Consider the following 72,089-nt stretch of genomic DNA (forward strand, 5'->3'; position numbering starts at 1 on the left):
TCTCAGCTGAGACTTCTGGTGCTGTGATGGTTCAGTGTCCCTTCCTGTAGTGTGAATTTCTGGACCAAGAGGTGGTGATGGTGTTCTTACGTATGGTGTTTATAGTGTTGCTGAGCCCCTGGCTTCAAAAGTTCATGACTGAAATGAACTTCACAGAAACACGCGACAGTGCTGGGCAAGCCCTTGTGTAAAGAGTTGTATATAACCATGTGCTTCAGTGCTGTGGCTCAGAAAGGGCCCTCTTTGTTCTATACCATAATCTTTCTATAATTATGTGATCTGAGACCGAGAAAGAAATTGTAGACTGTGCTTTATGCAAAAATATTCCAGTCGTGCCTTGCCTTGAGCACTTGTCCTGATGGTAAGCGTGTACTCCTGATATGTGAAATCAGCTTAAACATCATGAGGTTTGAAGAAACATTTTTTTCCATTTTTCCCTTCTGTCTTATCAGCCTCAAGAGTGCTTTCAGTTCATGTTCTCGAGCTGTTCTGCACAGCCGTGGCTCTAGCCTCTGGGGCTAGCAGCACACTTAAAATAAATAAATGGAGATGCAGTTCTTATATAAACAACTCATCTCCTGTAGCTGAGGCTGTAAGGAAAGCATCAAGGCCTATAACGCTCAGCAAAGGTAGAAATGTTTGCAGCACTGCCTGGATATAGACCCTGCTTTGTTAGTGGAGCCCTGGGCCCAGCCAGGCACTTGGGACCCATCGTGTGCAACGTGTGGGACCGTCATTTGCCAGCAGAGGTTTAACTTCATGTTTAGAAACAAGTGATGTGGGTGAGCATGACAGCACCAGGATGGGTTCCTTCAACAGCATGGTAAATCATGGGAAACCTGGAACTGTCCTCCAAAGAAATACAATTGTGGTTGGTCTTTGCAACCCTGGTGCTGTATACCCAGTAGTTTTCTTGTCCTTGGCAAGGGGCAGATTGAAAATGAGTCCAGTGTTACTCACGTCACCTAATTGAGGTATGTAGCTCAGACACGGTGTTGGGTTACTTGACCAAGCAGTGCAGGAGGGAGAGGAGCTCTTGAAATTTCTCCATGCCCAAGTCAAGCCTTTTCTAAATTGCTTTCTCAGTTGCCTTTGTAGAAGCTCAGAGGATGAGTGGTTGGACATGGGACAGCATTAGTGTTGCCACTGATGCCAGCCCTAGATATCAGAGAGCCTGGTTCATAACGAGAGGGAATTAAATTGAAGGATAAGTGTAGGTGAAGGAGCAGTTCCTCAGTTGGTAGGGCCAGCTGCCCGCTCAGATCTATGGCTCTCAAGTCTTGTAATTAATTTGAAACTAGGTCTGCTTTTCCCAGTGACCCCTTGGCCTCCTCAGCATGTCCGGCTGGACTGGTGGTTGACTTGGCCGAAGAGAAAGGAGATGGAAGCTCCAGACTTAGCCATGTGCTCACACAAAGATGGATAACCAGGAATGGATGATCATCTGCTGCAGTTACCATTCAGGACTATGGTTCCCCAAAAACACTGTCTGCACTGCTTGATGGTCCATACAGAGCGATTTCCATAGGCTCTGTAATGATGGAACCTGCGTGGGGGAAGAAGGAGTAACAGTATCTGGGTGACTCCTCAAAATGTTTCTAAAATATCTTCATTGTGTTAAACAGCTAGACATGCTCTCCCACTGCTAATTTCCATGCAAGTAATTGCTCTGATTGACCCTGGCTCATTCAGTTGCTGCAGACTGGGGAGCGTGATCGCAGGCGGGGTGGGGACTGGGTCTATTGGGTCTGCGCTACCCAACAGCTTGACAACACTGGTGGGTGGGTTCGGGTGGTGGTGTAAATTGGTGTTTCTCCAGCCTTTTGAACTTGTGATTTCCTTTTGGCTCTTCTGTCTTCAGGCAAATCGATGAACGACAGCAGCTCAATTACGAAATGTGCTGTAATTTCTGACTGCAGGTTTCTTCTTTCATTCCCCTAATCCAGTAATTACAGATGTTTCTCTCTCCTTTACCTTGAAAGAGCACAGTTGCCACTGCTAGCACCATTTCTCTAATACTCCAATGATCTGTGACTTTCTTTATGCCCCTTTTGTAACCCTCAGTTTGAGAAGTATAAATAATTAAAGTTATTCCTCGCTGCTTTTTGTACCACCGCTTGGCACAGAACTGCTAGTTTTTTGTGCCTGTGGTGACAAATGGCTCTTTAAATGCAAAAGACCTTGTTTTGATTTGGAGGATGTGACTGGTTTCGATGGAGAGACTCTGAACTTAACACCAGTGCACCAAGGCAGAATCTGGGTCTCTGGTATATCCAGGCCAAATATTATGGTCAAGGAAGTTGTTTCCATTTTCTCCCTTCTGAAAATTCGCTCAAGTTTTGTATTAATATTTTGGTGGCAATAGTATCTATCCATGCAGTCACAGACTCCCTATTTTTGTGGATGCACGGGACTTAACATGAAACAAACACACAGTCCTGGTTTTGTTAAAAACAAGACCAGTTTTCTTTTAGTGATTTTTTTTATGTTTCCGATTCAGTGTGAGTGCCACAGGAGAAACCGTGATGCACACTTCTCAGTTCAGGAGCTCTTATAGTCTAAGCAAAATCAATGGTGTGCAGTGGTCAGCATAGGAACTCACAGTTCCTCAACCCCATTGTTGATGGAGCTTCTGAGCATATTATTTGGAGTTGTGCCAAGGGCGGTTTAGATTGGATATTGGGAAAATATTCTCCATGGAAAGGGTTGTCAGGCATTGGAACGGGCTGCCCAGGGCAGTGGTGGAGTCACCATCCCTGGAGGGGTTTAAAAGGCATTTAGACGGGGTTCTTAGGGACATGGTTTAGTGCTAGAGTTAGGTTATGGTTGGACTAAATGATCCTAAGGGTTTCTTCCAACCAAAATGATTCTATGATTCAATGCTGGTGTTCTAGGAGCATATTTTTTTTTGCCTGAATTTATCACCATATACTCTATATGGTGGAGGCACCTGTTTTTTGGTTTTTTTTTTAAATGGTTCACAGTTTTGAACAATTAAAGTCACATTTGCATAATTCCTTTTTTCTTCTATCCCTTTTCTCTTCTCCTCATCCCACTGAAACAGCAATTCTTGCTATTATTTTTGACAAAAGGAGAGCCTGCAACAAAGGAACGGGGAGAAATGAGGTAGCACCATGGGGCTAAATATCCTGATCAAAACCACTTCTGTCATTTGGATATCAATTTTTACAACTAATTTGGCACAGCATCACTAGTAGTGAGCTGCCTGCAAAGACAAAAGATGATTTGGGAGTGAGGATTAAGTCTGCAGGCTTCTGTAGGTTAAACCCCAAGCAGCAGGGTGCATTGCTGTCTGTCTGTCTGATCTCATCTTTCTTTTCACTTCACCCTTTTGAGGCTTGCAGGACCAATGCGTTGCAGCAATGGGTTTATTGCCTTGTTGATTTGAAACCCATGAATGTGTCCGATGAGATGTGTGTAATTTATTGGCATAAACATTAGATCTTGAATAACCTGGAGTTTCTGAATCACCAGCTGAAAACTATTGTTACAGAGCACATAATCACTTGGAAGTGCCTCTGTCTTTTTTTTTTGCGTTAAATTCAGTTACATAAATAGCATTTTTATAGCACGTAGGCCAAAAACGTACCAAGATGTTCTGTATTTCTGTTTTGTTTTACCTTAGGGAGGCTTGGTCAGCAGTGACGCTCACAGTTGATGTGAACATTGGGCACTGTCTGTGAACTTTCCTTGTAACGCTTCTGCAAGAGGCTTCCATCAACTGAACAGCTTCAAATGCACAGGCTGCTTTTGGCACTGTGACAGTTTTAACTGGAAATACAGCTTCATTGTGGCAATGTTTGGTTTTCCTTCACTGGGAGGCTGGAAGGGCTTTGCTAGCTTCTTGTTAAATATGATTCTGGCAACTACAGAAGGAGTGAAGAGCCCAGATTGTTCCCAGAACTAGGACAGAGGATTTCTTGGCCCTTTGCTGCTGCTGCCTGTCTTCAGGGGAGTACATTTCTAATCTCTCCTCTGCTATTTTGCATATGTGATAACTGGGCTCCAGCCCAAAAGGAGGATCAGGCTCATTATAGTTTTAAACAGCCTAAAAAGCGTTATTAAATCATCTTACCCCTCCAAGGCTCCTTAACTTCCTTCTTTAATGAACAGCAAAATGGCATTGCCTTTTGCATAGAACTTTGATGTTCTGGGCATTATCTTAGGTTCACACCTTGGCTTAGGTGTTTCCTCCTAAGTGCGGAGCAGGGCTTCAAGGTGGGTCTGTAATACCACTTTTCCTAGGTGTCCACACAAATAAGGCGCCTGTCTATGGATATGATCCATGGTATGCCAGCTAGGCATGAGGGGCTGATGCTCTCTGTATGAGATCAGGAAATAAAGGTCAATCATTATCAATGCCTTAGTTCATATTTCTGAGAAGTGAGGGAGGCAGGAATTGTTCCTCTGGGTAAGTGTAGTGCAATTATCTGAACAGGTGACCCAGCACAGTGCTCAGGGGTTTGGTTGTAGACAGATGGATTCAGCAACTTGCCCAGACCGCTAAAACAGATTCTTGGTGCAATTTTCTTGGCAGTAGCAAAGGAGGTGCATCTTTCTAAAACAGGGATGTGACAAAGATGTCTTCTGATCTTTGGAAACTGGGAACTGATTTTCTCTTCTCATCTCTCTGCGCGGGACAGTACATTCCCAGGCAGAGAGGTGAGGCTGTGAATTTCTTCCTCATATAGTGTTTCAGAATAAGCACTGGGACACTATTTTCAACTTGTGGTCCACAAGCCTCCATACAAGGGAGAAGTTGGGTAGAAAACTTCTACAACGGCCACACAAAAAGTAACTGAGGAGAAAGAAGTTTGTGCCTACACGCTACGGCAGCTTGAATAAGAGAGATTGTTGTAAGAAATGCGCATCCGATGGCAATTTTTAGGAGCCTTCATATCAAGGAGATTGAAAGACACTTTCCTAATATTGCAAACCTCTGGATTGTGGTAGTGTTTGAAATTCTGCTAATAGTCTTCTTTTTTTAGCCATACAGTAATTGCAGCTCTCAATGGGAACGCTACTCAGGAATAATGATCCTATCAAGACAAGGGAATATAGATTGTAGTAAAGGTTATGATGGTTTTTCTGAGAGGCTTAACATTGATCCTTTTAGCTATCTGATTTTCCAAGAGGAAAACAATAAACCAACCAAACAAAACCAACACACTTTGAGTTAAGCAGGCGATTCAATGTGAAAATTCTTGTGGTTACTTTTAGAAGATGGAACTTGAAGTGAATTTGTTAAACTGTTGTTTTTTTTTCTCTCTCTTTTTTCTTTCTTTCTTTTTTTTTTTTTTTTTTTAATGAATGCTTTCAAAAAGAAGTGGATTTTTCTTTCCCACACATTTTAAATGCTCTTCTCAGTTCTTTTTTTTTTCCTCTAATGCAAGTCAAAATTGCTAAAGAATTCAAAAGTAAAAACCTGTTATGTTGAAAAGGCCATGCTGTGAAATGTATCATAAACATCACGTTAGAGCAGTGTCTGCTAATTAGGGGAGAGAGCTCCTGGGAAACAGCAAACCTATAACAGAGCTGAGCCCCCTTTGATCCTCTGAGATTGCAAAAACGTTGCGTTGCCCGCCTAAACTTGTCTGCAGCTTGTTACACATTTTATCCATCTGCTGCAAGACCAAAAATAAGCGATTTATAACTCCCTTGAACTCCAGTTGTTCAGTACATCACTGGCTGTGGAGTCTTAAGTACGTGAGATAACAGGAGGAAAAGCCAAAAAACGGCTACACAGAGTCAGGCACCCTGGAAACTGTGTTGCCAAAATTGTAGGGATTGTGTAGGCTCTGGATTAAAAGATGTTCAGGTGCATTGCAGGTGTTAATAAAACAGTTTAGATTTTTTGGGTGAAAGATACTCCAGTGTCTATCCATTGTCTATAAACTGAAATCAAACCGTTTGTTGGGGTTGTCCAGCTTTAATGCAGCCAAATTTCCAAGTTTTGGGTAGAATTGTGGATGTGTATGTATGTGTGATGTTTCCCTCCAACCTACTTCTAGCAAGATGATGGGGGCAACTACTTGTTATATGAAAGATGCATGTTCAAGTCATATCTGCATCTTCACATGACTGAGTGACCATATCCAAGCCCTGCAGGTGACTGTAGATGACTGCTTTAATTCCATGACTAAAGTAAAATCTCACTTTGAACAAGTCCCTCTGTCTTTCTAGCTGTGATACCAACCTCCCTAACACGGAGTCTCTGATGCAGGACCACGGTGTTTGCCTGAGCCGTGGTGCGATCAGCTGCAGCATCCAGGAGAAGTGGGATGGCTCTGTTGGACCAATTGAGTGTTAGCTCTGAAATCTAATAAGAAGAGGAGCTAATTATTCCCTGTGCAAATATCACAAGTCTGTGTTCTGTTGATTTTTAGAACAGATCAGTGCTTCATTTTAGCACCCATATGTTTTATCTGCCTTGGTTAGCGGTCACTCCTGGATGCCTACATCCCTCCAGGGGCTGCTGCTGTTATGTATCCTGCTGCTGAGATGAAGGCAGAGAGTTATCAAGTTCTCCTTTCATCAGAAATCAGAGATTCATCTGCTGTTGCCTGTAAATAAATGACAGGTTAAAATTGTATCCAGTACTTACCCACCCGAATTTATGTCCTTTCATACCTGGGACAATCTCACTGTTGCAAGTACCTTCTCCTCCTAGTGACTTCCCTGTCACTGGGACTTACCAGCAGCAAATGTGCATTATGCTGAATAATTGTTTGGAGTGTGTAATCACTTTAGGTCAATGAGAAAATCAGGTGCACAAAGCAGAGAGGCTTCACGCAAGGGCAGGCTTGGAAAGATGAGAGTCCACGAAGGGAACAGCTCACCCAGAAGGTTACACCATGATGTTGTCTGTTCTTTGCCAAAGATTTAATGTGTGGCAGGGAGCGTTACCTGGGTCCCAGCCAGAGGCCAGTGGTTGACAGGAGGCCACTGGAACAGTGTGTGTCCCGAGCCCAGAGAGTTCCTAACAGCCATCAGCTTTTAAAATGGCTTTAGTAACCTACATTCATGTACTGCCCTTGTTAGGACTGTAATTCTGAGTACACACTGGAGCTGATAATAAATTTGTTGGAAGTGTCTGCAGTGTGAGTCGATATCACTGAACAAAATTATTCAGCACAGGTGTTTCAAAAGGTAAAGACCTCTTTTAAGTCACTGATTTCATCTGTAGAAAAGCTGCCCAGCAAGTGAGGTGGGATCTCCTTAGTCCATGCTCCATTTAAAAAGCCAAACCACTGGGATTCCCACTATGTGCCTCTGGAGACCATTGCACAAGGTAATACACATTGCTTGCTGAGCTTATTTTTTTTGCTGCTTATATGGTATTTACCCTTTTATAGTCTGATTACTCCTAGACCTCTAAATTCAGCAAGACACTGATATTAATTTTTGAAACTTCTTTTTCCTTGTTTTCAGTTATCTTTTAGCCTAAAATCTGCAAATATTTCACTCTTTATTCCTAAGCCCATCATCCTATTTGTAGGTTTCTTCTTCTCAGAGTTCCTAAAAGAATGTATCTTGTGATAATGTGGGAAGAAATATATTGGGCAAAAAGGCAGCTTAACTTTCTGCAAGTTATGTTCTTATTTAGGGTTTTGATGAGTTTTGAGAAAACATATCATATTGACATTATACCCATGTTTTGTTAACTTGCTTCTGTTTCCAGTAATTTCATTCCTATAATATTCCACCTCCTATGTTTTGTTTTGTTTTGTTTTTTTCTCATTTCTGTGAAGGGCAAAACAACTCTGGGTTGTGTTACTCTGTGGGCAGAGAGGACTTCTTGAAAGTCTTTCTGGAGCAAAGCATTTGACATAGTTATCTGTCATGGGTTGGTTCTGCATGATTTAGACCTGTTAATCAATCAAAATATAATTCTCCCCAAATTCTCCACCCTTCCATTTTCTCATCTGGACATGCTAATGCTAAGGACGTGGTGCAAGTCAAGGCCAGGGGATTATTTGAGATTTTTGACTGCAGGTTGTTTTGTACTTTTTTACCAGGTCTGTTGACAGCTGTAACCAGAATGTGTGCGCTTCAGAAAAGGTACTTCTGTTCCAATGTTCTATGTTTTTATTTTTATATAAGTTTTAGCAACTGAATGAAAGCTTTCCAGATCTCTGCAGGAATATGTGTAATTTGTCCATCATTTCTGGATTTCTAGGGGTATTCTCAATGGGTAAATGTGCGTTTTCTGTTTCTCCTCTCAATTCTAGACATTTATGTAGATAGTGTGTCGACAGGTGTTGATGGACAAGCAATTTAAAGTAATCTCTTATGGTACTTATTCTGTAGCTCCCTGAATTGTAAGTGACATGCTGGCAAAGCTGAACAACTGATCACCAGATACTGGCATAGTGTTAAACATGGCTTCTGAGGCTGCTCAGAATTTCCTTCAGCCACTGTCTTCTTGGATGTCTCAAATATATGAAGCTCTCCAACAAGCAGGAGACTCTATATCTGCTTCACTGTTGAATTTGAGTGGAGTGGGTCGTAAATCAGAAGAAGAGAGGAACCGGGACTTGGAGAATAATGGAGGAGTTTATGAGGGTTATGCTGAGGAATCAGATGATGAACGACACCTGGACCTCTGGGATGAGGAATACTTATATCCTAGAGAAGATGGTCACGTTGGGGATCTGGATCTTGCTTCACAAGACCTCTCTCATGGCTCTGACATGGGTGCACAGATGCAAAAACGGGTTAAAAATACCAGCAGCTTACCAGAGCAGTGTGTTGGAAGCACCATGTCTTTGACAGCCAATGGATCCTACTGGACAAATGAAGATCTCCAGCCCCTTGATCAGCTTCCTCCCATCGCTGAGGAAGAAGGTGAGCCCTCTGTGAGGATAGAAGGTCACGAGCACAACCTCGACTTGAGTGGCTCCTTAAAACATCATAATGGCAAGGCAAGTTTTGCAGGTAAGCAGCAAGCACACACCCTGACAGTATTATCCAGACCTTTATTTTCTGTATTGATTTGATTTAGGTGCTAATCTGCTCATTGTGTTCTGTGTTATCTTTGTTTCCCACAGCTAAAACAAAACTCCCCAGATCCCAAAGAAAATCTAACCTTTCCTTTTCTGTTTCCAATTCATCTCTTGTTCATGAGACTAATTTCATTGAAATAAGTGGAAATCTCCAGGGTGAAATACTGTGTATTAGAAGACAATTGGGCCCTGTTGCTGTAGCAAGGAGTATTTTGCTCCCCCCATGTTTTGTTTCTGATAGCAGGACCCTTCAAAGGGAGTGTTTAGCCTTAAGCCTTTGCTTTGAGAACCATCTGCCTTTGCGTCATTGCTATTAAAGATATATATAATCTCAAACCTTGTTTCTTTGTGCCAGGAATCTCAAGATGTTACTGTGCCATGTGCTGTGAAATGCTGTACTAAAAAGCCAGCCATATCTCATGATTTTATGGATGAAAGTCTCCCAAATCGCTTTCCTCCCTTCCCACCCACCTCCACAGCTTTCCAAATAAGACTGAAGAGGACAGCAGGCAGGAGAGTATGGGAAGGAGAACTGAATTTGATATTTTCAGTTTTAAATAGACTTAGCTATGACTTCTGATCATTAAGTGACATGAACAGCTTTTCAGGGCGTACTGTTCAGGACTGAATTTCAGCCGTGTGACTTGTACTCACTGAATATTACCGTAAATGTGGCTGGAAGTTACCTGGGTCACAGAGAACTGATGGAGACTTATGTCCCAACCAGAAGCAGGAGGGCTGCAGTCCTGCTGACACCATCCTTGGGTCTTGCTGGGTTAAAGCTGCTCTTTACGAACATCCTAGGAAGCGGGTTAAGGGGAGAAGGAGGGGAGGAGCGGGTCTACAATATGGAGCTGATAAAGTTGAGGCTCACTGAAGGTCTTCAAAATTTGGCTTCAAATATCTAAATTCCTTTTTTTTTTTTTAAACAGGCAGTAGATGCTCTTGAAAATGTTTGTTTTATAATGACCAAGAGCTTTTCACCACTCTTGGCTTCTAAGGAAATCTTACATATTTAGCCTTTTCTATGCAGACTGAGGAAGATCAGCCTGTTTGTTTTCGTATTTAATAGGAATATCAGACTGAAAGGGTATAAACCTTGACGGTGTTCTTTAGTGAATGTTAAAATTAGCTCTCTTCTTTATTACTATTCCTCACACTGTTACAGCCAGGGAGTAAATAATTAAAAAGAGCTTTTGGTCTAGCTGTTCTGTCTCCAAAACCAGGACTGCTTGTTTCATATTCCAAATGAATGATTGCCAGTTCTCAGGTTAAGCACCCCAGAGCTGTATCTCTTGAAGCCCAACCTCTAACCTGTACAGATCCTCTAACTTCTGGTACCCCTATACATTGCCCGTGCGATATCTTGCCCACAGGGTTTGTTTGTAGGCACCAAGTCAATGCTGTCGGGTTGGATTTACTATGTGTGTGTGGATCAAGTGTCCATCATGTGCACAGACACCACAGAGCGGGGTATGTAGTGTCCTTCCGGGGGCCATGGATCCTGCTGGACAAATACTATCCAGGACACAACCTTGTCTCCTGCAGAGCATGTGTCCCCAAGAGGGGCTGTTAGAGTGATTCATGGCAAATCCTGCGGCTCCTTGGAGTAGACTGGGGAGCAGCCACATACCAAATGCATTATTCTGGTTGTGGCCTCCAGATTTTTGTCCTGTCTCTGGGACAGGAGAAAAGGTGGCAAGCTCTCAGGGAAATGGGGGCCAAAACCAGGCTGCTCTCAGTGTCAGAGAAGTTTCTCACCTGAAGTCTTATCTGCAGGGACAACTGAGAAAGAGGGTCTTCAGGAGCATGTGATGGACCAGATGAACTTTACTGGTGAGAGATACGTAGCGTGACAGACAGATGCCAGAGTAGCTCATCACCACAGCTAAAGGGCAGGGTCACTCTGAACCTCTCTCCCAGCTGCGAGCAGGTACTGATCAAGTTGCTGTTGGAGTCTCTCTTAGTATTTACTGTCTTTCCTTCTCAGTAAACTGTCTGGAGCCGTTGTGGACTGGAAGGCTGGCCTTGAAGTGCTCCCCAGCACCTGCCTTGATGCTGCCTAGAGCTCACTTACTTCCACATGAAGCACTTCAGGGGGCATTGCATGGCTTTTTACACTAGAGGGAATGTCACTGCAAATGCTCTCAAATAGTCTTCCATCTTTTTTATCTCTGCAATGCACTGCACAAAGGACCATCCAGTGGTCTCGAGACTTTACAGTCATGAAGTTGGCTGTTTGAGGGTTGGAGGGCTGGGAGGTGATGCCCTTTTTCTCAGAACTATCTAGGTCGTATAATAGGAGAGAAAGTGCTGAACTGTGATTTGAAAATGTCTTCCACAAGATCTTTGATGTGGAAGAACATGTTTTGCTCTTCTGAGTGACCCTTCACTTCCAAAACACACACATGCTCTTTGTATTTCGTTTTTCAACTCTTTATTTCCTTTTTCCTTTAGATTCATTCTCTATCATCAAGAGTATGAACTATTCTGAAGGTAACCGAGACAAGCAGAGAGGCTGTAATACCCTGGCAACTTAAAATTTCAGTCATGGATTAAAATGATCAAGAAAAGATGTTTGAGGTATCCTTGTTTCTGTTAGCTTTGTTATCTAACCCTAAGAGACGATGTAAGTGAGCATATGGACTTGCTGACATTCAGCAAAGGCATCCAGTAGCATCAATATTAGCTTTGAAAATTTTTCCTTCCATTTGGTTTTTTTTTTTTTTTCACAATTTCTGCAAAATACCGGTTTCCTGTTTATCCTTATATTCTTTTCAGAACATTGCATCTTGACTTTATTTCACTTAGTGTACCATATTTCTCTCCACAATAGAATATTTTAAAGCTAAATTGGCACAAAACAGTAGCAAAGCTGAATGCTTTTTGTTGCCATGGAAATATTTCTGGGCACTTACTAAAGACCTGGTTGCCAATAGTAATGTAACAGAGAAAATAGATATGCTTCATTTAGCAGCCACTGGTGATTAAAGAGCCACAGAAACCTGTTACAAGGTCATTCCAATATATAGTTGATTGAGTTTAGGGGGAAAATAAACCCACCAATCACGTATGAGAATAATTTTGTTTTAAAAAAGATGCAAAATAAAATCCAATAGATGTTCATCTCTCTTAAGCCTGCAGCATGCTTCTGAGATAAGTAACATTGCAGTTGAAAACTATCATTACCCCTTCTCCTTTTTATCAAATATGTTTTTGATCAAATTTTTGCCTCCTAGGAAATGTTTCCTAACTCCCAGAGTAGTTTTTCTGAGGCCCCAAAGCGGTACACACATTATTGAAAACCATTTTTAGGTTTAGGAATCTAATAAAGTGTTTGAGCAATGAAAATCTTGGGTTCTTAAGTAAAACATCCGTTAGGCACCGTGAGGCATGCTAATCAGCAGGGTGCAGGTTTGGCTGCTGCCGAGACCTGGTCTGTGCTTAAATGATGCTGGAATGTGGTGCCAAGTTTTCAAACAAATTCAGGGAAAAGTTTTTCACTTTGGATGCTTTTTATCTGCAGATTAAAAATAAGGAGGTAGTGCAGCAGAGAATATTGCAGTGCCAGGTGTTTGGTTTAAAAGGTTAGTGATGGGAAGGAAGATTCTTCCATATGTGCAGATCTCTGCAACCATTTGCCAGTCATGTAGAATCACAGAATGGTTTGAGTTGGAAGGGACCTTCAAAGCTCAGCCAGTGCCACCCCTGCCATGAGCAGGGACATCTTCACCAGCTCAGGTTGCTCAGAGCCCCGTCCAGCCTGGCCTGGGATGTCTCCAGGGATGGTTCATCCACCACCTCTCTGGCCAACCTGGGCCAGGCTCTCACCACCCTCAGTGTAAAAATTTCTTCCTCATGTTTAGTCTGAATCTCCCCTCCATCAGTTTAAAACTATCACCCCTCGTACTATTGTAACAGGCCCTGCTAAAAAGTCTTTGTAGTAAGTTTCGCAAATACAGGTGAACTTGCTCTTGGAGCTTCCTCGAGACCCTCCTTCAATATCCAACCGCAGTATTTCTGGTAGAGAAACTGTCTCCCATCACAGAACATGGAGTGATCAGCCTCCTGAAGATGCTGCTACTCAGCTGACTGGGGGTGGCTGCCGAATCCATCATTGTACATTTGGCTTAAGAATTGAAAAAAAAGCGGTGGAGCAATAAGACTTCTAAAAGCAGTACACTTGAAACAGAGGGCCAGTCCGTCTGCTTTCCAACCTGAATCTACAGAGAAAAAAAAAGTAATAAAGAAAAAGATGAAGAGCGGCAATAATTGTTTCGTGAGTTGCTTTAGCCCACTTCTTCCTCAGGGCCCCTGTCCTTTGCAAACAAAAAGTCCAAGTGGCCGTTAAGCTAACAGTTTTGGAAGATACTGCTCTGAAAAGGCATGGGGACAGACACAGCAGCAGAGCCGAGACTTCCAAATTGGAGCTGAACTATTTTTGCACAGCGAGTTCTGTGACTGAAGAGTCTCCTGAGCTGTCTGACGCTTTGTTCGTAACACTAGTGTGATATATAGGTGAGCACTACACTTAAACTGCGTGAAGTCCTTGGAGATTTTCTTCCCATTAATTAGACCATCTCTATGCCAGCTAAAGATTGCATTTCAGTTGCACTAAAATATTTTTTTTGACCTTGGCATGCTAAGAAGTTTGGCATTCTAATAGGAATCTTGTCTACATGGCTGGATAGTTATCTTCCATACATGTGTAAGGGGAGGCATGCCTCTGAATCTCTGGGGGTTTTAAAAACTAGAAAGGACTATTGCATTTACTTACCTTGGCCTCCAGCTTAACAGGGGTCATTGATTTTTGCCAGTAATTGCTGTAGTAGAGGAAATTATTCTTTCTGCTCTATATGAGCAGTCCTGACCTCAGTAAATGACCTTTCATACAGCCAGGAATTCCTGGGCAAGAAGTGAGTTTTCATTAAGTCCTATACACCTGTGTAGCAAAATATACCCCTAACAAAAAGATGCTGCTTGTGCGATAAATACAGCTTCTCCTTGAACCTGAGACTAAAATAGATAGATGGCCAGTTTCCATGTAAAGATCCTAAGTGTCCATGAATTTTATCACCTGTCTGGCTATGGAGCCAGCCAGTGCTCTAGCCAGAATGTAGCCCTATAAAAAAATCAGTGCCTGTACTCAAAGTAGGATGTTTAAAGAGGCTACACTGAATCAATAGCACCACTAGGACTGAGTGATGGAAAGCAAAGACAGCCAGTAGACAAAAGCACTTCATAGCTAATACTCTTGGCTGCTTGAGTGGGAGAAAGCACTAACGTGACTGGGGATGTGCATCTGGTCCCTGAAGGATGCAGTACCAGTACACAGCTTTCTGAAATGAAGTGAATGCTTTCTCTCTGGGAAATTCAGAACCACTCAGAAAGTGTTTGTGCACAGACTTTTGTCCTTGTAAAGGTGGTGCCATGTTCCTTTTTATATTTAAAGTACTCCTTTGCAGTTCTGTCCTTCCAAAGTTTCAAATTATAAGGGATCTTTGTCAATGATGCCAAAAGTAAGTAGTGATGAGAGTATGCAGTAGCCCTGAAAGGAGCGTGGCTTGCAGTCTGTCAGCTTTACAGCTGGGGGAGTGAAGCCAAAGAGTGGTTCAAAACACAAGTTTTCGAAGGTGTTACCATTGTGGGCTCTGACTTAGGCCTGTCAACATTGCTGTTTGTCCTCCTTTCGTGATTTTAGACACATTATCTTTTGTAAGCCCACAGTGAATCATTGGTCTGGGTTTTCAACAAGTTCCTTGTCTGGTGGCCAGAGCTTCCTTGTGCCTGGCTCCCTAGGCAATGTGATGAAGGATGCTTGTTCAGGAGCACTTGTCACCTGCTCTGGCCATCTAGAAGGTTGCATAAGCTTTATGGAGAAGGATGCATTTGAGAGGAAAAAATGGATTTTGCCATTCAGTGCAGTTACAGAACAAATTGTGTGTGAGTGTGTCTGTTTGTGCATGTATTTTCTGATCCACTTTTGCTAAGTAGCATCCTCTTCCCACTCCCCATATGGTAGTTGTGACTCTATCTTCCTCTGGGAAGGTTGTTTAGGACTCAAGAGGCTTCATTTACCAATAAACAGCATCTTGGCAGCATCTGGGAAGTGCTGCCTCTCTCCTAGAAACCCTGCCTTCTCACCTCCCATCTCCTACTACAGGCAAGGCAGGTGTGAATGATCTCATTGCGTTGTGGTGGAGGTTACCTGCAGGAATACTAGCAGCACTGTGCAGAGCTGGGACATAGTAGTTCTGCGTGCTGATTCAAACAGTAGTACTTTTTGTCCTTTTTCTTTTTTTCAGTTGTTGCTAGCTTATCCCACTTTGTAGATGGCTACTTATGAAAACCCATGATGGCAAGTAAATGCTTGAAAAAGGAGATGACTGTTAGGACTTCTGCTAGCATGGGGGGTGTTGGTCTCTTCTCCCATGTAGCAAGTGGTAGGACAAGAGGAAATGGCCTCAAGTTGCAGCACAGGAGGTTTAGATTGGATATTAGGAAAAACTTCTTTATGGAAAGGGTTGTCAGGCACTGGAACAGGCTGCCCAGCGAAGTGGTGGAGTCACCATCCCTGGAGGTGTTTAAAAGGTGTTTAGATGAGGTTCTTAGGGACATGATTTAGTGCTAGAGTTAGGTTATGGTTGGACTTGATGATCCTGAGTGTCTCTTCCAACTGAAATGATTCTATGATTTCTATGATAATCCATCCATTTCCTCCTAGCCTCTTTGCATTGCTTAACAGCAAAAAACACTGATGTAAGCTTATATGATATGGGATAGCTCGGCCAAAACGTGAGCTGGTGTTGGTCCTCACCTCTTTCCAGATAAGGGTGTGGACCTTGTGCCTGTTCAGTTTTGGCTGTTGTAATGACCTCTTGACAGCAGTGGCCTCATAGACTCCTTAAAGAGTTCCAGTAACCAAGGGACACGACTGAAATGAAAGAAAAGAGGGAGGTTACAGTCATGGAGGAAAAAATGTGCAGTTTTATGGAGAGTGAATGGCATTCTTGGGCTGTGTGGGTCTTCCAGGTAATGAGAAATGTGTGGTTGGGCTGTATCTTTGTAGATGCTGTTTGTCTGATTCTCATGCAGTTTCCTCAGATTGAGTTAGGGAGGCTTCATCAGTATCTATTTGTAGAGCAACATGAATGGCTTAGGTTGAATCTTAAACCAGTCCATAGGAAAATCTGTAGAAAGACCCTGCTAATAACCATCAAAATAGCTGATGCTCTCAAAAGTTCCCTGATATTCAGGTGAGCGCTTCCCTGTCTCAAGGGCTCAGTATCCATGTGAGATGAAGCATCCCCGGAGGGACACATTGCTCTAGGCATGGGTACCCATGCAAGCTGGGCACTTGGAGGCACGGAGGCATTTCTTCCTTCAGGCTGAGAGAGATTCAAGCCCATACGGTCTATACGTAGCAGCATAATCTGTGTGGGAGTATTTTCCAGCAAATACTGAGAGTGGTGCTGCTGAAGAGAAAGCCCTGAATTTGGATTAATGAGAGCACTGAGGTTTGCTGAAGCTCTGTGTCGCAGGGTCAGTTTTGGGGTCTAGACTTATTGCCATAAATAATGTAGCTATAAAACCATTGGGCCTGAGGGTACAGTCTTGCAGTTGTCAGTAGCTGATGTAAAACTGCAGCTGGGATATTGTCCTTCTCCGGGCACACAGCTGTGCTACTTTCCATGTCTGGCCTCATGAGCATGCTGCTCTGTGATGAACCAGACCAGCTTATTGCATCAGCTGAGAGTTACCAGCCCCTTCCCTATTACTTCTCAGTCAGGTGAGTTGGCCACACGATTCAAAAAATGAACTGAGGGAAGGGGAAGGAGGGACAGGATTGCCCCTTTTGGGTGACAGCTTTGGTCCTGAACGCATGTGAGTCTTGTTGCACCACATCCTCACCCGCTGCTGCCAAGTCTGTGATTTTCGCAGGAGTGCCATGGGAACGGTAGCGTTACAGTAGCAGTAAAGCGGGGGGGCTGTGGTGAATCAACCCTCTGGTAGCAAACAGAAAGTTTCAATTAGAAAAATCAGTGGGGAAAATAAATAACTGCCTTGTTGTAATGCAGTTGTTATCCATAGCAACCCCAAACAAATATCTTTGTGAGGGAGTTGATTTCTACCCCGTTAATCAGCAAACAAAGACTTGTGGGTGTGAAGCTAATGGTTACGGCGTTGGGTGCTACAAATGGTATGTAATTGGAATGTGTATGCTGGGTCTAGCAGGTTGTGAGTGTGGCATAGTAAAACTGTGCTTTAAAGAGGAGAAACAGTCAGTGTCCTGGGTTTCTTGGGCTTTTTCTTGGCCAGTATGATTTCTCCCAGGTGGAAGGCCATTTTCTGATTCAGGGAAACTTTCTTAGATGTAGAGTGCTTTCTCTGGTGTAGAGAGCTTACAAAGTGCTTGTGTTAGAAGGAGAATAGAGTATCCAGATCAAACATGCAAGTAAAAGAGGTGTTTGATGAGGAACCTGAAGGAATTTAAACTTTTGTGGTGTGAAAGGTACCAGGAAAAGTCACAGAATCACAGGGTTGGGGTTGGAAGGGACTTCTGGAGATCATCCAGTCCAACCCACCTGCCAAAGCAGGTTCACCAGAGCAGATTGCACAGGAATGTGTCCAGGTGGCTCTGAATGTCTCCAGAGAAGGAGACTCCACAGCCTCTCTGGGCAGCCTGTTCCAGGGCTCTGGCACCTCAAAGTAAAGAAGTTTCTCCTCATATTCAGATGGAACCTCCTTTTCAATCTGTGCCCATTGCCTCTTGTCCTGTCACTGGGCACCACTGAATGGAGTCTGGTCCATCCTCTTGACACCCACCCTGGAGATATTTATCACATTTATGAGATCCCCTCCCAGCCTTTTCTCCTCCAGGCTGAACAGCCCCAGCTCTCTCAGTCCCTCCTCATAAGAAATGTGCTCTAGGCCCCTAAAAATAATGAAAATAATGATTATAAAGTGAAAGTTTGTTGGAAGGAAAGGACAGTGTTTCCTAACTCATTGGCCATAGGGATCCAGCAGTTTAATTTCCAAGTCCATGAGCATTTGCAGTCCCATGCCCTGAGCATACACAGCCACACCTGTCCCCTGTGGTGTCCCCAGTGCAGATGCAGCATCTGCTGCTGACAGAAGGTGCTTTTCTGCCTCTGCACTTCCATGTTTTCTTCAAGCAACCCAACCTGGGCTGGCAAAGGGGTGCAGCCTGACTCATGGAAGTAACTGCATCCACACCAGGGGTTTTCCTGGCTTCGCAGTGTCTCCTACAGTGTGTAATCTCTTTTTTTTTCTTTCACTTCTCCACAAATCCTGGGCCTGTGCTAATGAAACCCTGTAGCATAAATGAAGCCTGACTCATACTTACTCCACATGTAGCACGTAAAGTAGGTGATTGGGAAAATCAGGGATGGTTGTGCATCTGCTGCTTGGCTGCCATTTCCTTTAGCTGTAGAAGAACCTTAGGCAGCAAAGTGAGTCAGTTTTAAGCTCGAGTCTCATGTGCCTATTTTTAAAACCCAAATTTGGGAATAGAAAAAAAGCAACAGGAAGAGACGGTGATCTTCATGCTGTTTTCTGTGGGCAGTTCTCTATTTCTTTGCACAGCAGTGTGCAGAATTGGAGTTTATTGCTCTGACGGCTGTATTTTTTAGCTATGGAGGTGCTTGATGGTCAGAGCCAAATAATTGCTTGTTTTTGATTACTTTCTAACTTTTTTTGGTTGCCTTTTTTTTTTTCCTTTTTGTTGGCAATGTCCCCTGGTGTGAAAGCTGCCAAGTTGTGATTCTCCCTGCCTGCCATCACATGCAGACACCCAAATGTGTTTGCCTTGGAGAGCTCCCAGTTGGTTTGGTCATGGGGTGAGGACTGATGAAGAGGCAGAGACTGACATGTTGCAAAAGGAGGATGCTGTCACTTGTCGCTCAGCAAAAAGGGATAGACCTTGTGTTACCACTGGGCACTAAATGGCTCTCTGGTTGGTACACCTACCAGAACCATGTCAGCCTGGGTGCAAGGAGAAATGTCAGATGAAGGTGGCCTTTGATTCATTAGTAAACGACCAATTGGTGTTAGTCAATGATGCACGGTCACTGTGCACAGAGTCCATGTCCATAATGCTGTGAGTGGAAACATGGGTTTACTGTATCACAGCACATTCTCTGTCAATTTTAAGTACATTTGAGGTCTAGGAGGTTGTTTTGGATTTTGTTTCTGTTTTATGAAGATAAGGGGTTTTGATGATTGGATTGTAATCTCCAAATCATTTTGAACATAATGGGGTATTCTGCCCCCTAGTCAAACCCTTAAATCAAGTAGTTGCATTGCTTTATACATTTGTTTGAACTCCCAGTTCAAACGGTTGACAACAAAAGTGAGACTATGGCTCCAGACTGAAGACACTGTAAATCAGAACTGTAGTTGCGTGGGAATTGGTAGCAGCAGCTCCACATGTGTTCCCTTTACAAAATGATCTTCCATTTTCTTTTCTGAGAAGCTTTAACACATCCATTGTTTGCAACAGGTCTTCCCAACTTCCCAGAAGAAATGCCCTTTTCTTTCTGTGTGCAGTTGTGGGGTTTGCTGAGTTAGGAGCCATTGCAGATCACAGTTTCCCTATGTCATCTGGGTCATGAAAACTTTAAGGCTTCTATAATAGCAAAGAACACAGCACAGAGTGCTCCTGGGATCCTCCAAGTATATGCATTATGCATAGATGTACTGATATTGTCTTTGGTTACATGATCAAATACATTATTTTTTGTAGTACTTCTACTTCCTTCAGGGCTTGGTGATGCTCCCATTGAAGCTTTCACTGACTTCTGTAAAGCAGAATCAAAATGTTTCAGAAGAAAGTGGATACACAAGGGCATCATTAAATGTACGGGAAAGCAGAAATTTGGCATTTGTGAACTTATCATTGTTCAGCCAAAATGACTGTTGTTTCTTGTTTATTTTATTTTTTTTTTTTAATTTTAAAATGCAGACAGCCAGTGTGCATGCAGTATACCTATATTTTGCACCTTCCTTATGTATTTTATTTGGTATTTCTTTATAAGCTTTGAGCAAATGATAAGTTATTCTTGATACTCGGTAACACTGCAGAGAATTCTTGAATTATTTCTTCCATGCATTTTAGCTTAGCATATTTGGATGCCTGTAAGCTAACTTTGTAACTGATTGGCTGTTTGAAATTTCTGAATAAATAGTGGTGGTTTGAAATACCTTGCCAGAAAAAGAGGTCGCCCTCCTTCCTCCCCCACTGTTTCCTCTGGGAAGAAAAATAAAATATAACCAAAAAATCCCACGTGCCTCCCTATGAGTGGTGGGAAGTTGATTTGTAAAACAGATGCTGCAATGAAGTCATTGAGTTGAAGTTGCTAGAAATATGTATATGCTACCCAACATCTGCAGATCTCAAGATGTATTCATTTTCTTTCCAGAATTTAGATTGTAATTATGGGTCCTTTATTTAAGTTTCCATGGTGATATAGAAATTGTTTCCCCCTTGTCCTTTCCTAATCAGGACGCTTGTATATTTGAATGGCGAACATTTTTCTCTCCCCTGGGTAAAGTTAGTTTTATTAATACAGAGATATTAAGTTGACACAGAGCTGTCTGCTGCTCAGGCAGAGATTCAGCAGCAGACATATGAAGCATTTGCTACAGATTCCCTAGTGCCACCTTTTAATTAGCCTGTATGCTTCCAAATGCTAGTAGGAAATAGCAGCCAGTGTCATAACAAGTGATGCAGTTGTGCTTTGGGGATTTGAAAAGTTGAAGTCAAAGTCAAGCGGCCAATAATAAACCAAAGAGGGCTGAACTCCTCCCCTCCATCACATCACCATCCCCTTCTGTCCTAGGAAAAGGGCTTTGATCTGGTTTGCAGGTCACCCAGGGAGTGCTGCATCCATGTGACCTTTGCAAAATTTCTTGTAATAACCAAAATTGTACACTATATTAATGTGTATTTAAGTATACAGCCTTGTGCCCACAGAACTAGGATTTTAATGTTAGACTTGTTTTAAGAAATGGTGAAAGATGGGGGTTAATTACCAAAGATTATATTTTACTTAGGATTTTGGCAAGCTCTTTGAGTGAAAAGTGGACTTATGTTTAAACTGGAATATTTTTTTTTTTTTTTATCTTAAACACCTAAAAGAAATACACATATAAACAGAACTTACTAGTATTTGCTGGGCATTTAAATTAATCTTGCAGAGATTGCGTGAGCTGCAGGTAGTGAATTGACAGCACAGTTGGCTAAGAAGGAATATTTAGTTTTATGTGTTTCGATTATTTGAACAGATCGTAGCACATTTAAGCCATAGGGCTGTTACAGCTTGAAATAACTTTTAAGTAAAAGTACTTTCAAATAAACTTATTTCTAACAGCTTATATAAAACCAATCAATTTTTATGATAGCTGGTCACTGGCCATTTACAAACTAATGTCTAAACCTATTTTCATTTTTATCAGAATAGGAACACTTAGCTTTTTCCTCCAGTTGACAGCAATTTTCTAGAACGAGCAGCAGGCTTATTGTCAAACTGTGGCACATCAGACCAGAGGGTCAAATCTCTCAGCATAGTGGCGAGGAAGGAGGCAGCTCCTGCTGGGCTGCTGGTGGGAGCAGTTTGTGTTGGTGCTACCAGCATCCCTGCTCTGTCCTCTCTGCCTGAGGGGCTGAGCATCATCCTCTGTGCAGCGGCAGCTAAATTTATGGAGCAGTGACAGCAGTTGTCATTAAGTTTATACTGCAGATTTTTAGTAGACCTAACACAGGGTGTAAAAGCAGGATCCAGTTTCCCCACTTGTAGCTGTGTGGTGTGCTTTCTTTTTTTTGTTTGATTTTTTGGTTTTTAAGGTTATTTTTCGTTATTTTAATTTAGCGCGTCCAGAGGAGACCACAAGGATGATCAGAGGGCTGGAACAGCTCTGCTGTGAGGACAGGCTGAGAGAGTTCGGTTGTTCAACCTGGAGAAGGCTCCAGGGAGACCTTATTCCAGCCTGTCAGTACTTAAAAGGGGACCTACAGGAGAGCTGGAGAGGGACTTTTTACAAGGGCATGTAGTGACAGGACAAGGGGAAATGGCTTTAAACTGAAAGAGGATAGATTTCGATTAGACATAAGGAAGAAATTCTTCACCATGAGGTGAGACACTGGAACAGGCTGCTCAGAGAAGCTTGGGATGCTTCATCCCTGAAAGTGTTCAAGGCCAGACTGGATGGGGCTCTGAGCTACCTGGTCTAGTGGAAAATGCCTCTGCCCATAGCAGGGAGGTTGGACTAGATGATTTTTAAGGTCTTTTACAACCCATCTGTGAGTCTGTGGTTGATGTGAAATTTGAGGTGGAAAAAGGTGCTTTGACCCCCAAGCAAGGCAGTGTGACTGAGAAAGCCGCCCTGCACCTGTTTGCCTGCGATGCTCGTTTATTCAGCTGCTCGGGTTTGCCATAGCAATTATCAAAGCGAGTCTTGGCAACCATATCATGTAATTCGTGCTCAGGAGCAAGCAGCAGAGTGGCCACACTCGACAGCTGGCTTGTTCACACGTGTGTACCCAGACAGGCACGTACACACTGACTGCCCATCATCCCCACCGCTCCCTTCTCCACGGGTCGAATCATCCTGCTGTTGTGCATCCTTGGTGCTGATGGCAGGGAGATCAGCAAAGTGCCCCTGCGTTTTCATCCTCACAAAGTAACACCAAGTATATATAGCATGTATTGAATCCTCCTTCCCCCATCTGGCAGATATTCACGCACTAATGAGGGTGCAGTCATCTCATATTCAAAGCATGTGTTGGTCATGGGAGGGGAAAGGCACTCACAGGGACGTGCTCAAATGCGTATCTTCACTTTTAAAGGTTAGAATTTACATTGGTCTCCTGAGTTCCTCTGCTCCTGGCAGATGGAGTCAGCAGTGCCTGTTAACCACGTGCCATACTTATGTTTTCATGGTATTACTTGAAACAGGTTACATCAGAGTTGCTTTTTCTGCACAAAATAAGTTCCGTTTCCACCTTAGCAGGAACTGAAGGGAGATGGAAGCATGATCAAGTTTTCAAGTCCTTTGCTTACTACTTTGTCTTTACACATGCTAATGGTTTGACAAATGGTTCTCTATGTGTGCTGTGTTTTATTGTGTGTTCTTCTCTGTTGAATATCTTCATTAAAAAAAAATAAATATAGGGTAACGTGCAAAGTTGAGCAAGGTCTAATACTATATAAATGTTGCTGATATAATATGATGTTCGCAGGCTTTCCAGAGGTTGAAGAAGCAGGTGATTCTCAAGTTCCTTCCCCAGTCCTCCCTAAACCCTGGGCCCCCTTTTGTTCCCCAGAAGGTCCCTCTGAGAGCTAGAAGTGTGCCATGTTATCTGGCTTCTTGGCCAAGGGCAGCAGACTGTCTAAAGCCCAAGTTGTGTTTTTCTCCCAGCGAACGGTTACAGGGAGGATGAAGAACAGACAGCATCTTCAGGCAGCAATGATGAGGTGATTAATGAGTTTGAGATCTCTGTGCTGTGCTCACAAAGTTTTCTATCAGAAGTATCTGAAAAAGCAACATCAGCAGGCATGGAGCACAGACCCAAATTCAGCCGTTTGCTCTCCAGCCATGAGGCGTACAGTGCAGAGATATCTGAATGTGAATGCAAAGGTACTGTTTGCTTGAAATAAGGTTAAAAAAGTTGGAAGCTTCAAGATCTGAGCCTCAACATGGAGAAGTTATTTTGTTGTGGAGAACATGTCCTGAATCTTGCTTTCTCTCTTACTAAACTTGGTTTCCTTACTAGTTACCTGCAGCTCATTTCTAAAATATTTATGTGGAAGAGTCTGGATCCAAGCTCTGCTGAAGTCCATGAAGATCATTCCATTAACTGTATAAGGCTTTTGAATTCTGGTTCCTAATCGACAGGGATTTTCATGGATTTTATTGCCGATTTTGCCACAGTAAGACTGCGGGCCTTTGTTCTAATTATTTTTGGTCTGTGCCACTGAAGTAATTTCTTCAGCAAGCCTTTTAGCAGGAGTTGTATGTCTCCTTTTGTAACAGCTTTGCAAACACAAGGTGAACAGTGAATCAATTATGCTGTATAGTTTGCCAGCGCATATGCCAAATGTCAGGCAATGACAGAAACTAAAAATTTATGGCACAGAAGGAAAGAATTTTATGATCTTCTGTGGACTAAGGTAATGACTCTTTTATACAAACAGATGAAATGCATTTTAAAATGTAGCTACTTAGAAAATTGGCCTGAACACATTCTAAAATCTGGAGAAGTTCATTAGAGGGAAGAGCTGTGAAAATGCCCTTTGTTTTTTTTTTTTTCCTGTAGAATGTTTTAATTCTGAAATACAATTGCTTGATTTTGATGCACCCTCTGATTAGAACGATCATTTCAAGATATGTCTCTCCATTGAACTCTTCTTCTGGCACAACATGGTGCAGAGTTGCTCTTTCTTTTCAGAGGTAATATTAATATTGTTTAAATAGCTATTCAGAAATTAGATTAAACCAGATGTTGAAGCCTACTTTCACTAAGACATTTGGTTCCCTGCCCCATTCCCCACCCAAGATTAGACCCTTTGTTAAAAACAAATGCCTATAAACTAATCCTTGGTTATGTCAGATCTCTTTCAAACCCAGAGAGGCTTCTGAGGCACATAGGGCTGCTGTTACTTGGGTGTATGGCGATAGTTACACACATCAGCAGCTCCCAATATGAGCCATTTATGTGGGAGAAAAGCTGAGTGGTTGGGCTAAATCCTAGATAACCCCACACCCTGCTACCCTCAGTTGCTGATCCGAGAAATCCGTGTGGGTCCAATTTGGCCCATAGTTGGTGCTGTGATCACAAAACACAGATTTGTGTGTGTAAAGCCATCGTTGTGCCCTGGTGGTGCATCAAACACAGTTGCAGATGCCAGATCCACTGGACCTTTCTGGGTGGGAGGAGTCAAGGATCTTTTGAAAGTCCAGGCTGAGATCATGGCACTTTCATACCTTCTTTAGACTCTGCCTGAGACTTCCTGTGTTCTCTTAACAGACCTTTTACTCATATAGCCAGTAGTTTTCTCTTTTTACAGAATCAGAAATCTATAGCAATCTGAGACATACAGCAAAGCTGGGCATCTCGGAGAGCCCTGAATAGCTTTTCTCCCACTCATCCTTGACATATGGCAAAGTCTTCTCACATCCTGTTCTTACATGAGATGTTCCTTGACCCTCTGTTTCTGTTATCGGTGTCATGGCAGTCTACACTTTGGACTCGTATAGCTGGAAGTTTTCAGTTGTTAAAAATCTTTGTAGTAACCTGAATAGAGCTTGGAAAGAGGAGTGCACACCGCAGGAAGAAGCATTGGAAGGACGCTCTGGGGAGCTGAATGGCTCGAATGAGAGCTCTGCCCACAACCTCTCTGCAAATCACCCTGTTAATAGAGAGCCTATTTTAGTTCTGGAAGCATGGAGTCTTCTCAGACTATTACCCAGCATGTGGTAAATTAAACAATTTTGGCCTGATTGCATAATGTCACTTGAAATTTAAGATCCTTTTTCTCTTTAACCCCTAAAATTTACAAGCCATTTTTGTTTAGATTTGTTGTAATTAGATAATGATTCCGCTCCTTTGGGGCTATTTGAGGAAGTTTTTTAGCACTTTTTGGTGGCTGGTCTCAAAACAACCAAGGGCAGAAGCACTGCTTGATCTCCCTGTATCTGTTTTGGGTCAGTGCGAGGGAGCCTGTGGTGCCAGGGTGCTGCAGAGTGGTTTGGAACTGGGGCTGTAGCAAGGGCCAGGCAAGAGGTTTGCTGCTGTATGAGGACAAATATGCCTCAGTTCCACTAACTCATATCTCTGCTGCTGTTACTGTCTTTCAGGAAGAGGGCTTTGAAAATCAGTCCTAGTAGCTAGGAGGATTTCAAGTCCAGAAGCACCTAGATCCATCCTGAAATCCTTTCCTCCTCTGGATCATATTTAAACAGGTTCTTAACTTTCAGCATATATGGTCTAGAAGAAGGGATCAAATTCCTTTCATTTTGGAAAATCACAAAGAAAAGACATACTTATTTCTTGTAAAAGCACAGTGATTCATTACAGTCTGTGGAGCAGGCATCACCTTGGTCAGCATGGGTAACAGGCACGCATTAAGCTCTTCATCTCAGTGTTTCTTGCTGGTCAATGAACTGTGTAGTGTTAATTTAGCAAGACCTACCAGGATTCATCTTTTAACTCTGGCAGCATGATTTAGGAACTGATAAAGCCTCTCAGGACATTTCTTTAGCACATCATAATGCTTCATAGAACTGAGAGATTGAAAAAGAAGAAATATACTGTAGGTTAACCAGGCCGTTTACCTGCCAAAGTGAGGGGGCACTGCACAGTGCACTACACTAATTTTCCAGCCTGATTTTCAGTATTGGATGTGCTGAGTTTTTCTTTTATCTTTGGAGAGATGCTTCCATATCCCAGTACCTGTTAGAGTTCTATTTGGAGGTCATACTCATCCTTTTATCTGACAAAAGTCTTGTGTTCTTCATAGCCAGTCCTCCAATCTTGAATACAGGCTTTACTGATTTGTTTCTGTTCCCCAGTATTTGCCGTATCTCCTTCTCAGCTTGTGGGTACATGTGACACAACAGGGAAAGGTTGGGGACAGGACTGAAAAAAAATAGCACCCTTTTAGTGTACAGTGCTATCTGCCCTTAATTTTAGAATTGATTGCTATTGCTCTGCAGGGACTCCTGTCTAATTAAAGTTCAGATAGTTAGATAATGCTGTCTCAACATATATCCCTGATGCTGTGCTGTTTATTCACATCAGGTATTCATAAGACAGTTGACATTTTCTTCCTTAAAGATCTCTCAGATAAATTACAGGCATTTTACTGCTCTGACCTTTTCCTTTACATGAAGAACTTCTGTTTTGACCATTTTTTTGGTGAATGTAATGTTAGAATGAATGTAATTGAAGAGGTATCGTTGTTCTAGTCTGTATATTTGGGCTATTACCTGTAATGATCCTCTAACACTGGTATTTATAAGTTATTATCTCTCACCAAACTACTTGAAATTTAAAGAAAAAGCCAGACTGTTTCACTAAATGGCTTTGGTGAATCATCTTTTCCTTTCCTTCCCCTGAATACTACATTTGCTTTCCTAACACATTCATTTTGTGCCTGAGTCTTAGAGAGATGGCTTGCTCTGTTAATATATTTCTGGAGTTCTCCTGTTATGAATAGCTTTTTATGGCTTTAATGTAGTTTTTGAAAATTCCTCTATTATTGATCTAGATATTATCCCAGCAGGAGTCAAAACCACAAGACAATTGTGTGAGGATAATTCCTTACTACAGTAGCATTTTATTCTGAAAGCCTGCTGTGTGGTGTGTGCTTTGATGGATGACCCACTGTTTAAAATGTGGATTAGACATTGGCTTGCTAATTAAATGCCTTAAGGAGTGCCTGTACCCATTCAGTCTCAGTAAATTTGTGAAATTTCTATTTTATTTCTTGCTTACATTATTATGTTTACTTCTTTCTGTTTTCTGACTTCGTAGAGAAGAGTGGGAGTAATGTCAAAAAATCAAATTGCTTTCTACCCTCATTCAAGAGTTTCAGCTCAGGTCAGAGGTCAGACAATGAGGGCTCTTGATTTCAGGACTAAGTCTGCCAGAAGGAAGGATGAGAAGTAGTGGTGGGTTTTGCATTTCAGAATGCAAAGGGAGTGAGAAGAGCACTTACCTGGAATTTGAGAGATCTGAATTTGGATCCCCCTTTCCTCCTGAAGGACCATCTCCCATGTTTCAGAAGAGAACCATAATTATGAATCTGTGAGGTGCTCTCAGACTTCTTTGTTGAAGTGTCTGTACTTGAAGCATTTTACTGGGAGGGAAAATGTGAGACTATTCATAGTTGAAGAAAGGGGATGAAGTTATTCTACTAATGTCTGAGCTGTTAAATTGAAAGAGCAGCCAAGGAGAGGGGCAAGGACTTCTGCATACCTCCAAGAAATGTTTCCTGACTATAATCCCCATTCCTCTTGTTGGTGTGTGTGTTTGTTTGTGGTTTTTTGTTTGGTTGGTTAGGGTTTTTTTTTAGTGAAGCAGGTATGAATCAGAAACAGCATATTTACTGCTAAGGCCAAATGTAGAATTTCTTCTACTGAAAAAGATCTGGGCTTTTTGTTCTAGACAGAGGAATGTGTAGAGAATCACAGAATGTCTTAAGCTGCAAGGGACCTTTAAAGATCATGTAATCCAAGCCTACTGCCATGATCAGGTTGCTCAAAGCCTCATCGAACCTGACTTTGAACACTTCCAATGATGCAGCATCCGCAACTTCTATAGGAAACCTGTTCCAGTATCTCACCACCTCATAGTAAAGAGTTTCTTCCTTATATCCAATCTGAATCTACTCTCTTTCAGTTTAAAACCATTAACCCTTGCCCTATCGCTAGAGGCCTTGGTAAAAAATCTCTCTTCATATTTCATAAGAAAGCCTCCTGTTAAGTATCGAAAAGTAGAAATAAGGTCTTCCCAACATCTTGTCTTCTACAGGCTGGACAATCCCAACTCTTTCAGCCTTTTTTCACAGATGAGTTGTTCCAGCTCTCTGACCATTTTCATGGCCCTTCTTTGGACCTGCTCTAATAGGTCTTTGTCTGTCTTGTGCTGGAGGCCCCAGAGCTGAACGCAGGACTCCAGGTGGGGTCTGACAAGAGCAGCGTAGAGGGGCAGAATCACCTCCCTTGACCTGTTGGCCACACTTCTTTTAGTGAAGCCCAGGATGTGGTTGGCTTTCTGGGCTGTAAGCACAAATTGCTGACTCCTGTGTACTTTTTAATCTACTAATACCCCAAAGTCCTTCTCTGCAGGGCTGCTCTCAAACAATTCATCCCCATGTCTGTACTGATATTGGGGTTGCCCTGGCCCAGGTGCAGGACCTCGCACTTGGCCTTGTTGAACTTCAGGAGGTTCACATTGACTCGCTTCTCAGGCCTGCCAAGGTCCTTCTGGATGGCATCCCTTTCCTCGAGTGTATCAATTGCACCACTCAGCTTGATGTCATCTGCGAACTTGCTGAGGATGCACTCAATTCCACTGTCTGTGTCATTAATAAAGATATTGAACAATACTGGTCCCAATATGGACCCCTGAGGGGCACCACTTGTTACTGATCTCCATTTGGACATTGAGCCATTGACTGCAACTCTTTCTGTGAGACCTTGCAGCCACCTCCTTATCCATTGCATAGTCCATCCATATCCATACCTCTGTAATTTAGAGACCAGGATGTTGTGTGAGGCCATGTCAAAGGCCTTACAGAAGCCAAGTTAGAGGACATCTGTTGCTCTTCCCTTATCCACCAATGCAGTCACTCCATCATAGGTAGCCACCAGAGTAGGACTTGCCCTTGGTGACGCCATATTGCCTGTGTCTAATCACCTCGCTGTCATCTGTATGCCTTGATATATCTTCCAGGAAGATCTGTTCCATGACATTACTGGGAACAGTGGTGAGGCTGAACAGTAGTTCCCAGGGTCCTCCTTTTTACACTTTTAAAGAATGGGTGTGAAGTTTCCCTTTTTCCAGTCACTGGGGTCTTTGTCTAATGGCCATGACTTTTCAAGTATGATGGAGAGTGGCTTAGCAACTACATGAGCCAGTTCTTTCAGGACCTTGGGGTACATCTCATCAGGTCCCATGGACTTACGTATATTCAGGTCCCTCAGAGGGTCTCAAACCTTATCATCTCCTACAATGGGTGTGACTTCATTCCTCCATTCTCTGCCCTGAGATTCAGGGACTTGAGAGATGTGGGACAAAAAATTGCCAGTGAAAAAGGAGGCAAAAAAGTTGTTGGGTACCTCAGCCTTCTCCATGTCATTTGTCACCAAGTTCTCTGTCTCATCAGATGAGCAATGAAAATATTGATTCATCTAAACAAAGCAAACTAATAATTTTCTATTAAACACAGTAAATACTTTTTTTAAAAATATTTGAGTTTGAAATCAGATTTCAAGAAAAAGTTTGTTCTATAATAATGGCCTTGTTGAGAACAAACCTGCAGGTTTGAGAACAAACAAGCAGGTGGCCCTGCTTGGGTAGGGGGATGTGGACAGGATGATCTGCAGAGGTCCCTTCCAATCTCAACTATTCTGAGAAGCCTTTAAAGCCCAAAGAGCTGTGTTTGCAAAGGAAGTCATTCTGTTTTCATTACCGTCACCAGCTGTCTGGAAGTGCAACTTTCTTTCACTGTAACTGCTCCTTGCTTACTTGAAGGAGATGGAGGCAGAATCTAGCTCTTTGTGTTCCTCAAGCAAGGCCTGACGTCAGATGAATTAGGAGGAGGAAGGTCCATGGTTTTCTTCTAAAAGTGCTTGCAGAACACATTCAAGGCCAAATTGTGATGTTATTTTCTTCTCTGTCTCTGCACATGTAATTATCTGTGTTGCTCCACCCAGAGAGCTCTCAGCGATGCCTTCAAGTAGAGAAATGTGCCTTAAGTTCAAAATAGAGACTTCAAGAGCGTAGAGAGGAATCTATGGTCTGAAACAGTGATGATCATTTTATTCTCATTAATTAACCTTACTTTAGGCACAGAGTGTGTAGGATCAGATGAGTTAAAACTAATAAAAGCAGGCATGAAATGAGGGAACACATATCCCCTCAGTTGCCTTTGAGACAGTTTAGCCCAAACATGGGCTTTGGAGATTCCTAGTTGGCTTGTGGGGCTGGTCATGCACACTCAAGCTCTCGGGGATGGGTGGTAGGGTTGGTGACAATCCGTTATCTCCGTGAGACTCCTTTCCTCACCAGCACCATCACTTGTCCTTTCCTCCTCCTTCTCCTGCATAGTAGGAAATCAATAATACCTGTTCATCAGGTCTAAGCTGTACTTTTCTGTACTTTGCCTGACTTGTGTTTGCATGGGAGAGGTTGTTTTGGGGCCTCAAAGCAGCACAGAGGCACTTGAATATCCCAAATGCTCCGTTGATAATTGCATTTGGTGGTTAACTTCTTCAAGTAAAGGCAAACGCTTTCTCAGTTCAGGATGGGGTGAGAAACAGCCATGTCTGCTCCATCAAATGCTGATTTATACAGGATTTGCTATTTTATAAGTTCAGTGCTGCAGTACTCAGAAGTAGAAACTATCTCTTGCATATATGGGAGATGAAGGGAAAAAAAAAAAAAAAGGAGAGAAAGGCACATTTTGGGAGGTAGAGGGGGAGCAATTTATTCTAATCCCTCTGAAATTATTTTCTTGCTGAAAATTGTTAGATCTGGATGGACTAAGCCAACTGAGTTACCAAGACAACCTATCCTGTCATGAAGATGACCATGTATCTGTTGATTCAAGAACAACAATTGATATTAGGGGTGCTGGGCAGCATAAAGGGCCTAGGATGGAGACCAGCATTGCCGATGGCGTTAGCCAGCAAGCCACAGAAGGACATTTGGAGATGGCATTTGAAGTCAATGATGCTACTGACAGCTCATCAGCTTGGAGCCCTGAGGTATGGTGAATTGTCATTTATTACACACGGTGCAAGCTTTTGAAGGATATTAAGGGCCAAAAAATTGTCAGGGGAGAAATGAAGTGAAAAATTGATTAGCATAGTGCAAGATAATGGTATTGCTGTGTGCAAGAACATACACCCCTCTCTATGTGTTTCCCCTTTATGTTGTTTTTTTACCTCTTGCTACAAACACTCATTCAGAGAAGCTCTTTTATTGCTTGATTTCCGACTGCAATCTTTGAACTGAAATTAGAGCCATTAGCTGCCTGACAGCATTTACTATCATTTTGCAGTGGCCCAGGGCTTTGTTACTGGCTGTATGTGCAGGCTGTGTGTCTAGGGATGTGGTGTGTGGTCACTGGGTCAGATCTGTGCCTCGTTTTCTGAGTAGTTTTTATGGCTTAGACAACGGGAAGCATCTGGAAAGCTGGAGGCAACTGGTGGGGGTGGCCTGTGACTTGGCCAAGTGACCATCACTCTGATCCCCGTTGATACCAGGCATCCTTCCAGGGAAGGAGAGCGCCTGGGAGCTCCTCTGCTTTCCCTTAGTTCTGTATTTTTATTTTGAAGCCTCAAGAAAAAATTTCAGATTTTTAAAGGATTGTAAGCACCTGATGACTTAGCACCCTCCTTTTCTCTTATGATCATTCTACGTGATGTGTTGATTTTCATTATTATTTTACCACAAGATTAAATTTCTGAAAAAAAGATCAGCCTGCATCAGACTTATTAAAAGAATGGCACAAAGGTCACGTCATCTGCCTGAGTTAAAGAGACTATTCTTCAGCTGTGAAATGAATACCTCCTTCACGCTCCGAGCAACAAGACTTTGAGGGAAAGGTTCCTTTCCTCAGCACACGATGCTTGCAGACAGTTAAAGAGATGGAAAGCAGCTTCTCAGTGCATATGCTCCAGCCCTGAGGAGGGTTTTGAACAGCATTTTGTTTTGCTGCACAATCAGGTCCCACAAAATACTCCACAACACATGGGCACTCTGTGTGGCAGCAGCCCTGCCCTCTCTTTGCCGTGTGCCTCTGACATGCTGTTTGTCTGCCCATGCTCATTTATCTTTTTCCACATTTGATGTACATTGCCATGGTTCACATGTGCCACAACGTCTCCAGTGTCCTCTTATATTTCTTTGGAATACATCTCTCATTTTGCTCCTAGTATCTACATTTTAAAACTGCAAAGAATGGTTATAGCATCGGGGGCAGGTATGTCCAAGTCCCAGATTACTGTAAGCAGCTTCTCATCCAAAGGTATTGTGTGGATTAATGAAAGACTTTTTATTGCAGGAACTAAATGTTCTGACATGCCAGAAATGTCCAAGCATGATTATGCTTCACTCAAAGGACCTCTTTAGAGAAAAAAATGGTAATTTTATGCCCCTGCAGTGGAACCACAAGTACCATTTCAAGCCTTGTCCATAATTAGCTGCTCTTTCAGGTTTCTCTGGCAGAAATGGACTTATTTTGCCTAGTGAAGTGGATATTGCCTGTCCTGAATGACCGGGTTAGACATACTGTATCAATCTTGGCTTGCCATCTCAACAACTGTGCTGGGAAGAAGGAAAGAAAGAAATTCAGATTAAGTATCTAAACCCCACGCTTTCCTTGGATTCCAGTTTAAGTGTCTGTATAACCAATGCATTCATAAAGGGCTCACAGCCATGGCTGAGCTCTGAAAGCCAAGGGGAAGTCCGTCAATGATTTCCATAGAAAGAAGGTTGAATGTCTGCAAGCTTTGTGTACTGAAAATCTACACAGAGCTGTGTCCTAAGTAGCACAGTGCTCTCTGAAAGGGCCAGCCCATGGGGGCTCTCAAGCTGGGTTGCCCACAGGAAAGTCACTTCCACAGTGTTTGGCACTTCTCTTTCCCTGTCTGCCTCCAGTTCTTGCAGTTTTCTCTGCAGTGGATGTAGCCACGTCTATAGTAGCACAATTTGAGATTGTCTGAAATCTCGGTCCTTTCTAGGATCTAGCTGTTCTGTCAAAAAAAAAACCCCAAACAAAACGCTGACCTTCAGTCTGCTTTACACACTGCCAGGAGATGAGATACTCAGAGCTGTTGGGGCAGAAAAGTGCCTCTTTGATCTTCATCCGGTGGGTCTGTGATGATGCACAGGAGTTTCCACTCTCCAGCTCAGGCATGGAGGTGAAAGCAAAGTTTTGCTGCAAGCACTGTTGTCTCCACACTTTAGCAACAGTTCTCCTATGTGCCTTGATTCCATCTCCACAATAGCAAATACGCAGATGGAAGTGGGGAGGGATGAACATGTGGAGGGAAACATGAATCAAGCACAACCCCATTACGTTTTCTTCTTAAATATTGTTCCATCAACCAGACAGAAATAACTTGACAGCTACACAGCAGCACTTACCATTTACATAACATCACATTCTCTCCAGGCATCCTGGCCTGCCTTGTGTTTTTGTCTTTGCAGCCTGCTGTTCCTACAGACGGGCATTTTTATGAGCAACCAAGTCATTTGGTGTGCTGTCCAAGTGGAGATTTGTCTCTCTTTGCCATTATTTCTGCAAGGCGGATGACAGCATGTCTCCCTTGCTAACGTGCACACATGGACTTTTATATTCATGTGCATGGATCCCTTAAACACCTGTGAAAATACAAAAAGCTGGAGCTTTGCATGTTGTGGCAGATGAATCTGAGCACTTGAAAAGTATATTGACAGGAAGTAGGGATAAATTTTTAGGCTTGTCCGAGGTCTTGTACGAGACATATGCTACCCTAGACACTTCTGAAAGGAATAACATCAGAAGTCCTATGGCCCATCATCTGTAATCTAAACAATAAGATTCCTGTATTGAAAAGAAGTGTTACTTGAAGTGTGAAAGAAGATAAATGTTTGAGGAGGAGGGTGACTCAGACTGCTAGTGACAGGCCTTAATTCACCTTCTGGCTATTAACTGGAAATCTTTCCTGAGTACAGTGTATACTCTTGTTTAAATACAAATCATTGATCACTATAGCAACCCTCCCTTTATCACATGAAGCACATTCTAGCTCTAAGGTAAAAAACGCTTTTGAACAGAAACGCACACGCCCACTCATCAAAAGGTAAGGTGAGCATCTATGGTTTTTCTGTTGTTTTATCAAGATGATTTTTGTTTTAAAAGTAGGTAAAAGACTGTGTATGAATTGGTCTGTGCATGTTTTGATTCTTTATTTTGAATTTTTATTCTGAGTGTATTAGTATCCAAACTGAACAGAAGGAACAGATGCTTCTCTTGGGAGATTTCAAAAAGGAATAAAGAATCAATATGTATTTTTAATCAGACTGTTTTTCTCTAGCTGTAGGAAAACCATTGAATTACAGGGTAGCATCTAGAAATGGAATTTGCGTTCTGCAAGGTATTCTGACATGGAGATTTCCCCTCACATCAAATTGAACAGAGTGTTTAATTTTAAAAAGTTTCAACAGAATGAAGGATCCAAAAATTTACCAAGTTTGACTAAATTGTTATATTTCAGTAATGTGAAAATATCCATTTTGGAAAAAATTCCAGTTTATCTTCAAACTAATAGGTTGTTTTGGATTGGTTTTCAAATGAATGAAGGCCAAAAGTTTTATAATGCCTCAAAACTGACATGACTGAGGTTTAAAAAAAATCTTTTGTTTAGTTTTCCCTTGTGTAGAATTTTGCCAAATTACCAGTCCTACAAAACACTTAAATATTGATGAAACTTTTTTTTGGGAAATGTTTCAACAAGTGCTGTTGCTTGCTATATATTACATAAAATCAAGCAGTTATCTAGCACTCGCCTTTCAAGAAACAGTGGGATCCTTATTTTGCAGAGCAAGTGCCTACACTTGCAAGCACAAGTGAGAACGTTATTTTTCTTTAAACACGGTTGGGATCACAGAGGCACTTGAACTCCATTGGAGGTTTTACTTCTTCCTTCTCTTTGCAGGAACGTGATGAAGTGAACAGTGTACCAGCTCATCATGGTGCTCACGAGCCCATCTGTAAATGTGGTGATCTAGATGTCATCTTCAACTATAAAGCCTCAAGTCAAAAGCTTGTAGTTACTATCTTGGAGGCCAGGGATATCCCAGACAAAGACCGCAGTGGTGTGAACACCTGGCAAGTGCACACAGTCCTGATGCCTAGCAAGAAACAGAGGGGTAAGACAAGTGTTCAGAGAGGGCCCATCCCCACATTCAAGGACAAAATTACCTTCAGTAAGCTGGAGCCGGAGGAGTTAAGCAGCCACGCCATTCGTTTCCGCCTCTATGCGGTGCAGAAGGTGATTGGAGAGAAGATGATGGGAGAGCAGTTGTTCTACCTGAGCAACATCAGCCAGGAAGGGGAAGCGAAGGTGACATTGGTCTTGGAGCCAAGGAGTAATTTGAGTGTAAGTTTGATGAAAGAAATACGGAGTCTGTAAAATCGTTCACTTAGTGAATGGAGACCAGCTGTACCTCATATCTTTCATTGAGGGCTGTTAGGATGGAACTGGTGGATCTGTCCTACTGTCACTTACGAGGTTATGAGTAAGGGTAAGCACAGGGCATGTCTTACCTACACAAAGCTGTGCCTTATTGACAATGGCTCAGCTAGCAAGCTTACACAAAATCGTTTAGATGTCCTACATCTACACAAGTCAACAAATGTTGTTCTATGCAGAAAAATAGCTTGCTCCCAGAACCATCAAAGCTAATTACATCTTAATTTCAACAAGGACAGTAGTTCTTCTGCGCTGTTGTGTTGGTGGACTTGTATACACTACTGCCAGTGCAAGAGCTACCTCATTTAGCACTAACTACTGTCTTGGGGATCTCTGCATTGTGCAATTTCGATGTTACCAGATATGCTTAGTTATGTTCCTTTTCATGACAGATGGAAGTGGAGAGATGGGTTGTGTCAGGAGGAACTGGCTGTGCTGCTTCATAGTCTTCCATGCACATCACAGTTGTAGCGAGCTCTGGCTATGCCAGTCAGTTCGGGTAGATGAGCTCTATCATGATTCATTGTCTACAAAAAGCTGAATGAGAGGTTGTGCACATGAAATTAGTAAAGTATCATAGTCCAGGTGAAGAAGGGATAGAGAGAGCATCATGTTAGCAAAGAAAGAAAGAAAGAAGATACACAGTACATGGCCAAAACCCCCAAACTGCAAAATGCATTCCATTCAAAGGTCATTGTCAAGATTTACTGTGCATTTGAAGTAACAGAATGTATTCTTATCTCAGAGGCTTTGATTTACGCTAGTGAGAATACATTACACAGAGTTCCTCATCTTTAAAGAGAAAGTTCAGAGAAATATTTTGGTAAAAGTGATGCTCTTATTCTTCTGGTGCCCCATTATAATTCATTCTTAGTCATTGTCATTTCTAGAGAGAGATCTTACTAAACAGATCTACAAGATATAGGTTAAGGGAGGATGGTGGTGAATGTTCTGATGAGACTTTCGGTGTTCTTTCCCCACAGAGTGCAGACTCTCAGCTTAGTCTGTCAGCAATCTCTCACAGCGACAGCGCTTCTTCAACACAGTCCCTGTCGCATGGAGGGGTGCCAGAGCTGCTTGTGGGATTGTTGTACAATGCCACTACGGGTCGGCTGTCAGTGGAGATGATCAAAGGCAGTCATTTCCGAAACCTCGCAATTAATAGGCCACCTGGTAAGTACTTTTACTGCTATTAAATAACACTATTGAGTCAAAATTTGCTTTTTATTTTCTTCCTCAAGATATTCAATTATGTCATTTCTGAGATGGGTTTCCTTGCGGACTATCTGATTGAAAATTAAAAGCATTATTTCAAACACGTGTGTTGGTAAATTTTACAGTGTAATTGGAGGCAATTGTATGAAGACACAGCTCATGGGACAGTGATACCTGAATGTCTCTTTTATTGCATATACCTTTACAACATCTGATTATGACAAAAATGCTATTATACCCAAAGCACAGAGTAATTCTCAGCAGATCCATAAAAAGAAAGAAGCGCTTTTCAAGTGATAATATGCTACCATGTGACCTACAGAGGCTCTGCCTAGTGCCATTAAGCGTTTCCCAAGGCTACATTTTGTTTAGTCCCCTTGCCGTGCTGCTGAGCACTAGGTGACCTGGTGCTTTGGGCCCTTTGGGGATCCTGCTGTTGTGAATTCTTTGCTGCCGCACAAGAAAATCTTCGGCAGAAAGAAGATTTGAAAGTTGTTCTTCTGGATTGCAACAGTTCAGTTCCCTGCATTTGATACCTAAAGGAAAAAATTGTCTTACAGTTGTCTTACAGTTGTCCTACAGTGAGTTTAGTTAGTGCTTGAGCTATAGCTAGTCCTTGAGAAGGAAAGTGAATGGATGGAGCTGATGTTCATGGTGGAGATGGGGTCATGCAGCCATAGTACCCGGTGTTCTCTGCTTTTCTGCTTGGGTGTCTCACTCAGGGTTTGATTGTCAGCGCTGTACTGATCTCATATTGTCCTTTTGCCTCCTGTCTGAAGCCAGCAGCTAATGACAATGTGAAATAACATTTGTTTGTTGGTGTGTTTGCTTTTTGTGATGAGGTTGCTGGCATGTCAGAGGTAATAACTTTTGACAGTTCCTTGCACTCGCTGGTTTTGACATAGTATCTCCACCTTGCAAAATGCTAAGATTGCTTTTGCAAGATGCTGTGCTCTTTGACCCAGAGCTGGCAAAATATTTATATAATATTTCAGTATATGGACATGAAAACTTAAGTTTCCACTAAGCTATACTTCATAATATTACAGAAATAATCTCTATCATCAGTCCCTTGAGAATTAAGGGCAAGTCTAGGCAACAGTAAAACACATGAACCCTGGTCTGTGTAGCCCTAGGTAGTCTTGCCTTACCCGTGACAAGATAGGTCTCCATGTGAGTTACTTAAAGACATGTTCTTGTTTGCATGTACATGTTTTATTAAAAGGTTTCAAGTTGGGATCTTTTAGTAATTATAAGCAAGAGTACACTAAGACAAGAGTCTCACCACATGCTCTAGCAAGCAAGCTTGCCTGTGTTTGTATATGCTGCACTGTAGATGCATCCTAAAGTTTTATTCTTAGAAATTAAAGTAGTCCAAATATAGGTCCATTTTTTTGCAGTTTTTTATGGCATGTGTTCACATATATACCTCCGTGGTATTGGAGTTTTGTCTGCTACCTGCCTGAAGATGTAGATTATGCAGCACTTCTGTTCTTAAATCAGGCCTTGCATAAAGTTGTCTTGTATCCAGCTAGGTCAGGCATCTATAATGCCCCCTCTTTTTCCATAAATGAAATGTCTTCGCTACATAGAACTCAAATAATTGCCTTCCAGCTTACTACCTGCACTACCATGAGCAAACTACTGACAGTGTTGGTATTCTTCTAACAGGTGTCTTTCTGGGTGCATGTTGTAATAGTTCTGTGTGTTGCAGTAAGCTAAGCAACCCTGTAACTCATTGTGTGTGTGTCCTGGGCCTCTAGTGGGACAGGGTTTGACAGTTTAGCTGTGTGTGCACAGGCTGGCTCTCAGCACAGAAAAGTTTACCTGCCTTGATTAGACATCCCATTCAGCTTTTTAGCTGCACGGGAGTGCAGTAGTGTGGTTGGCAGCATCTTTAAACCTGATCAACTTTTTGTGTTTGTTGATGGGATGAGAACAGCAGCAGGATATGGAAAAAGAAGATGTTCCTTGAGGGACCTTTCATTTTAACTTCTGCCTGAATTTTCCATTTCTGTATTGGTAGGGCTTCAGATGAACCTGGTTTAGTCAGTTTGATAAACTGAGCAAAGTTTTCTGTCAGCCACCCAAACTAATAGTCCTGATGTTGTTTTATAACAGTTCTTCCATGCTTGCTGTTAATGCTATCTTGAGTTATTTCTTCATGTCCTTTTCGTATCCAGATCAACTTCAGCATTGTCAGTCCTGTATTTCTCAGTGTTAGTTCATTTTTTAGGTGAAACATGGAAACCCGTAAATGATTGCAGGCAAATTCTGAACTTACCAAAATCTGCTTCTTTTATTCCACGTCACATTGTTGTGTCTGCGTTCTGCATTGTTCTGCACCTACAAAGTTCCCAGTAGTGTGGTGAGAAAAGGAAAACCCCAGTGAAGCAGAAACTGAAAGAAGTTGAAAACAAGGAAGAAACCCAGCATCTCCCTGAGATGCTGGAGTAGCATTTCACTGATAACTCCTGCAGGCACTGCAGAGGAGTGCTGTGAGGTCCAATCGTTACTGTCTGAAACATGCTGGTGGCTGAATGAGATGCTCGATAAGTCCTTCAGTAGGTGAAAACTAAAACTGCTGTGTCCCTTTCTGAGGGTGAGCAAATAGCCCTTGTGTTTTCTCAGATGCGTCCTATCTGCAGTTCTGTTGTCTGAGGCTCAGAGGGAGTGATTTATTTCTTTAAAGTATCATGGGGATTTCAGACATAATAGTGCTCCGGGACTCTTAAATGCCAAGCCTAAACTGCTTTTCAGGGCAGCTGTTTATGGTAAGAATGAGAGAAGTCAGTGTACAGAATCCATCTTCATTCCCAGCCCTGCATGCACAGAGCCTATATGGTACCCATATCCGGTCCTGTTGGAGCCCAGTGGGTTTATTCTTGTCTGCTGCTGACAGCTGCAGCTATGGGGGATGACAGCAAATTCTCCAGCTGTGCTTTTTGCCCACTTTGACCCTCTTCTCTGCCACCTGTGATCCTGCACAGGTGAGCTCAGCATCACCTGCAGCGTGCATGCTGTCTTCTTGGCATCCTTGCACAGGTGTTTCACTGTGTGCAGAAGAAACAATTGGACTGGGGCACTGGTGATTTTAGGTGTTAAAGACTGCAGAGGCTAAACCAGATGGTTTTCTGGAGAGGGAAAGGAAGATTGTGCACATCTCAGTTTTTCCTGGGCATATCATCTCCTTCACTGAAACCTTTGAACTGAGTCAGATAAATATCAAAGTCATGAGTGCTTACATGGGTAATAACTGGGTTCGAAAACAGCTGGACAACTTACAGAGACTTGAATCTTGCAAGCAATGTCTTCTCTTCAGGTCACATATGTGGGATTTAAGGATATCAAGGATAAGTGTCCAGGTATTGTTCTGGGGAATATGCTGAATTATAGGCCTGAGTTCACAATCCCTGATCACACAAATAGATCCATTATCACTCAGAGCACTTAAGAACACTCAAGAGTATGGCTGCAGCATTGGACCATAAATTATCAGTGTGTGCCAAAAAAACCTCATGCAGAAAAGCATCTGCAGTTTTGCCAGACATGGACACCCTCAGTATTTTAGTGCTAATGGCTTATGTGCTGTGCACCTCATTCTCTTTAGTTCTTGTAAAAATCATTAACCTGTGCTAGCATTTTGTAGGGGTTCCTATTTTAGTCTGTGGCATTGTGTGTTCTTAGAACAAAATCCAGTGTGTTTGTTTAAAGGATGTTTATTATTAAAAACAAAAAAGTAACAAAAGAAGCCTAAACCACTGGCAGACATGTCTTTAAAAATTTATAAGCAGTTACATTCTATGTATGGTTGTAATGCCTTGGGATTGTAGTGATGGACCGGGAATCATCAGTGCTGGTCAGTGTATAAACATGCAACAGAGAGATGGTCTCTACTCACACGATGCTCTGCTGGGTGCAGCTCTCTCCCCTCTAATCCAGCCTTCCTTCTTTCCCCTTCTGCGTTTCTTTTGGTGTTTACCTCTGTGTGTAATGCGATTTGAGATGGATGGTTGCAAAGATATTCCCTTGCCTAAGAAAAGTCTTCCAAGCTTTTCAGGAGCTGCAGAATTAATCACACATAATAATTACATCCTTACATGATCATTATTATACCAGCAGCATATTAACCCCATTAAACAAATACAATAGCATTAATTCTGGAAAAGACAGGAGGGAGAGAACAAGCTATCAGAATCCCTATTGGGAACAGGAGAAATTACTGAAGTAAAGACTTGTCGGAAAACAAACATCTACTTGAGCCACTGATAACAGCTCCAAGAAGTATAGAAGATGCTCCCATAGAAGAATTAGGATCCTTACATGGTATTTCTTGCTCTGGTATCAGAGTACTTGAAAGCCATTAGTGGCTTTTATTTTATCAACTTGTTTGTGAGGGAAAGAAAGTTATTATCCCTGTTTCATTCCTGTAGAACTAAGGCACAGGTTAATTTATTTAATTGCTCCCAGTCAGACCAGGAAGCTGAATTTAAAAAAAAATGAACTTTTAACCTGCATGTCTTGCCCTGAACAGGGAACTTGCGTAAGCTCCTAAAAGTTTGTAATTCATACTTTCATCTCAAGAGCAATAGAAGGGGGTTGTGTACCAGGGCGAGCTGGGGCAGATTTGGTCTGGAGAGCTTGGTTAACAGCAGCAGAGGTGCTGGGCAGCTACTTGCTGCCGAGTACTTGCCAGTCAGTCACAGTAAGCTTGTACAAGACCACCTCTCCTTTTGCATCTTTTTCTTGCCCATTCTTAAATATAGCTAGAGTAAACTTAGAGTAAGATGAGAAAGTTTTGTTCAGGGTAGTAAAGAGGAGACCAGCTGCAAGAGGTCCCAGAGCATGTCTCAGGAATGAGCAGCTGGGCAGTGAGGTGGAAGATGAAGTGTGGATGAACATAAGGTATTGCATGGGGATAGGGTTGGTATTCAGAGTTAATCTGGGTGGACTCAGAGCCATTTGTGAGTGAAATATTAGGCTTATAGTAAATAGCTCCAGGAAAATGTCCACTCAAGGATCAGCAGTAGTAGTGGGGAACAAAATAAACAATCAAACAAAAAATTAAATGTTAGAAGTATACAAAGGAAAAAATGAAAACTTGATATTTGACTCTAAATATACAGTCACCAGTGCAATGAATACCACATACAGTTCTAGCTCCCTCCTTTCCAATATAATATGGCAGAACTGGAAAGATGTGATGAGGAATGTTGGAGACAATCAGGGAGATGGGAACAGCTTCCAGCAAGCTGCAGCTGCATAGACTGTGCTCCTACAATGCTATAGCAAGGAGAGATGGGGAAGATTTCATGGGGGGCTGTGAAATCAGAAGTGTCGTTGAGAAAGTGAATTGGCAACAGTTATTCATTCTTTTTCCCGATACAAACCCAAAGGATTATAAAATGAAGCAAGGAGGTAGTAGGTCCTGAAGAGGAGACAGCTTTTCACTTACACTGTTGAGTTTCTCACTGCAGAACATTGTGGATGCTGAAAGTCCACTCGAGTTCGGTACAGGACAGGACAAGTTCACAAATAAAGATCCACTGAGGACCATTAAATACAAAGGCACTGCCTTTAACTGAGGAAGTTCTAGAGTCACAAGTTGCTGGAGATTAGGAGAGTATTTAGGAGAGAATCAGCACGTGGCATGTTTGCCATATTTTTATAGACTTACTAAGGCATGAGGTATTGGGTACTGTTGGGTTGATGGACTGGCTTGGTGCAGCTCTTCCCACCATGTGAGAGACCTGGGACTGATTAGGCTCAGAAAAGTGAGTCTCAGAATAATGGATTTAAGGAGTGATTGAGAGACTTCTGTGGGGGATGTTCCATGATAATGAGACGTGCAGCGATAGCATATGGTTTTTCAGTAATATTTTCAATAGTTTTATATTTCTAAAAGGCCTGTGAGAAGTATAATCCATGTTATACTTGCTGAGTATAAAAATGAAAGTATTTCTGACTCAAAGGAGTGCATTTGAAGTGGAATGTATGCTGATGCCTCTCCCATCCAGCGTGAGCAAGAAATATTTTCTTTTCCCCCTCCCAAAGCAAGCAGAAGACAAAGCCATTGCTTCAGGGTAGAACCCTCCTAATCCCAAATTTCAGTGGGAATTGAGTGTTTAGTGCACATCTGCAGTGACTCTACAAAGCAGTGTTTTCAGGAGATCTGATGGCAGGCTATATAAAGCCATGCCAGTGGGCACCACTGCTGGAGGTGAGAAAAGTCAGGCTTAAGCACCTTTACCTGTTCTGTTGCTGAGAAGCTGTGCATTCATGGTTTTTGATATGCTCTCAGTTGAAGTTCCCACCCCCTCTCTGAGGCAGCAGCAATACATAAAGCCCAATGTGTGTTGTGAGAAGTGTTGAAATGCCCTTGTTAGAGGATAATCATCTTGTGCATCTGGAGAAATGTCTGTGTTGTGCTTTAACTGTGTAAGCCCAGACTAAAGCTGCACCTCCTCAGGGCTGGAGCATGCAGGGAGATAGTAATCTGGTTCCGCAGCCCGACGCATGTCCTAGGTGAGGGCTGGCACTGTTAAATGGGGTGGATGTGCGGTGTCATGGCAGCAGAGTAGGATCACCAAGGAGTTGAGCTCGGAGTCTCTCTGAAAGCAGCCTTCATTCCAAAGAGACCAGGACATCACTTCCAGGGAGCCCTGGCTCCTCCGCCGCCCATCTCCTTGCACAAAACAAGTCATAGATGCTGGCAACTCCCTCCCCTCAGTCCAAACAGTGCTTCCAGGGAGCAGCGAGCTCCTCTCTGCCGCATTTTAAACTAAAGGTGCTGCTGGTCTGTTCTCCAATGACTCACAGGTGGTGAAGGCTGCCAGATCCCAACCTCTCCCTTGCGTGATCACTGCCAGCCACGGGAGAGGGGACCTGAGCAACAGAGACTCGGTGGAGTAGGGGAAGGAAAGTTGGCTCCTCAGCAACATAGTAGGCAGCTCTCAGCTCTTGTAGAGTGGACCACAAGCTGCCTCTGGACTAATCCAGACTTTCACCACGTGAGTTTGGAAACAAAAACTTGGGTTTAATTCCCCTCCCTGCTCTTTTCCCAATCCAGCTGCAGTGAGCCAGGCTCAGAGCATTCCTGCCCCACTTCTGGTTTGATGGGGCGGTGAAGCCAGGACTAATGAAGCAGTGGTCTTCTGGGTCTCCAGCTGACACCTTGTATTGAGCTGCGCTGTACAGAGTAGCAGAGAGTTGAGCTCTGGGGCTGCTTTGCCACTCGGTGCTGCCGTTTATTATGTCAGCCGGGAGTGTGGGCATGCCATCTGGGTGAAATTAAACTCTAGGCCCAAGGCTTTGTTTTACTGTGGGTGTTATTAGTCTGGATTGCAGCATGCTGACATGGTTATACTGCTTTTGGAAATGAGCTAGCTTGCCTGGAGCGCGGGTGGGAAAAGTCTGTACAGCACTGTGTTGTACTCGACAGTCCACAGACCCAAGGGGTCAGGAGTCTCTGATTGTTTATTTCCTTTCTAAATATAATTTCAAGCAGGGGTTTGGACACTTGTATTGCAGTGGTTTTGCTCAGGGGTCAGCTTTATTAATAATAGTGGAGCTTAGGGTTAATGAAAGCAGAATGCGTGCTATGGTCCCTGCACCAGAATTGGGAATGTATAAATTACGGTTGATTATTCCCTTGAGTTGTCATTATCAGTTATTTCCCTTAGAAGGATGATGACAGAAATAGGTCATTAGAAGAATCACAGATAAACTGATTGCCTTTGCAGATGAGCTCTCAGGAGATGTTTTATGGTTGTGGCAGTGTTGATGGAGACAGAGCAGTCTGCACAATGAGAGGTTTGACCAAACCTCTGGAGTAAAATTATGCAGTGCCAGCCCAAAATGTGTCTGGCTTCGTGCAGCATTCCTTGATTAAGTGCTTTTCACTCTGATATTAAATGCAGAGGTGTTGATATTTTATATATACGTGAACATTGTCCAATCCACTCATACCAGAGATGAAAGATGAGTTTAGAGTAAAAATGATCTGTAGCAAGAACTTCTGTTCCAAAGCCTATATGGAGAGGAGAGCCTGGTGGATATGATGCTAAAATTGATCTCAGCAAAATTAGACTTTTTGTTCCTGCTTCTTCACAGACTTTTGTGTAACTGTGGGCAATTTGCAGTCTCAGACACTCCCAAATATTAAGAGGTCTTGCCATTCTTCATATCCGTGAGATAGGTGCCTAAATAGAAGGTGAGCATTTAGGTATTTTAAAGAATGTAAGCCTTAATGTCTCTTCTCCTTTTGTGCTTGACAGAGGTGGCATGAAAGTAAATACACTGAAGAGTGTAAAGTGCTGAGATGCCGCGGTAATGAGGCTATTACTGAATCCGAGCATGTAATTAGATTGAGAATGTTTGCTGTCATAATGAATAGATGCTCTCACACACACATTCCTCAGTAAATTTTCAAGTTCATCCTTGCTGTAGTTCACTAATTTCACCATGTATCTGGAGGTAGATTTTCTTTGGGAAGGCCAACCAAAAGGGAGAGCTTTCCCATCTCAGAGGATTAGGCTGGACCACAAGGAGAACTAGGAAGTGTTTCCTGATGAGACACCTGTTATAAAAAGATGCGACAAGGAGCACAATGCAGTAAGGGCAAACCACAACCTTAAAATGTAGTTAGTGAAGCAGAATAACAGCTCAGCCTCATATGTACCAGCTCTGCAAAGCAAATTTCAGATGCTAAATATATTATCCACACCTACTCTTTTATTTCTATTCGGGCAAGCTTGATTCTTTTGGCTGGTAAAATGCACCCAGTGGAATAAATTTGAGAAGAATTTGAAGCCTGATTTAGTTGAAACCTGCACTGGTTTTGGGCCTGTGTTTACACAAGAATGAATTGGGCTCCTGGTATCAGCTCTGCTCTGAGTGTAGTCTCCTTACACCTGGAATATTGTGTCCAGTTCTGGGCCCCTCAGTTCCAGAAGAACAGGGAACTGCTGGAGAGAGTCCAGCGCAGGGCTACAAAGATGATTAAGTGAGTGGAGCATCTCCCTTATGAGGAAAGGCTGAGGGAGCTGGGGCTCTTGAGCTTGGAGAAGAGGAGACTGAGGGGTGACCTTATTAATGTTTATAAATATGTGAAGGGTGAGTGTCAGGAGGATGGAGCCATGCTCTTCTCGGTGACAACCAACGGTAGGACAAGGGGTAATGGGTTTGAACTGGAACACAAGAGGTTCCACTTAAATGTGAGAAGAAACTTCTTCTCAGTGAGGGTGGCAGAGCCTGGAACAGGCTGCCCAGGGAGGTTGTGGAGTCTCCTTCTCTGCAGACATTCAAACCCGCCTGGACGCCTTCCTGTGTAACCTCATCTGGGTGTTCCTGCTCCAGCACAGGGATTGGACTGGATGATCTTTTGAGGTCCCTTCCAATCCCTGACATTCTGTGATTCCGTCCAGCCTGCACATTCTTGCCTGATCCAGGTGATATCTGCAGAATCTCCATTGACCTTGGAACTGTATAGCCAGGGCCTTGGTGCAGACTTATGTAGCAGATCTGATGTGTATTAAAGAAAAAGCCTTATTTTTTGACATATATCTCTGTTGGATTTATGTCATTGGTCATACAATGCTTGTTTTTCTCCAAAGCCAACTATATTACTCCTTGTTTGCAAAAGTTGAGACCTCAGTCAGGGCTATGACATCCTAGAGTTTATGACTGCAAGAAATTCATTCATTCATTGCCTGGAAAATTAACTGGGACAGAGCCAAACCAGGACTTAATGTGGCTACTGCTGTAAAAGACAATAAAAATGTTTCTATAAATACCTTAGCAACAAAAGGAGGGCTAAGAAGAACCTCCATTTATTGGATGTGGGGGGAAACATAGTGACAAAGGGTGAGGAAAAGGCTGAGGTACTTAGTGGCTTCTCTGCCACAGGTTTTAATGGTAAGACCAGTTGTGCTTCAGGTACACAGCCCCCTGAGCTGAAGACAGGGATGGGAAGGAGAATGAAGTGCAAATATCCAATGAGAAACTGTTGGTCATCTGTTACACCACTCAGACATGAACAAGTCTATGGGGCCAGATAGGATCCATCCAGCGGTACTGAAGGAGCTATCGGAGGTGATCACCAACCCACTTCCCATCATTTGTCAGCAGTCCCAGCTAACGGGGGAGGTCCCATTTAACTGGAAGTTGGATAACGTGACGCCCATCTACAAGAAGGGCCAGAAGGAGGATTCGGGGAGTTACAGACCTGTCAGTCTGACCTTGGTGCCGAGGAAGGTCATGGAACAGATTGTCCTGAGTGCAATCATGCTGCACATACATAACAACCAGGTGACCAGGCCCAGTCGGCATGGGTTTATGAAAGGCAGGTCCTGCTTGACCAACCTCATCTCCTTCTACGACAAGGTGACCCACTTAATATATGAGGGAAAGGCTGTGAATGTTGTGTACTTAGACTTCAGTAAAGCCTTTGACACTGTTTCCCACAGCATTCTCCTGGAGAAACTGGCAGCTTATGGTTTGGACAGGTATACTCTTCGCTGAGTAAAGAACTGGCTGGGCCTCAAGAGTTGTGGGGAATGGAGTCAAATCCAGTTGGCGGCCAGTCGCGAGTGGTGTTCCCCAGGGCTCAGTATTGGGGCCAGTTCTGTTTAATATCTTTATTAATGATCTGGACAAGGGGATCGAGTGCACCATCAGTAAGTTCGCAGATGACACCAAGTTGGGTGGGAGTGTTGATCTGCTGGAGGGTAGGAGGTCTTTCAGCACCACCAGCATTGAATATTGCTGTGGGAATTAATCCACACCTTGATAAAGCAGTTTTTTCCTTCCCAAATACAATCAGGAAACTATTTCATGTCAGAGCTCTGCTTTTCTGTCTAACAAGTAGGTCTTTGTTGGCAAGATTTACTTCATCTCCAATGTTACGCCAGGAGCCAAGCTGGCACCCCCAGGTAACGATTGGACTGAACTTTCCCCGCAGTAACATGATAGCTGTGCAGCTGTGCAGGCTCACAATTTGCTCCTCGATTGTCAGCCTCCTGACAGCTTTTTCAGTGGAACAGTTTGAGATGAGCGGAGAGCTCTGCTTTGGAGACACAGAAGTGTTTTCACACCTGAAGTGTAATTTCACACCTTGTATTGCTCAGCAGATAAGTGCGTAAAATAGCACATCAAACGGGAACAGAAGAGGATAGACATGCTGTAGACAAGAGAACGGAGGCTTGTTATTTATTTCCTATCTTCAGCACACTCTGAAATAATATTCACTTGCAGAAACACAGGCACAGATTATGAGGAGGTTAGGAGGGGACTTTTCTAGCCAAGTGGTCTTTTACCATCACATGCAGAGCAAGGGGAAAGCTGGGTCTGTGGAGTATTGGGACCACAGAGCTCTGCCTGCGACCACAGTATTAGTGACCATGTAGCAGAGATGAACTGATTAATGCAGGAGGCAGCAAGAGTTTTAAGCATGAATTTATGGGAACACTGACTTGAACCATCCCTTCCCTGTATCTACTAAGCCTTTTAACTCCTTGTATTGATGTAAATAGTGAACATAATTGACCTTGAGTCCATGAAAAAAGCGATATGGGAATCTGGAAGAAACTTTGAAACTATCATGCAAGATCAAATCATTTCACTGTGTGTGCATTTTTCCTTTCCCTCTTCTTCAGGACCCTTTTTGTTTGCTATCTCAAACAGCAGGTCACAGAAGCATTCTTCCAAAGGAAAGTGGTGGAGAGGCAAGTGCAGCTGAGGGAAGCCCTGATAAGACAGCTCCAATAAAGCTTGGTTGTGAGGGAGACAGAGGGAACGTGCAAATACACCGTCTGATATGGAGAATCCCTAGAGATGCTCATAGTTTCTGTTAGTCTTAGACAGGTTTGCTAGGCTTAAGAAGAAGAGTTCCTGCTCTTTCCAAGAGTGGAGGACTGAAACACTTATCTGTTTCCTTCCTTTCTTCTCTCCAGCTGAATACAAGGAAATCCAAGAGGCGCTTTCATCTCCTGCTTCTCATCCCATGGATTTATTAAGGAGAGCTGTCCAGCTTTCATCTATTATTCACTGCAGACAAAGCTGCTCTGCTTGGAGTTCTTTGGGTGTTTTTTGACTACTTAGGGCTTTAATTTAATCTTTCACCGGTGCCAAACACAATTTCCTCTTCTTTGTCCTAGATACCTATGGAAAGCTCTGCCTGCTCAACTCTGTAGGCCAGGAGATGTCTCGCTGCAAGACCTCCATCCGTCGAGGGCAGCCCAACCCTGTCTACAAGGAAACTTTCATCTTCCAGGTTGCCCTCTTCCAGCTCTCCGATGTCACTCTAATGATCTCCATATACAACAGGCGCAGCATGAAGCGCAAAGAGATGATCGGCTGGATCTCCATGGGTCAAAACAGCAGTGGGGAGGAAGAGCAAAGTCATTGGCAGGAGATGAAGGAATCAAAGGGGACACAGGTCTGCAGGTGGCACACACTACTGGAGTCCTAGGGGTTACCAGGGCAGCCTGCAGGTCCTGGGACCATGAGCTGTGTCTTCCCTTGTTCGCAGTCAGCAGAAAACAGCTATCCCATGGCAAGCACTGTGGACTGGCAGGTCATGTACCGTACACTTTAACTTGACTTCTCAATGTTAGCAGTCATGGGTATTAAAGGTGGCAAGGCCTGGGAAGCAAATTTAGTTCTTGTCTTTCCAGGTTGTCTTGCATTTTCTACATCCAAATAAATAACCCTAGGGAACACCAATGGGAAAACCTACAAAATCCTCTCCTTGGTAATTATCTTGCTCATTTTGTCATAGGCTTAAATCACCACAGACTGATTTTGATGATATTTTCTTCTGGAGTAAACTCTCTATTCCCTCCTGCCCCTTATTTATATTAATGAAGTTTGCAAATATTCTTGACACACAGATAGCTCACAGATAGGCTAACCTGCATGCAGATCACATTCTCTCTCTTTTATTATTGTGTTTCTAAGTCCTAGAAATAAGCATTTGATACCACTGTAGACTGGATGATATATTTTTCAGGCAGCATGGGAAAGCACTCTTGAATTTTCTGTCAAATTTTAAGTGCCTCGACATTACTACTGTTCTCCTGTACTAACAATTGTTATTAGGACTAAACACCACTAGTATTTTTAATTAGGCATCCTGTGCACTTGTTAGCCTGTGTTGCCATAGATTTGCACGAGAGAAAATTAGCATCAGTTTTATATTGCAATTATACAGTGCATGTTTAGATGTTTACTTGAAGTTCATGGCTTCTGTCATCATGAATACCAAAAAAAGCCAGAACAATCTGCACATCCACCTTTGTGCCTGAATCACTCGTTTCTGCATCGTTATTTTGCCAACATGTTACTTTGTTTTTCAAAAGTGAGATTCATTCAGAAAAGCATTTCTGTGCACATTACACAGGAAGGCTTTAGACCCGTGATTTCTCTGCGGTTCAGTTAAGCACAAATCAGTTTGCTGAGGGCTCTTCTTCAATTATGCTGTCCTGTAATATATTATTGGGATCTGAAAGGGGACGGTTTTTGGCATGTGGAGCAGTAGAGGATGCCAGACCATGTCACCTCATCTTCGGGGTGAGTTCTCCTGCAGGCAGGGAATAGGACCTGGGGGACCCCCCTTGAGGGGCTGCTGGCTCTGCTGAACTAGCGCCAGAGAGAAGTATTATGCTTCCTGCCTCTAACTGAAAGCAATGCAAGGAGCAGGCTTGCTGGATGAGGTGATGACACTTTTATGTAGTTACTTTGAAGACTATATTGTCATTTTCCATTTTAATCTTTTTTCTTCCTGTCTCTCTAAGTTGAAGCTGTGGAGACAATGGATAGGGGACACATCTTAGTCTGCTACTTGACTTATTGAAAGTTTAGTGGTTGTTAGCTGTTGCAATGCCACGTGCAGCACAGCAGAGGATGTTAATCATCTAGTGTAGTGATGGTACGTGGGCAGTAAGGTGCTGAGATCTTCAAATACTACCAGCTGCCCAGTCTCCTGTTCCCCACGCTATCCAAGGGAGGACTGGCATTTCCCCGTTCCTGCTGATGACAGCAAGACACGGGAAATATTTTGCTGAAAAGATTTGTCTGTACTGAATCATTTCATGTTTTGTTTTTGTCATTTGCTGAGACCTGGCACCAAATTCTGCCTCCTACTGCACCACAGCCGTCTCCTTCCCTTCAATGGTGCTTTGCAAATCTAACCAGTGTGAACTTTGGCACTGGCTGTTTGACCAAAATTGAGCCTTGGTGCTGGTTTGCATCACATGCAGGCTAGGCAGAGCCTGCGGGGCAGTGCTGTGATAGACACAGGTTATCATCACTTGGTGTGATACACACAGGCTTTGTCTGTCCTCATGCAGACAGAATAACCTGCATGTAGAAGGAATTCTGATATAGGTGGTACAAACTACAGGTTGTGGTTTTATCTATTCTTATCACTTACCTGTCTGAGCATCATTTTTCTGGTGAGACTGGTGGGTATCCTATGCAGGAGGGTTGTCCTCCACTGCCTAGATAAGTTGGCATAATATCTGCTTTGCACTACTGGGGCTTTGTATCACAAAGCAGGATCTAACCCAAATACAGCACAGTGAACAAATACGTTTTTGACTGCACTTTTAATGCTGCTGTATTACCAATGTGAGAGAAAATGAGCAGTTGAATGGTAACCAGCAGAACAGAAATGTGGTTTTATCACGTACTTTTATTCTGGAAAAAAGTAGAGGCAACAGCCTGGTTCAAAAGGTGCATTTGCTGGTTTCAGTTGTTTTCCAGTCTCTGCATCTCTTTTCCTGAGTTGTGTAAAATGTATATACAAGTGTTTATAAGTAATTGTATCATCTGGAATGTGTATGTATAATAAACTTACTGAGATTCTCTTCATAACTTTTTGAACTTGCAAAGTGTTGCTTATGCTTAATGATGACCTAAGGGAAAAGTATAAGTTGATAATATGTTCCAGCAGTGAACTGTAGATAACCCAGATTTATAACAGTGTGATTAAAACAAAATCATTGGAAAAGATCATTTTAAAAAGCAATGAAGTAAACTGGTTTTGGACTTCCATGCCTTTTTCACATCAAGATCTTTTCTGAAGATACAGCATTAAGGGAATTGAATTTTCATATATGATTTCAGTGTAGAATACTGGGATTCACAGGAAAGCAGGTGAAAATAGCTTGATTAGAATAAGTTAATATCCGAGCCCATGCTAAAACTTTGCTCTCCAATGGAAGCAGGTTACTGCATCCTTGCAACATTTTGGCCTGATGTTTTACCAGATAAATCTGGAGAGAAGGGAAAAGGGATGAGGCAAGGGGAGCATTGTGGTTTTGGAGCTGCTGCTAAACCTGTTGGTACACCTGTGTCTTGAGCAGTGTATTTATGGGGTTCATCAAATTCCTGCTGAAGCAACAGAGGAATTTAGGAATCTTGGGATGAAGAGAATGTTGCATGTGCCCATGCTTACTAACTGTACTTTGGGATTTGTGTTGCTTTTGTGGTTTATTTTTCTTTTCAGTATTGACTGTCTGTGAAATGAAGGCTTGGCAGCAGCTGCCCTGTATTCCACAGCTCCCCTAATTCTTCCCGTTCACAGATTGAATTAGTCATTGCTAATATTGATACAGGCTGGGCTTGTGCTCATGGTCTTTCTTATGTAAATACTTATGCCCTTTCAGTCACTGCTTTAACCCTTTGTTTCCTTTGGAAGTGGCTGACAAGACTGAATTCCAGAAATATTTCAATTCCTTAGGAATTTTGGCCCGCAGTTGGCAATGGTCAGGAGACCTGATGCCCTGTGCCCTACTGGCCTCCATTCATGTGTATGCCGATGTTGATGCCTGGTCTCTGCTTCTGAGGGGCTCTAGAAGGAGCAGAAAAGCAGGAAGACAACATCTGACCTGGTTCTGGGAGTGCTTGGGTGCTTGCAGGTCCAAATTATGGAGGTTTCCTAATGCATTTGTGTTTTCTAAGATAATTCATCCCATTTCGACACCACTTTCTGAAATCCCCTTATAGCTTATTTGAGTTTTCTTCTCTTCAGGGAAAAAAAAAAAAACCCAAACAAACTGTAAACCCACAAAACCATTGTGTGGGAAGGAACAAACTGCACTGGCATAAACCCAGAATATTGTGGGCAAGTGCCCTGGATGCATCTCTGTATCTTGAACAGCATCGTTCAGCTAGTTGCAGTCTGGTTCTTCCTTGGTCCCTCTCCAGCAAGCACGCCCCTGTCCTGCTAGTCTCTCTTCTGCTGTTGTTTTATTTTTTTTTAGTTTTAATGTGTATTGACAACAGAGCAGAATGATCTCACCACATTTATATTCCCTGTAATAATGCTGACTTTCAACTGATGCCCACAGAAATGAGTACCTCTTTTAGCCCACTGAGCTCCAGCTTGAGCTTACTGAAGTGTCCGTTTGTAAAGGCTTTATCTGGATGCTCTGCTACATCATCTGATTTGTCTGAGTTTCCTTTTTACCTGTGTCTTTAATTACCTGGACCCTGCTGTGTCCTGCTCGCTCCTGTCACTCTGGCTTGTCTGTATTTCCCTTGTGGGGTAATGTGGGTTTTGCAGCTCCTGGGGCACATGGACAATACTTGGATGTATTTTTAGCGGCTGCAGATCCCGAGAAGTTATTTGGTGCTTTACGTAGTTGACTGATCTTCAGTCATGAATGTCTTTAGATGTTCTTGAACGCACAGAACCAAAGGCTGCCAGCTGCTATTGATCATTTCTCCAGCATAAAGCCCAAGGTGGCAGCCTGGCAAAGGAGCAGGCATTTCCTCTGGTGGCAGTTCATTTTCTCCTTCAGCTGAAACTGGCGATGACCTTGGAGCTAGCGTGCCTGCAGAGCTTACTTTCCACTCCCATATTTGTCATCATCTTTAATCTGTATGATCACTGCACTTCATCTCTCTGCCTCTCAGCTGCCTTCTGCCCTTCAGCACAAAAGGGGGACAGAAAGGCTGAGCAAAGAATATGGCCTTTCCTATCGCGTTATGCCCGGGCTCAAGGGGAGCTGACTCCTGGAGGGGTCATCTTAAAGTTATGCTGCTCATTATCAAGACCTTGCCTCCCTGCTCTCTAGTCTGCTTGTGGAGTTTGAAGCTTGTTGGTCGGTCTGTGATACTTTAATAATTATAAAGTAGTGACATCCATTCCCCACAGTGCAGACTGAGTTAATGACAGAGGAAATAACCTGTTCTGTATTTATGTTCCTTTTTTTTTTTAACCTCCTGTAAGCATCGTGTTCTGTAAAAGGACAAGAGAGCCTGAAGGAATTAGTATGCAGGCGCATCCGCTTTCCATTTGAAATGTACTAAGTGTGATGTTTGTAACTATGGTTTAAGAGAAAAAAAAAGCAGCCAGGGTTTGTAGAAGATCTCACACTTTGAATGAGGCAGGTTTTTCCCTTCAGCGTGCGCTACCCCAGCAAATCCATTCTCATACCCCCGGCAGTGATTCTGGCTCCCAGCTGGCCTGTTTCTGTGATAAAAGCAGCCAGCAGCTGACAGATCCTAAAGCTTGGAAAGACATACAGGATAATTCAGCAGAGCTGGTTTGGGTGTTTATTTGGAATCTAGTGCGGATTTAACAAGCTGTCGTGCAAGAAATGAAAAGCCAGAGCAGTGATGGGGAGGGCGGTGGGGATGGGGGTGTCTCAGGGGGGTTGAGATGCTGTAGAGCTGGGAATCTGCTCACTCTCTATTCTAGAGAGCAGCACAGCCAGGCTGCAGTGGCATCAGGCCTGGGCTGAAACCCGGTTTCTCTGTATGATTCCCTAGCTCCAGATCTGCTGAAGGCATACGGCTTTTAAAAATTATTTATTTATTATTGCTTTTTTTCAGCTCAGAGTGAGCTTGTGTTTTCCTGCAGCCTACGCTGTAGGCCTTAAGAAATGAATGTGTAAATATTTTGTCTGTCACAGCAGCCCAAGGTCATCTTTCTGGAACAGCAAACAGGCACAGAATCCAAAGAAGATCAGTCTGTCATGTGAGTAAGGTTAGCATCTGCACTTACGAATGACAAAGGCTATTAATCCTCATGCTGTAATCCCCAAGCTGTTTGCCAGCTGGCAGCAGGAAGATGTTCCCGCTCAACCCACACAGCTATCCATGTTTTTTTCACCTTTATGAAGCAGATATAGGTCAATACTGCAGCCTGGATAAAGAACTTGGTAGATACCATTCATCCCTTCTAGCTCATTACAATCCCTCTCTTCTCCACACGAGCCATCTCTACAAACGAGGGTGTAAGAGGGGAGCTGCAGGCTGTGTTCTCCCTGTGCTTCTTCCCCAAAATAGAAGGCTGAAGGTGAGATTTTTCCCTGCTTTACTACTAAGTTTCTCATGGGAGGATAAATTTTGAGATCTTGCTGCAGAGCTGAGCAGCCAGAGCAAAGCTCTGGCACTCAGCAGGTCTTTACACACAGAGCAGGGAAAACCCAGTGCTTGGGTGAGGCAGATAGAAGTCCAGATTTGAGACGTTTTCGATCCTAATTTGGGAACCTGCATGGGATTTGGGTATAGCCCATCACAGGGGAATAAAACCTGAATCCAATGAGGTACCAGTGATGAAAGAAGCCTGTGCTGCTTGACAGTGATACAGGTGGGCTGTGATGGTCTGATCTTGCAGAACAAAACCCATACAGTCACCATGCTGCACCCTGTGAGGATTTGACATCTGAGGCTGGAAAAAGTAGAAGAGACCCAAAAGCCAGATGGGAGCTGTGGAGCTCCACTCAGATATATTAGCTGCTCATCTCTTCAGAAAACTGGAAAGCAAATTGTTTGGTTTCAATTAACAAAAGCAGTTTAACAGAAATCACAGCTCCTTGAGCAGCTGCAGGTGTGAGGAAGAGAGGACATTACCTCCTGGCTCTTCTGTTTCCTCCAGGCTGTAATACATGACCATCTAATAGATACCAAATACTCTGGAGTATCTGTCTGCTGTAACATCATACCCAGCGTGGGATAATATTGTTGAGTAACAAGAGACAAAAAGCTGATCTGGGCCATGGGTGAAGAATGAGAAATATTCAGGATTCAGACAAAAGCTAAATTCTTTCCTGAATCTCCCAACAATTAATTAGCCTTGACCTCCAGGGACAGCATTTTATTCTGCAAAATATTTCCTCCTCCCTTTATTTCTCAGACCTAGGAGAAGGTTGCAAATTTCTCTCTTCATTAGCAGCTGGGAAAAATCATACAATTTTACCAGCTTTCCTCATCCCAGTTGTGTGTTGTTAAAACTTTCCAGCTGCTTTTCCTTCATGCTCTATCCATCATGGCATCTCCTTTACTCTCATTAATATCTGCAGAGATCTACTCCAGGTCAGGTCTGTGCCCAGTAGCAATATCTTATGTTTATGGTGCTCAGGATAAAACCTATCCTCCAATCTCTTGCCATCACTATATGGCACCTCAAGCACAAGTTTTCCAATTAAACTGATACCACATCTCTCCCATAGTCCTCTGCTGGCACTGCTGTGGTTTTTGTCTTGCTAGGCTGTATTTTCAGCTGTAACTTCATTGACTTTTTCCCGGCAAAGAGTTTTGTTTGTCAAGAAGAGGAAATGAAGTAATCATTTGGTAGACTTAGCATTTAAATGCTGCATGGCATTTATATCTGTATATATATATATATATATGTATATATAAATGTGGGTTTTTTCTATGGTAGAATGCCAGCAGGCATTTGCATGAAACACATCTCAATGTGTATTTGACTGTTGATTTAAATATACTGTATATAATAAGTGATTTTTAGTGTGTGTTGGCTTCTTTCTATATTGGAACAATATAGAAAGGGCATTGCCACGGGACAGTACTGTAAGCCCACTTACTGCATCTCAGTCCTGGTATGTAGTAGAATAATCTATTTTTTAAGAGGTTTTTTCTATCATTGCTGTCATATACTCAGCACAGACCAGGGACAGGTAGTGAGCCAGTTGGTATTCAGAGTAATTCAGCCCTGTGGCTGAGGGTTCGTCAAGAGTAATAGAAATCTCAGCTCTGCTTTTCCTACCTGAGATGGACAAACACAAAATTTATCCATAAATCAATCACTTTATATAATAACAATACAGACAAATTAATAAAAATGCCAGGTTCCTAACTTCTGTCAGTTGCAAAAGCAAGTCTTCTAGACCTTCAATGTATTGCTGAATTATTTTTATGATAAATAAATCTATAAAAGGAGAAGTGTTCATACTGTGAAGGTTGTAAGAAACAAATTCATATACCTTTTCCACTTTTGTGAAGTTCAAAGATTTGCACTGAAAATTGTACCTTGAATCTACTTAATAAATGGCTGGTATTAACTGGTGGGGCCACTGAAATGTTATGAGCATTATTTCACTTGCTCTGTGTGTGATTGAAAGAGATATCTGAAGTGCAAAACTGTGATAAAAAAGATGAGAAATACGATGAAAAGATGTTTCGATATTCGACAGGAAGAGTGGTACGGGTTTATTCTTAGCTTTTCATGTACTTGACAATGAAACATTTTTATTCTACTTAAGTGCTAACGTGCATGATCATACAATATATTGCCTCTCGCTAATTATATGCTGCGTTAGGAATACTAATGTCTAGATGATATCTGACTGGAAAAAAAAAAGGCATTAAATCCAGTTTCTGCAGAATTTTGGGCTGAAATTATCTACACATGCATAAAGTCATCCACACCTTAGAAACATTCTTATTTTGTTATGGTGAACGCTGTAGTTATAGGTTTTTATCAATAAAATAGAAGCAGATGGCTCATGTAGACATGCAAAACCGACGTCTCTTCCTTTTTTGTTTGTATTGTGGCAGAAGTGAGTGAATATGAATCTAGGAGAGGTGGACGTGTTTTGTTCAGAACAAAGATGCAGGTGTCCGGTGCATAATGTATAACTGGGAGGAATGGGAAATATCCCCCTCCCTTGGTCCCCCTGTCTGTCCACACTGACATAGGGGCCCTGTGGCTGCAGGTGGAGGCTGCTGAGTACTTTTGGGGACTAAAGATGTTCCAATATCCTGCTGTGTCTTTACGTCCTCCCTCTGTACACCGCCTTTCCGCCAGCACTATGTGGGGAAGTGCTGGTTATCTGTTTGATGTCTGGTGTTCCCCCATCTCTCATCCAGCCCTTGGCAAGAGTTGGAGCAGCCCCTCTCACCCAACTCAATGGTGGTTCCCCAGCCGTCATTTCTCCTATATGTCCTCGGGTGTGCCACCTGCACCAGGGCACGTCAAGATCAATGTGTCTCATCTATGTAGATACCAGCTTCATTGACATCCTGGCCATGTGTGTGGCACACTGAGGGATGCTCCCCGTAGCGGTTGGATTTGTCTTGCTTTGGAAACAGAGGTAAGAGCTCAAGACTTGGGCTGGAGAGCTAAAATTGGGCTGACATGAGGCCAGGAACATCACCTCAGCAATTACAGATATGTCTTTATCTGGTGGCCACTTATGCTTGCATGTACTTTTAGTCAAGATGTATTTGTGTGTGTTACACTTCTGCCAGGTCACAGTTGTAATCCATGCCTACATTAAGACAGAGAAAGACAGAAGCTAAAAAAATTGCCAAATCAGTGTTTTTGGACTGGGAATAATGTGTTTCTCTCAGAATAGCAATGCTGTTTTTGAGGGAGACTTGAGAAACCATGATTCCTGAATCCCTGCTGGCATCCGCAGGGCTGGCTTTCCAGGACTAGCCCACAAATAGAGTTTCTTTTCCTAGCAATGGTTGGTAGCTTCTGAAAGACTCAGCAGCCCAGAAGTGGCTGGTACAAGCCATGTCTGGGTACACAGAAAACCCAGCCCAAAGCTCCTCACCTGAAAGATGGCAGGGAAATGGGGTACACTGTGAGACTCAGAGAGACATGAGGGAGTTCAGCAAAACTTACCCTACTTGGTGCAAACTGGTGATGAAAAACATTTTCCTAAGTACTAACATCTGTGGGATGACCAAGGTCAGCTGAGAGGGGTGAGGATGGGAAAGAGCTGGAGATATTTTGCATTTTTGGAGACCTCGGCAGCAGGGTTGGCTGCAGAGGGGAGGTTTGGGGGGTTGCTCTGGGCTGCGGTCAGTGCCCCAGCAGCTCCTCTGGGCACAGAAGGGGATCTGCAGAACCAGGCACTGGCTGTGAGTTGCTCTGAGGTTTGGGAGCTCAGGTGAGTGCTGCTGCCGAGGTGGTGACATGGCCTGAGTGGGTACTACAGCAGCGCTTTCCTGGCCTGATTATTCATAACACCGTTTCACCCCATGCATTTTTCTGAAAACCGCTTAAAATTCACCCTGCCCATCTCTTGGCCTCAGTTCCCCCACCCACTCCACGATATTTCTCCTGTGTAAAACAAATCCTGAGGGGTACAGGCAATTACTCTAAAAGACTTGGGCACTGCTGGGGACACTGCACTTATTTGCCTCTTCCCACAGCCCCGCGATGTCCTTGTGGGGATGTCCTCAGCCACCACGTGGTGACAAAAGAGCTGACAGTGCTGTCAAAGTGGGTGGGTTTTCTCTGATCATCAGCACAGGATCAAACAAAGGGGGGTTTGGTTTATTCCTCTGGGCAGACTTGCCTTTGTCCCTGTTCAGGCTCAGCAGATGCTACAGTGAAGCTGCTGGCATTGAACTCAGAGAATGGACCGTACATATTGGTGCCAATGTTTGGGCAGCTTGGCATAAATGACTGGTCTGAGGCCACCCATAAAAATCAGTATTAAGTACTTGGGCAAATACCATGGTGGGCTTAGTTGCTGCTCTTACTGGGACACTCACTGTTCAGCGTGAGCATGTGTGGATATTGCTGGGCTCCCTGGGGGCTCTCAGATGTGTTTCGTTTTATTGTTCTGGTTATCCTGTACTTCCTCCAGCTGCATTTTAATTCCTTGCTCAGAGTGGCTTCATTCCTTGGCAAAGCACCAACGATTGTTTTGCCAAGACATCCCTGATGTCATCCTAATTTTGACCAGTTGGAAAAGTCACATTTGTAATGTCGGGAAACTAAGTTTTGAATTTCAACGAAAGTGTGATATCATTTTTCATGAGAGAGTGAGAGCATTCCCACTTCTCAATCAGCTCAGTTGAGGCTAAAGAAGCTGAGTTGTTTGCCATCTGTCTCCTCGCCAGTCTCTCCCCCACCATCATAGTTTTTGAACAGGTTGGCCAATTTCAATCACATTTGAGGGAAGGGTAACTGTCTCAAAGACAATTAGACTTCTACAAAATTTATCACCTGGCAGAGAATCATTTACAGAGAAGCAGAAAGGAGTAGATTTGATGGCCAGGGGTCGGTCAGCTGGTCCATCGTGATGGTGTGCAGCTCCAGAGCAGTGACAGCATCTGCTGCCTCTTGTGCTGTCTCTACTTGAACTGGAAGTGTCCAAGGGGACGTGGTGGAGTTTGGTGATGGAGGGGAGAATAAAGAGGAAAAATGTGTAGGAAAATGGGCTTCATTAGTTCTGCTTTCCCCAGCTTGTTTCTGATATTTTTTGAAGGCTTTAAATGTAAAAAAGTCCAAAAAAGACCCCCATATTTTCAGATATCAACAAATTTTCTTGTCAAATGTATTGGAAGATAGAGCAGAAAAGATAGAGATCTAGCACAGGAAAAACAAAAGGAGAAATAACTGGTCTTTTAGGATGAAATGCAAAGGCTGCATTTTAAACACAGGCAGGATTAGCCTCCCAAGTCATCTGGTCTCTCTGAGGTTGCCCAACTATTGGGAGGCATGAACGGGGTCCAGAAACTGGAGCCATTTGTCTCCATTTGCTGTGACAAGCCAACAGTCTTTGTCTGTCAGAGGCAGCTGAATGGGCCAGGACAGGGATAAAAACTGGTCCAGGGTGTAACTCCTCACATCTGAAACTGCTCAGCATTTCAGGTACAAAAGCTAAACATTTCAGGTATGTTTTATCTTTAGAAAATACCTTCTGCATACTGTGTTTAGAAATATGGCATGTGTGTAGGTATATGCTGCCTGGGAGGGCTGGTGCTTTTATACACACATTTTCTGAATGTTTGCTGCTTAACTTCAAAAGGGCACATTAATTTAATTCATTTTTCTTTAACAGTTGGCTTGAGGAGATGTTAACTGCTTTGAAATGAAGGAACTGATTTTTTCTAATTCTGAGAGGCAGTTAAAGTAAAGTAAATGCTAATGTTCTGGGGGTTTATATTCCCAATTGCTCTAAACCATTTAAAAACATATATTTATTGTAGCACTGACTACGCTAGGCAATCTTGCTTTCAAAAGACTGGGGAAAAAAAAAAAAAGACAAGAAATAGCTACTCTTCTATTTTCTGCCTGTCCAGGTTTTATCTTGTGCAGTATGCATTTAAAGTCTTATCTTTTCACATAATATCACTGTCAATAGAGACTTTGGTTCCAGTTCACAGTTCTGTTTAATTTCCATTGCATTAAAACATCTTGCGCTTCAGATGGGCAGCGATTTCTTACCAGGCGTCCCTAGCAGAGGGGAAAGCTCCTCTTCAGACAGGGAGGGGACCTGATCTCTTGTGTTCCCATGGCAGGAGAAAAGGGATGGCATGGGATGGCATGGGGCATCTGCTCCTTATCTTGATAGAGGTCACTTTCAGCCAGCAGAGCAATGCTGGTTTATACAGGCAGGGAATCTGTTTCCTTGCACTCTCTGCCCCCTCAGAGAGCGGACAAAGAAAAGCTGCCAGACTTGGATTGCAGAAGAATTTTCTTCAGGCTGATCTGGGGATGGAAATGCTTCTTGGAGCCAGCTGGGGAAAGATTAGCCAACCTTTTGGCTGTAAATTGTTGCCAGCTAATAAGTCTTGCTTGTGTTCTGACAGGAGAGGGGAAAATGTGTCTTTGCAGCAGAAATTGTGTTGAATGTTAAAAAAAAAATACAATCAATTTCAGGAAGACTAGAGTAACTGAACCTGTCGTTCATTCAGCTCTTAGACACAGAGTAGGTGCTTCTGTGTCTTCCTTTTCTATCTCCGCTTACAGAAGTGATATTACCGAAGTAATTATGACATCTTTGTGAAGAGCTGAAGAATCGCTCAAGTCCTCTATTCAGCAGCAGAGAAATGTCAGATTCATCTCACAGTAAATTTAAAATTACACCAACCTGAACTATCTCTACTGGCAGCATAATAATAAGGCGGGTAATCAAAATCAATTAAATTCCAGTGCCTTCCTATTGTCCTAGAAAATTCAGATTTGAAATTAGTTTGAGTTCATTTGACTTCTCAATAAAAGAAGCAGAGCTTTAGAGATAATTTGAAATAAGTATATGGCCGTGACTGATCTTTTCTCAAGCTGCAAGGACCAAAGGAGCTGTGTGTGTGCACGTGCATGTCAGTGCATACTGGGTAGCAAATACAGTCAGATACTCGAAGTCAGTGGAGTGACTGGTTTGCGGCTGCTGTGTTGATGTATGTTGGGACTCAGGCTTGCCAGGTCTCATTTTGTTAAAATTTGGATGAGCTATTGGTCAGGTGAATGTCAAAAAAAATGTGCCTCCTTTCCCACCGTGCAAGACGGAGGAGGACTAAGCCTGGTGCGTGCTGCTCTGCAGAACCTTCATGGAGACTGTGGAGCAACCAGAGCTCTGTGTGTCCTACCAGCAGTGACATGCCCAGATCTGATGTCTGTGGGGCACTCATCTTCCAGATCACCAGAGGGCTGCCCAGGAGCTTCAGATGCTCCTGGGCAATGAATGTATTCCCATAGCACCTTGCCTTTTTTGTGGCACTGGCTGAGCCTTTGAATCACCTTCAGTAGATGAATGGGGCATGAGTTGGAGTGAATGACTGCTCAGATAGGGCTATGACATGAGCAGTGGTTGTGTGGACATAGACACAGTTGGGAGGCACAGAAAGAAAATCTGTTGTCTAAGGAACTTTTCTCTTAGAGAAAGGTGCTGACCAAAGCCCAAGATGGGAGCTGAGGCTAATCTAAGCCACAGTTGAGCCGGTAACTTCAGTGCAGCCATTGGCACCACTCTGTCTTGCCAGAAAAGCTCATCTTGTATAACCCCTTTTCCAAGCCTGGGAGCAGCACACTTCTTCCAGCTAAGAACCCTATACATAGCCCACTGGAGAAATTGTGTTATTTTTAAAAATTATTTTATTTTTTTAAAATATACTTCCAGATCTGCCCATATCTACCTATAGTGTTAGAATATTTGGGAAAGGGATTTCCCCTCTTTGTGCACACTGCCTTACACAGGTCAGGTTTTATTTACCTCCTTTAAACTTCTTCTGAGCCTTGCTGGCTGGACCCTTGGTTTTGAGGGCAAGCTGAGTCTGATATCCCACCTATTGTCGTCAGGAGGGTTCTCAGCAGTAAAAAAATCCCCCAGTCTGGTTGAGATGCTGGAGTTGCCCCATCTCCAGTGACCTGCTGTTTAGTTTGTCAGAAGAGGAGGTTTGGGATGTTTTGCTGTGTGGTTTTTATTCCTGCAGTAATCCCAGTTTCTTCCCATGGGATTTTGGAGTGCTGTGGTGCCTCTTTGGGGTCATGAGTGTATGTGCCACAGCCAGAGAGCCCCAGGGTGCAGTTGGGGCACTCCAATGGCTCAGGGAAAAGCCAGTGTGCCAGGATGTGGTGGTGGGCATGGGAGAAGGAGGGAGCAACCTGAGTCAGGAGGGAAGAAGAGCGCGACCCAGAGAGAAAACAGAAGAGCTCGGCTCTTACTGACAGCAGTCTCAAAGTGAACTCACTGCTCCCTCCAGCTTTCCCAGGCACCAGCTGATGTTTCTCCCAATCTCGCCCTGAAGCAGGCAGAGCTCTCGCTCTATTCCTTGTCCTGCGGCGGGGGCATCTGGCACCTCTGCAGCCACTGATCCTCTCCTTACATCCTCCAGCCTGTCCCGAGGGGAGGTTTTATGCGTGTCCCCCGCTGAGGCTCTGAGCAGGACTGCCCCCACCCTAGCTCTGGCGTTTCACATCCCCATCCCCTGCTCTGCCGCGATCCCCCTGGCAGCTCCTCACTGCCTTTCCACCTCTGAACCACGGCATCTGCTCCATACCCCGTCTCCTCGGGCAGCCCGGCGTTCCGTCCGCCCTGTCCCGTCCCGCTGTGGAGCATCCCGGTGGCAGGACCTCCCTCTCCCTTCTTTCCTCCCTCTCTTCCTCCCTCTCCGCGGCCTCGAGTCGCGACGGTGATGGGGAGAGCGTCACCGTCTCCTAGCAACGCCCCTAGCAACGCTCCTAGCAACCGGGCAACATCTGCTCCCGCTGGACCAATCCGCGCCGGGAACATCTGGGCACCCACCTCCGCGGGCTGAGGCCGGGAGGTGATGCGCTCCTCAGTGGCTGCAAGGACCCGCAGGAGCTGCCACAACTACCTTCACTGCCACCACTGCCACCACCTTCTCCATTGTCACCACCTCCTCCAGGAGCAGCAGGCAGCCCGGACGGCAAGAGAAGCACCGGGAGCATCACTCCCTCCAGAGCCGGGGCTCGCTGGGTGAGTGCTGCAGAGCTGATGATGTCCATGAACAGCGAGCCGTGGGGTTGTCTGTGGCAGCGAACTGATGTGGGGTTTTGCTGGTGGGATCTACTCAAAGGGCTTTAGCAGGTGGCTGTTGGCGTGGAGGAAGTTTTGTGTGTGTTTGTGAGCTCTCAGCTTTGCTGCAGCATGGAAGAGGGCACAGAGCTGAGAGGGAGGCTGGCTGCTCATCCTGCAGTGCTACGGGCTGTGGGCAGAGCTGCCTGCTGCTCTGCTGGACTCTAGCATGCTCTATGAAAGGTCATTTTAATCAGAATCATCTTTTTGTGGTCAGAGCTGAACTCTGAAAAGTAACCGTAGCTACGCTTTCATTGCCCGTTAGCGAAGTATCATCCTCTGGAATGAGACAACTATCTAAATATAGATGTCTTATAGTTACGAGGCACGAATATGCACCCGCACTGTTTCTCACAGGATTTAGAGCTGTTTATTTTCATGGATGTACATAAAAATTGTGAGTCTGTCTGCATACTCATGTAAAAGTGCAGAGTTTGGGTATGCACATGCATATCTGTGATCATTTTTTGCCCAGCCTGGGAAATATTCTTATTCCAGCATGCTAAATACTCCCCCAAGAAGGGAAGGCATCAGCTGAATACTGCTGCATGTACTTGCAGCCTAGAAACTGTACTGTATGTAAGGCAAACACTGAAACATGCATGCTGCAATAATTCTGTTAAAATCATAATCTGACTTTCCCCAGACCTGTATTACTCTGCAGGCAGTGTGGGTGTGCATGTGTGTGTGATAGGAAATTACTGCTACTACTCAAAATAATGGTGTGGTTTTAATAGAACCTCTTTAGCGTTCCTCCGAGGCTGACAAGAATTAATGGAGAAAATAATGTGCCATTTTAAGAGGTGGTGTTCAGGGCAGTAATCATGTTCTAGCTCAGGAAACTTCCGGATATTTAGACGATCAAGCTATATTTTTTCAGCATTTGCTCTGAGAGGATTACAGTTATACCCCTGAGACACTGCAAAGATCTTTCTCGACATTTTATTTTACTTTCCTGATGTTTAAAGGGGAGTCCAGGAAGCAAGGTCAAGGTTAGAGCATTAGATGTGACATCAGAACTCTTATTTTTCATGTTATTAAGCCCTGCGGGCTGCTGAAATAGCACTCTCGTCTCTTGCAGTCCAGCTGCTTATCCTGCATGTCCTGACTTTGCCACCTGAACTATGTGTGTTTCTCCTTGATCCACCACGGCAGGTAACCCTTCAGCAGTGCTCTGCTGCCAGAAATGCTCGCTGAGCCTGTGCGAGGAGGAAATTTTACCAGAACTGCTGAGATTAACCCAGAAAGACCCTTTGCAGATTGACTCCGCATCCTCAGGTAACTAACAAGTTTGCAGAATTCAGCTGGTTGGGTTTGCCTTCAGAGTGAGAGAAATTACTTGGATTAGTGTTGAAAGGGGGGTTAAGCTGGAAATATGATTTTATTCTAGTGATAAAAGCAGTGGGACTACACAGAGTGAGACAAGAATAGTCACTTAGTCATTAAGTCTCGTGTCTTCATGCACTCATGAGAGTTAGTCAGATGCTTGTGCCTTGCACACATGTGTGCCCAGGGAGAATCTGCAATTAGGGAGATCTGCAAAGCAATTAGCAAACAAAAAGAAAGGCAGTTTTGAAGTGCAAAGCCAGCAGCTCCAGCCAGCAGACGGCTGTGGGTCCCCACCTCTCCGCAGGTCAATTAAAGGGGCGTCTCTGCCTGAGCCAGGAGTAAGAGCCGATACTCTGGAAGGACGGCGATCGATCGGCAGTCTGTGTGAAATCCTGAGGCTGGCATGTGTTTTCGATCCACATGTTCATCTGCCTGTGGTCTGGTAGCTTTGCATTATCAACCGGGAATCCCACAGTGGGACCAGCTGCTTTTCCTGCCCCTGAAGAGGGGAAATGCAGCAGCAGAGCATGTGAAATCAGGGGAGGGTTTCAGCTGAGCGCTCCCTAATTGTGAGCGCTGCTAAGGTTAGAGATGAGGGATTTATCACCGCGGTTTGACAGCCGTCGCAAGGACAGGATGATATTTCCTGCCATGTCAAAGTCACGTCTCCTGCTGATAATAAATGCCAATTTCTGTGTGCTCAGAAGCCTCAGGCTTTCTGTTTGTGCATGCAGGAGATGCTCAGAAATGATTTCCATCTCAGCCAGCTTTCGCTTGCATATTGATTATCTTCCCTTACATTGCGAGAGGAAAACCTGCATGGCACCGGCACATTTGACTCACCAGGGTCTGTGCGCAGCATCGGCAGGTCTGGCTTGGCCAGGGAGCCTCTCTGCTCACCCCCTGCAGACATCTGCATCAACAAGCCAATAGCACCTGCTGTACAACCCCTTTCACTGCAGCACCCAGCAGGCAGGGATGAATTTTCTTCCTGAGGAAAGGTAGGAGAGGTAGAGGCACAGGCAGGTGTGGGAACGCTCCCAAGGTCTCACGTGCGAGCTCTGGGGCAGAGCTGCTGTGCAGACCCGGGGCTTGTGGATCCCTCTCTGTTGCCTGAAATGCAAAAGCACAAGTTTTTTTTTCCTTTTTCCTGGCTGTTCAATCATTTGTTAAGCTCTGTCTTGCCTCCTGTCTGGGCTAGCTTGCAGCCCTGTGGAAATCACCCGGCACTAATTCGTGCCAAAGAGGGGCTCCTGTCACTGGGGTGATGCAGGAGTGCAGGACCCAGATGAAGACAATTTCTTGCCATTTGCAGGTCAACTGTGAAGTTGCCGTGTTATAAATCTATTTCCAATCCAATTTAGATAAGATAACTCTCTGACCAAACATACCTAATAACTCTGTGGGTACCGAGCCATAAAGCACTTTAATTATTGCTGGAGAAATAAATAGGAACAGACACATTTTACTCTTTTGAAAGTACAATTAAAGCCCTCGTGAAGCTGTGTTTGAAAGATCCAGGCTTGAGACAGAGGCATCTATTCCCTCACTGCCGCGTCTGGGATTTATGCTTCAAACTTCCATTAACGTTAATGGCAGCTCCAGCCGCCCTGCTCCGATGTGCCGTGCATTCCGAGCAGGCATGCACCGGCGGGGTGTAAACACTGCCTGGTGTGAGCATCAGCCCCTGCCCTGGGGCTGCTGAGCCCTGGCAGCGCCGCCCGCTCTTGCAAATTTTAGTGAGTCCTTGGTGACGAGCAAGCTGAACGCTGGCGGGATGCTGAACGTGCTTTTCTGAGGTTCATCCAGGCTGGAAGGACAAACATCACACTCAGGAGCCAGCACTGTACTGGTTAGTCCCTGTGGGGAAATTTGGCCCCATGCCTTGGCTTGTGGTGTAGTGCTGAAAAAAAATGTAATATGATTAAGATGTATCTGTCTCTGAGCTTGACTGAGGCAGAGGCAGTGACTCATACCACCTTGCTGTAACTGTCAAAACACTTGGCTCGCAAGAATAGCCTTCTACACAAAAAGCACTGATTCAATATGTTTATATTTAAACAAAACACTAAAGGTCTGATTCACTGCAGCATTACTACAGCCTTGTATGCCTGTAACCCCAGCCAAGCAGCCCTTAGGCACGCACGGAGCCAGTCTGCTCTGACTTTCAAGCTAAGTGTTAGAGAGAGGCTTAGTACTCGCAAGCCTCCAACAGGCAGAGGTGCCCTTCATAGGCTTTAGCATCGGTCCTGGTGTTGAGGGTGCAATACATGGCACGGGTCACGCTCTTGTTCCCCTGCACCTGCAGACAGGTGTGTGGCCATCACCAGCAGCTGCAAAAGATGATAGTGACGATGAGAAGGGTGGTGGTGGGATGGCAGCTATGCTAAGCACAAGAACGGTGCTCGAGCTTCTGTGAAGCAGCCCTGCAATGGGACTTGCCTTCGGTTCACTTTTTCATCTTGTTTCTGCAAGCAGCACCCTGTTCTCCCAGGGAGATGAGGTAGATGTTGAGCCTCCCATGGCAAGCCATGGGAGCTGCTGGCCTGAGGAAGTGGGTGCCCTGGGCTCTGCAGGTTTGGAATTGCTGGAATTTGCTAACAGCTAGTGTAGTTTTGCGCACCTTGTAGCTACTTTGCTCTTAGAGTGCAGCCTCCCAACCTTAAAGCCCAGAGGTACTCTTGGTGTTCATTTGTTGGTTGTTTCTCTTCCTTACTACTAAAGGAAATTGTGGAGGTTGTTATAACTCTATGGCTTTGTCTGATATTGTGAGGTCTTTAGGAATTTAAATACAGCCAACCAACTAGCACCCAAGGGTATGTCCCAGGCTGGTGTTGGATGTAACCCCCAGAAAAGGGATGCCAGTTGGATGCTTGATGAACCCACTGCTAGGATGGCCGTATGTATCCTTCTGCAAAATACGATTTTTCTGTCTGCTTCTGCCAGCCAGCATCAGCCCCCAGACCTCTCCCTCTCCCTCTCCCTCTCCCTCTCCCTCTCCCTCTCCCTCTCCCTCTCCCTCCTCTCCCTCTCCCTCTCCCTCTCCTCGCCTCCCAGGGCCAGGGTGCCAGTGCTCTTGCAGTTCCTTGCCTTGTCCTGGCTCCCTGCTGTTTGCTGGTGTTTCTAGGGCAACCCATGTTCAGATACCTTTGAATGTCCCACAGTCACCTTCCATCTCTGGGGCAGGAAGAGGAATTCCTGTGGCCAGAAGCAGCAAAGGAGATATTTGCCCAGAGCTAGTGGAGCTGCAGGATGGAGCTGTGATGCTCTGGGGTTGTCTTGTCTTGCCCCTGCACTTGGGCTGATTTTCTGCTTGCACTGCACACAGGTGGTGCTAACTCTGTGCTTCCAGCCTTCACACTGAAAACCACCAGGGAGCAAGTTTTAGTGTCTAGAGGCTTGGTTTGAAGGGGGGGCCTATGGTTGGCTCATCAACCTGTACACTGGGCTTGGCTCCTTTCCCAGCCCTGACAGCCTGGATGGCTGCAGGAATGTCATTTCATCTTTCCGTACCTTTGTCATCCTGTGAGTAGTGTGAGGAAAACTGTAACGTTTTCCCATCTCACGGCACTGTGAGTATAAATGCACTTGTGATTGCACTCAGATAACACAGCAGTGGGGTTTTCACCGAGGAGAACCTAATGTTGGAGTAATTAAATGTCCAGGATGTCCAGGCTCTGGTGTAATTCAAACACTAGAATTAAACCTGCAGGCAGTGAAGGTTGCTGCATATGAATTTAAAGCAGTGTTTGCAGCCGCTCAGTGCTAACAGAGCTGTGAAGACTGCAGCTGTACCCTTGCCCTTGAGAGCTGAGGCTGGTGCAGGGAGCATCTCTGGTGTGTCCAGTGGTCCAGGTCAACTAAAACACAGCATTGTCCCACTGCAAGACAGATGGTCCCTCTCCTGGGGAAATGCTGCTGTTTCATATGATCCATGTCAAGCCAGGTCCCAGAGAAGGACTTGGGGTCTTGGCTCCCCATGAGGTGCTAACCCATCAGTCAAGAGTTTTCTGCCCAGATTTGTGACATCCTTTATGGGAAACCTCCATCCTCACAGACTTTTGAAATTCAAGGAGAAAACACAGAAAGACTATCTTATGAGGGGATTTCTTCTTTGGCGCCTTCTTGTGGGTTTTTGGTGTAGAGGAGAAGAGAGAGCACATTACTTCTTCCTGCTAGTGAAGGAGAGATGCCACCAGTCCCTGAAATAGTTGTGTGGGTATCTTTTCACTCGTGCCTTTAACCAAGGCTCAAAGAAACTCCATGCCCCATGACAGGATCCCTCCAGTGACATGAGGTTTGTATTTTGGCTGTGCGATATCTTTTGGCTTTTTTATTGTGACAGAGAAGCAGTGCAGAACTGAAGCCTTTATTTCCTCAGAAATCCTAAGTTTCAAATGCCCCCATTAGGAGATCTCAGTTTGTGGAATAAAATATATCTCATAGGACCCGACTTTGAGTTATTCTAAAAAGTGCTTTTTTTTTCCCTGGACTGCCTCTAAACATCAGCATGAGTTTTTTAAAAACATTGCTTTCAAAAGTGAACAATAGAAAATTTTTACGAAAGAGAGGGTTTGGGAGGTGATGATGCCACCTGTATTGTCTAGTGAATGGAAAAGCAAAACCCAATCCTGGCTCTCACAGGGACTCAGTGTTCACCAGACCAAATACCACCGAAGGTACAGATGTCATTAAGATGCTGAATTAGCACCCTGTCACCTTTCTATAGAGACTGAAGCAACCCAGAGACCAAACCAGCTCCGTCACTTTCCCACCGAGCCGGGGCTCTTCTGCTTCTCTGGGACGACACTACCATCTAGTGAATACTCTCCGTATTGGTTTTCCAGGGAAGCCACGGAGCTCTGTGCGTGGTGTGTTGAAATTAAAACTCATCCCTTGTCCCATATACAGGTGCAGGGACCTCTCATCTGCCTCTAAGTTATTTTTCCACTGGGTTGAGGGCTGTAGGTTGAGGCTGAGTGTCATCCTGGTCACATCCCACTTCTGCACCCTCCCACCTTCCCCTAGACATCCCAGACTGTGATGCTTTGTCTGGCATGGAAGAAAATATTACCAAGCCTCTTTTTCTTGTTTTGTGCAGAGCTGATCTGATCGGGGCCTACCAAAGACACTAACGACGTCGAAAGTAGCCTACTTTAAGAGAAAATATGCAGAAGAAGAACATTTACATCAAGATTACCATGAGTATTGTCCAAAAGTGAGTAGCTCTCTCATTCCAGGCCCTTTTCTCCCCTGTTTTCATTCCTCGGTGCTAACGACCCATTTTCTTACTCTTTACTCCCCAGAACCTGATACTACCCGAGGACCGGACTTGTATTCTAAAACTTTCTCTCCAGAAACTCCGATTCCTGGATGACCCTGAAGCCTATCTCCGTAGGTCTGTATTAATTAACAATCTGTTGAGGAAGATTCACCTAGAGACAGAGAGGGAGAGCTATGAATACTTTAAGGAGGCTCCGTGTTATAGGACTGCTTACTCTGACACACGAAAACGGTTGAAGTTTATGGTCCAGGAGTGCTGTTCCCAGTCGCTCTATTATGAAGAGCTGCATTCGTATCGCATCGTGCCTTACTCTGCAGAGAACGCCGTTTATGGAATGGGCTACACGAGCAACTTGGAGCAAAATTCTCAATTGCTTATTTATAAAATGAATTAAAGTAGCTGTTAGATACACCGATGTTTGTTTCTGAATGCTTGAACTGCTTATTGATATGTTAAGATGAGGCACTAATTGCAGATATACTTGCGATCAAAGGCAGATGCGTTCAGAGCTGAGTGGAAGGTACTTTGAATAATTCTTTGCAGTCCCTGCTGTTATCCCCTGGTTATGGAGAACCTTGACATACACACAGAGCTGGTGCAATATGGAGGTCCTTATCTGCAGAGATTGCGTGCAATGTGTTTTGTAGAAACAAAGCTGCGTTTAAGTTATCTGTGTGTAGACAGAGACATTCAAAATCACTTTGCAGT

General features: G+C 43.7%; 1 protein-coding gene across 1 annotated transcript; it reads left to right on the forward strand.

The window, feature by feature from the left end:
• Positions 1-8,399: 8,399 nt before the first annotated feature.
• SYT16 (synaptotagmin 16) lies at positions 8,400-49,701 on the forward strand (the record flags this gene model as incomplete). Its single annotated transcript, XM_080345191.1, has 5 exons — positions 8,400-8,958; positions 31,306-31,541; positions 35,481-35,924; positions 37,001-37,190; positions 49,388-49,701. The coding sequence occupies exons 1-5, from the start codon at positions 8,403-8,405 to the stop codon at positions 49,699-49,701; spliced, it is 1,740 nt and encodes a 579-aa protein (XP_080201317.1). The 5' UTR covers positions 8,400-8,402.
• Positions 49,702-72,089: the final 22,388 nt, after the last annotated feature.

The sequence above is a fragment of the Nesoenas mayeri genome (genome assembly GCF_963082525.1).
Source record: "Nesoenas mayeri genome assembly, chromosome: 5".
NCBI classification, from domain to species: Eukaryota; Metazoa; Chordata; class Aves; order Columbiformes; family Columbidae; genus Nesoenas; species Nesoenas mayeri.